This window comes from Gossypium hirsutum, chromosome A10 (assembly GCF_007990345.1).
Source record: "Gossypium hirsutum isolate 1008001.06 chromosome A10, Gossypium_hirsutum_v2.1, whole genome shotgun sequence".
NCBI lineage: Eukaryota > Viridiplantae > Streptophyta > Magnoliopsida > Malvales > Malvaceae > Gossypium > Gossypium hirsutum.
Window position 1 is genome coordinate 99,247,210 of NC_053433.1, and position 72,089 is coordinate 99,319,298.

The following is a 72,089-nucleotide window of genomic DNA, read 5'->3' on the forward strand; positions in this document are numbered from 1 at the left end:
GTGTTATTTATTTCTGAGGTAGTTAGAAGGAGTTTTTACCGCTAGGTAAATTGTAACAACCCGATTAAGTGCCTAGTCAGAATAGTAGTCTCGGGACCACAAATCCAGAGTTAGATAAATTATTTTATAATTATTTACATGTTATAGCATGTTTTTAAAAGTGCATGAAAAATTTAGTGAGTTAATTGTGACGTTTGAGAGCCCAATTGTGAAAAAAGACTAAATCGCATAAAACGCAAAAGTCCTATTTTGATATCTAAAAGTGCCAAATAGCTAGAGAACCTAAATTGGAGGTCTTTAAAGCGCAATTAGACCCTTTAGGGAGGCATGGCCTGCCATAGGAGATAAACTTGGTCAAAAAGTCCAAATTTGGTGGGTTTGGTGGCTAAATTGATTAAAATAGAAATAAAATAAGAGAAAGATGATATCACCTTCTCACTTTCTTCTCTACCACCAAAATTTCGGCAAAGAAATGGGGTTTTAAGAGCTTGAAATTTCAGCAACTTTAAATCTTCACAAGTAAGTGATTTTAATGGCTTTTCTTGAAATTTTTTTATACTTTTGAGACCCTTGAAGCATGAGGTTTCAAATGATGGTACTATTTTGCAAAATGATCAAAAGTGTTTTCCATGAAAGGGTTTGTAATGTTTGCTGAGTTTTTATGGAAGAAAATAAGTCTTGGGTGTGTTATGAACAACTTTTGTGAAAGGTGTTAGCATGAAAACACCAAAAATAGATGTTAAACATGGGAAATAGTGGGAATTTGGAGTTGCTATAAGAGTAAAAATGGTTCTACTAGCTTAAGATATGAAGAAATTCGATAAAAATTGATTTTCAGGCCTAGGGGTAAAATGGTCATTTTTTCAAAGTCTAAGGGCAAAATGGTCATTTTACCAAAGATATGAATTTTCGATTTCTTAGTTTTATTTAGTGACTAAATAAGTGCATTTTGCGATTATAGATCAAGAATCACCAAATCTGAACTTAAATTGGGGGAAAGCCAACCAAATCAATTAAATTGACTAGTTGCCATATTTTGTAATCCGAGGTAAGTTGTATGTAAACAATACAACTAAAATGTTAATGTATGTGTTGAATTGCACTTGAATTTAATATAGCATGAATTTCTTAATTGTGGAATTGGGAAAGCATAATGGTAATAGAGATAGTAGAGTTCCCGTTTGAACCTAGGAAATAAATCAAACATTCATGCCATAACTTATGGGTTATTGTGAGCTAGTGTAAGACATGTCAGGGACACGTATCGGCCACATCATGAGAGCTAGTGTAAGACCATGTCTGGGACATGGCTTCGACATTGAGACGAGTGCTAGTGTAAGACATGTGTGGGACATGCATCGGCCTCGAGACGTAAGTTAGTGTAAGACATGTCTAGGACATGCATCAGCTACGAGATGAGTCAGTGTAAGACCATGTCTGGAGCATGGCATCGGCACAGATATGCTAGAGCTTGTGTAAGACCATGCCTGGGACATGGCATCGACACCTTACCCCATGTTTGAGGTTTAATGAATATCTGATAGTGTTCCAAATGGTTCAACGGTGAATGTTATGATTTCAAGTTAACGAGGAAAGTATAACTGTGTTGTGAGTGGTAAGTTTGGTATATATAAAATATGAGCCCAATTTTATGATATACGATGTGTACTGAATATTGATGAGTAAGTTTTACTTATGCCCAATTGTATATTATGAGCTTATTGATGAATGGTAAAGTTATGTTGTAAATTTATATATGTGCAACTTACTAAGCTTTATGCTTACTCCCTCTCCTTTTCCATTTTTTTATAGTGCCGCCTATCTAGCTCAAGGATCAACGGAAGTTAGAGATATCAATCACACTCTCAATCGAAGCATTCAGTATAGTTTGGTTTATATTTTTGAATATGGCATGTATAGGGGACTAGACTTGTGTTTTGTGTCATTATTAATTTGGCCAAATGTGTTGGCTTGGGATAAATCTCTCATTTTGTATTAAGCCTCGAATGATGGTTAATATTCATTTTGATTTATATACAAAGATGTTATCTTCATAGATGAGTAAAATGCACACATGGAATGTTGTTTATTTTGGCTGATTTGGTTGCATGAGATAGCCTTGTATTGGCTTTGGTTGCTAATGTGTAGGTTGTGTAAGTAAGGGTGGCAAAGAGGCTTGGTAAATAGCCTTATATTATCCATACGGGTAGACACACGGGCGTGTGTCTAAGCCAATGGTGACACACGGTCTGCCCTATAGGCATGTGGTCCGGCCGTGTGTCCTCTGTATTTGAAAATTTCATGTCAGTATGCATGGTAGTAAACACACAGGCAGAGACACGGCAATGTGTCTCAGCCGTATGATAGACACGGCCTAGCACATGGGCGTGTGCATTGGCCGTGTGACATTTTGGGGATGCTAACGTCAGAAACAGAATGTCTATGTTTTTGCACACGGGCTAGGACATGGGCGTGTCATGGCCATGTCATGGACACGGGCATGTCCTTGTATTCCTTAGGCCGTGTGAGCCGCACGGGCCATTACACGACCATGTCAAAATGGACACACGGACATGTTGCCCTTCCACACGAGCGTGTGCCTTGTTTTGAAAGTCAAATTTTCTATGGATGGTTCAAGGGCCCGAGTTGATCCCGAACAGCTTTCAATGGTCGATTTGGGGCTCATAGGCTCATAACAAGAAGTTTAAAGTAGAAATTGAAAAAAGTTTTAAATTGGACCGAGTCTTGGTGACTTGTGAACGTTTGGGTGCACGAGATCGAGTTAGGTAATGCCTCATATTCTGATCCAGCATGGGCTACGGGTATAGGGTGTTACATTTAGTGGTATCAGAGCCATGGTTTAGTCAGTTCTTGGACTAACCTAGCGAGAGTATGGGTCTAGCTATACATGCCATAACTGTATATTGATAGTGTGACAACTTTTGACGATTATAAATTTTATTTTTATATAGTAAATGGATCCTGATAGAGCCACAGTGGATGACGTGAAGGGTAACGCATCAGCTTTCGCGAAAGGGACCGTGCCAGTTGAGAGCGAGCCCGTGACTATGGGTCAGAGCGGAGGGGCTAGAGAAGCCTCCCTCCGAATGATGGATGCTTAGTACACGGAGTTCGTTCGTGCGAATCCGAATGCTCCACCTCCCCCACCTCCTCCGATCCCTCAGTATGCCCCGATAGCTCTGCAAGGTGCAGACTTGATCAGGAGGGAGAAGCCTCCAGTAGACAAGATTAGAAAGCAAGGGGCTAAGGAATCCCGGGCTGACTTAGATGACAACCAAAAGAACGCATAGTTTTGGTTAGAAAATACCATTTGGGTGGTTAATGAACTATCATGCACGCCTGAGGAGTGCGTAAAATGTGCTGCATCGCTTTTGCGAGATTCGACGTACCAGTGGTGGAACACTCTCATTCTGTGGTACCGAGAGATAGAGTAACTTAAGAATTTTTCTAGGAAGAGTTCCAAAAGAAGTATATTAGCTAGAGGTTTATAGATCAGAAGAGGAAGGAATTCCTAGAGCTAAATCAAGGTCGAATGTTGGTGACAGAATATGAGCGTGAATTTGTGAGGCTAAGTATATATGCGCGGGAGTGCATGTCTGCTGAAGCCACAATGTGTAAGAGGTTCGAGGGTGGTCTTAGTGAAGATATCTGAGTATTTTTTGGCATCCTAGAACTAAGAGAATTTGTAGTACTCGTTGAGAGAGCATGCAAGGCAGAGGAGCTTGTAAAAGAGAGGAGGAAAGTGACTTTTGAGTCGCGAGATTCAAATAAGGAAAAGATGGGAAAGTCACATTAGTCCTCATCTAAGATATTGAAGGAATTCACTACTCAATCGAATGCTTCAGTGAGGTTTTCGAATAGAAACAAGAACTGGCAGAACACAATTTCTAGAGCCCAGACCACTTCTGTCTCGAGTGCCGGCAGTGCTCGGTCAAATAGGCCAGAATGTTCGCAATGTGGTAGGCGTCACTTCGACGAGTGTTGGAGGAATGAAAGGGGTTATTTTAAGTGTGGATCATTAGAACACTTCATCTGAGACTGTTCCGAAATGGAAGAGAGAGAGAAAAAGCAAGAAGTGAAGGCAAGTAGTGCTCAATTGAGGGGTAGACCACAAAAAAACCCTAGAAGTGGGGCTTCTAGCAGAGGTGCGCCAAAAGATACTGCAGTGAGGTTCGAGGGTAGAGCGCCTACAAGGACTTATGCTAGTCATGCCTGTGAACAGGCAGAATCTCTAACGTGATCACGGGTACCTTTTCTATTCATGAAATATCTATTGTTGCTTTAATTGACCCAGGGTCTACCCACTCTTATATTTGTATAGAATTGATACCTCGTATGAACATGATAGTAGAGTCCACTGAGTTTGTGATAAAAGTGTCTAACCCTTTAGGCAGACATGTGCTAGTGGACCTGGTATGTAGAAATTGTCCTTTGACAATTAGAGACCATTGTTTTTCGACTAACCTGATATTATTGCCGTTTAATGAATTTGATGTAATCCTTGGGATAGATCGGTTAACTTCTCAGAATGTCATAGTGGATTGTGGGAGAAAAGTTATTGAGTTGAAATGTGAAGACGGAAGTGTTCTTCGGGTTAGGTCAGATGAAATGGATAATTTGCCTGTAATAGTATTGTCTTTGACTGCTGAGAAATATTTGAGGAAAGGATATGAGGCTTACCTAGCTTTTGTGCTGAATACTCAAGTGTCTGAGTTGAAGATTGAATCGGTATCAGTGGTTTGTGAGTTTATGGATGTATTTCTAGAGGAACTACCCGGATTACCTCCAGTGAGGGAAGTTGAGTTTGGAATTGAGTTGGTCCCCGGTACGGTACCTATCTCTATTGCTCCGTATAGGATGGCTCCTATAGAGTTAAAGGAGTTGAAAGTTCAACTACAAGAGTTAACTGACAAGGGCTTTGCGAGACCGAGCTTTTCCCCGTGGGGTGCTCTGGTGCTCTTTGCAAAAAAGAAAGATGGGTCGATGATGTTATGTATCGACTATAGATAGCTCAATAAAGTAACAGTGAAGAACAAGTATCCTTTGCCAAGAATCATGACCTGTTTGATCAGTTAAAGGGAGCCACTGTATTTTCCAAGATTGACTTGAGGCCAGGATACTAGCAGCTAAGGGTGAAAGAGCAAGATGTACCGAAGATCGTGTTTCAGACAAGATATGGGCATTATGAGTTCCTTGTCATGCCCTTTGGTTTGACTAATGCCCCGATAGTGTTTATGGATTTAATGAACCTTATTTTTTGGCTGTTTTGGGATAAGTTCATGGTTTTCATTATTGACGGCATATTGATTTATTCGCATGATGAGAGTGAGCACGCGAAGCATTTGAGAACTGTATTACAGACCCTGAGAGACAAACAATTGTACCCCAAGTTCTGTAAGAGAGATTTTTGGCTTAAGGAGGTTGGATTTCTAGGACATATTATGTCGGGTGACGAGATTAGAGTTGACCCAAGCAAAATCTCGACTATTGTTGAATGGAAATCGCCGAAGAATGTGACAGAGGTCCAAAGCTTTTTGGGTTTGGTCGGATACTATAGGCGGTTTGTAAATGGATTCTCTATGATAGTTACCCCGATGACATGACTGCTGCAAAAAGATGTCAAGTTCGAATGGACAGAAAAATGCCAATAGAGTTTCGACCAATTAAAGACTTTCCTGACCGAGGCCCCAGTGTTGTGCAACCAGAGTCGGGCAAGGAGGTTGTAATATATAGTGATGCCTCCTTGAATGGTTTGGGGTACGTGCTTATGCAAGAAGGTAAGGTCATAGTTTAAGCTTCAAGACATGAGAAAAAAACAACCCGATGCACGATTTAAAGTTGGCCGCCATCGTGTTCACGCTGAAGACTTGGAGACATCATTTATATGGAGAGAAATGCCGAGTATTCACTGATCACAAGAGTCTTATGTACTTGATGACTCAAAAGGAGTTAATTTTACGGCAACAAAAATGGTTAGAGCTAATAAAGGATTATGAGTTGATTATCGACTACCATCCGGGAAAGGCGAATGTAGTCGTTGACGCTCTGAGTCGAAAGTCATTTTTTGCCTTGAGAGCCATGAAAACTCAGTTGTCTATTTCTAGCGATGGTTCGGTCCCAGCAGAGTTGAGAGCTAGACTGACATTTCTACAAGAGATCCATGAAGCTCAGAAAGGTGATAAAGAGTTGCAAGCTAAGATAACTCAGTGTGAGACGAAAAATAAATCTGAGTTTCGTGTCAGTGTCGATGGGTGCTTGATGTTCAAAGATAGAGTCTGTGTACCCAAGAATAACGAATTGATCCAGAAGATTTTAGATGAGGCACATAGCGGGTGATTGTTCGTCCACCCGGGTAATGTTAAAATGTATAACGACTTGAAGAAAATGTATTAGTGGTCGGGGATGAAAAGAGATATTTCACAGTTCGTTTCCAAGTGTCTTGTGTGTTAGCAGGTGAAGGCTGAACACCAAGTACCTTCGGGTCTACTTTAGCCTATCATGGTCTCCGAGTGGAAGTGGGATAGGATCATTATGGATTTTGTAACAGGTTTGCCAGTAACCCTAAAGAAAAAGGATGCTGTTTGGGTTGTTGTGGATAGGCTAACAAAGTCGGCACATTTTATACCAATGCGTACTGATTACTCTCTCGAGAAACTAGGCAACTTGTATGTTTCTGAGATTGTGGGACTACATGGAGTGCCCTTGTCGATTGTTTTGGATAAGGCCTTGAGATTTACCTCGAGGTTTTGGAAAAAGCTACAAGAGGCATTAGGAACAAAGTTGAGTTTTAGCACGACATTTCACCTACAAACCGACGGCCATTCGGAAAAAGTGATTCAAATTTTAGAAGACTTGTTACGGTGTTCTATTCTTGAGTTTCAAGGTAGTTGGGAAAGGTACTTGCCATTGGTTGAATTTGCCTACAACAACAGTTATCAGACAAGTCTAGAAATGGCGACTTATGAGGCTTTGTATGGTCAAAAGTGTAGAACACCCTTATATTGGATTGAGCTCAAAGAGAGTCAGATTCACGGGGTCAATTTAATAAAAAAGACTGAAGAGAAAGTTAAAGTGATTCGTGACTGCTTGAAGGCCGCCTCGGATAGACAGAAATCCTATACAAATTTGAAACAAAATGAAATTAAGTTTCAAGTCAGCAATAAGGTATTTTTGAAAGTATCCATGTGGAAGAAAGTCCTTAGATTTGGTAGAAGAGGCAAGTTGAGTCCTTGTTTCATAGGACCTTATGAGGTTATCAAAAGAGTAGGACCGGTTGCCTATTGATTGGCTTTGCCACTAGAGTTTGAAAAGATTCATGACGTGTTTCATGTATCCATGATACGCTGTTATAGATCAGACCCTTCGCATGTGATTACGCCAACAGAGGTTGGGATTTATCCGGACATGACTTATGGCGAAGAGCCATTCAAGATTTTGGCTCATGAAGTCAAACAATTGACGAATAAGAGTATAACACTCGTGAAGGTTTTGTGGCATAGACATGAAGTCAAGGAAGCCACATAGGAACCTGAGGAGGCTAGGAGAGATCAATACCCGAACTTGTTCACCGGTAAGATTTTCGGGGACGAAAATCCCTAAGGGGGAGAATTGTAATAGCCCGATTTAAGGCCTAGTCAGAATAATAGTCTCTGGACCACAAATTTGGAGTCGAGTAAATTATTTTATAATTATTTAGATGTTATATCATGTTTTTAAGAGTGCATGAAAAATTTGGTGAGTTAATTGTGACGTTTGTGAGCCCAATTGTGAAAAAAGACTAAATCGCATAAAATGAAAAAGTCCTATTTTGATAGCTAAACGTGCCAAATACATAGAGAACCTAAATTGGGGGTCTTTAAAGGGCAATTAGACCCTTTAGGGAGGCATGGCTGGCCATAGGAGACAAACTTGGTCAAAAAGTCCAAATTTGGTGGGTTTGGTGGTTAAATTGATTAAAATAGAAATAAATAAGAGAAAGATGATACCACCTTCTCACCTTCTTCTCTACCACCGAAATTTTTAGCACAGAAATGGGTTTTAAGAGCTTGAAATTTTAGCGACTTTAAGTCTTCACAAGTAAGTTATTTTATTGGCTTTTCTTGAATATTTTTACACTTTTGATACCCTTGAATAATGAGCTTTCAAATGAGGGTACTATTTTACAAAATGATCAAGAGTGTAGGGTTTTTCCATGAAAGGGCTGAGTTTTTATGGAAGAAAATAAATCTTGGGTGTTTTATGAACAACTTTTGTGAAAGGTGTTAGCATGAAAACACTTAAAATGACTATATTGTATAAGTTGTAAAATAGATGTTAAGTATGTGAAATCGTGGGAATTTAGAGTTGCTATAAGAGTAGAAAGGGTTCGGCTAGGCTTAAGATATGAAGAAATTTGATAAAAATTGACTTTTCAGCCTAAGGGTAAAATGGTCATTTTGTCAAAGTCTAGGGGCAAAAATGGGCATTCTACCAAAAATATGAATTTTCGATTTCTTAATTTTATTTAGTGACTAAATAAGTGCATTTTGCCATTATAGACCAAGAATCACCAAATCCGAACTTAAACTGGGGGGAAGCCAAGTAAATCGATTAAATCGACTAGTCACCAGATTTTGTAATCTGAGGTAAGTTGAATGTAAATAATACAACTACAATGTTAATGTATGTGTTGAATTGTACTTGAATTTAATGTAGCATTAATTACTTTATTGTGGAATTGGGAAAGCATGATGTTAATAGAGATAGTAGAGTTCTTGTTTGAACCTAGGAAATAAATCGGATATTCATGCCATAACTTGATTATTGTGAGCTAGTGTAAGACAAGTCTAGGACATGCATCGGCCACATCATGAGAGCAAGTCCAGTGTAAGACCATGTCTAGGACATGGCTTTGGCATTGAGACGAGTGCTAGTGTAAGACATGTCTGGGACATGCATCGGCCTCGAGACGTAAGTTAATGTAACACATGTCTGGGACATGCATCGGCTACGAGATGCGTAAGTGTAAGACCATGTCTGGGACATGGCATCGGCACAGATATGCTAGAGCTTGTGTAAGACCATGTTTGGGACATGGTATTTGCACCTTACCACATGTTTGAGGCTTAATGAATATCTGATAGTGTTTCAAATGGTTCGACGGTAAAAGTTATGATTTCAAGTTAATGAGGAAAGTATAACTATGTTGTGAGTGGTACATGTACCTGTTTGGTATATGTAGAATATGATCCCAATTTTATGATATACGATGTGTACTAAATATTGATGAGTAAGTTTTACTTATGCCCAATTGTATATTATTAGATTGTTGATGAATGGTAAAGTTATGTTGTAAATTTAGTTTTGCGCAACTTACTAAACTTTATGCTTACTCCCTCTCCTTTTCCATTTTTTTATAGTGCCGCCTATCTAGCTCAAGGATCAATGGAAGTCAGAGATATCAATCACACTATCAATCGAAGCATTTAGTATAGTTTGATTTATATTTTTGAATATGGCATGTATAGGGAACTAGACTTGTGTTTTGTGTCATTATCAATTTGGCCAAATGTGTTGGCTTGAGATAAATCTTTCATTTTGTATTAAGCCTCGAATGATGGTTAATATTCATTTTGATTTATATACAAAGATGTTATCTTCATAGATGAGTAAAATGCACACATGGAATGTTGTTTATTGTGGCTAATTTGGTTGCATGAGATAGCCTTGTATTAGCTTTGGTTGCTAATGTGTAGGCTGTGTAAGTAAGAGTGGCAAAGAGGCTTGGTAAATAGCCTAATATTGTCCACATGGGTAGACACATGGGCGTGTGTCTGGGCTGTGTGTGACACACAGTCTGCCCTATAGGCGTGTGGTCCGGCCGTGTGTCCCCTATACATGAAAATTTCAAGTCAATATGCATGGCAGTAAACACACGGGTAGAGACACAGCCGTTTGTCTCAGCCGTGTGATAGACACGGCCTAGCACATGGGTGTGTGCATTGGCCGTGTGACATTTTAGGATGCTGACGTCAGAAAGAGAATGTCCATGTTTTTGCACATGGGTTAGGACACTGGTGTGTGCCAGGCCGTGTAAAAGCCCCTGTAGGTGTGCATTTAAAATTATTTCCACGCGAGTGGAGGACATGGACGTGTCCCTGTATTGCTTATGCTATGTAAGCCACACGGGCCATTACACGACCATGTCGAAATGGCCACATGGGTGTGTTGCCCTTCAACATGAGTGTGTGTCATGTTTCAAAGTCAAATTTTCTATGGATGGTTTAAGGACCCGGGTGTGTGACACCCCGAACCCGAGACCGTCGCCGGAGTCGAACACGAGGTGTTAACAGACTTCAAACCACTTATTAAAAATTTTTCCAGACAAGCTGCCAATCTGCGTACTAGTCACTTTAAAAATCATATCTTGAGCTCTGGGACTCGAAATCCAGTTCTGTGAATTTTCCCTGAAACTAGACTCATATTCCCATCTACATATTTTTTTCTAGAATTTTTGGTCGGGCCAATTAGTACAGTTTATTAGTCAAAGTCTCCCATGTTACTGGGGTCGACTACACTGACCTTTGTCCATTACGACCTGGATATCTCCCTGTACAGAGCTTCAATACTGATGCCGTTTATTTCTATAGAAACTAGACTCAAAGAGGAATCTATACATATATGGCATGGCTCCTAATTATCTCTGGTTAATTCATAATAAATTTACAAAGTCGGAACAGGGAACCCAGAAACCGTTCTGGCCCTGTCTCGCGAGAACCTGAATATCTCTTAACATACTGTCCATATGATTGTTTCGTTACTTCTATATGAAAATAGACTCATCGAGCTTCGATTACATAATTTATCCACTATTTAATTCCATTCCTACTAATTGTTGTAATTTTTCAATCCCACGTCACTGCTGCTGCCAGCATCTGTTACTGAAGCAACTATGTCCATTTAGTGATTTCTTATTGATCTAACTAGTAATTCATCATATATATCACAAAATTATAATCATGACTAGCCATACCAAAGGCTAATCATTGCCAAACATCCCCCCTACTACACTTTTGCCATAACATAAATTTTAACACCAAAAATAATCAACCATGACATAAAGATCGTATTACCAAGACTTACGACCTAACGTTATAAAACCAAATCCAACCGAATATTTATGCCATTTTCGCATGGCTAAAAGTTTACATACCAAAGTTCAAACATAACATAATAGCCTATACATGCCGAAATGTTCTCCTAGACCAACTAAGAAGAAAGTACCAAAGGTTGCTAGCCGGTGTGATGACTTCGACGACGGCACGATCACGCAAAAAGAGACGAGTCCAAGAAACCTAGAATAGGTGACAAGCAAACACCGAATGAGTATATAACTCAGTAAGCCATAAGCATTCCACAACCATCCATTAATAAAATTATCACAACAGGAAACAATGAAATGAGGTTAAGTACTCCATCCATACCAAACTATACCATAGTTCCTTAAACCCTATGGTTCAATCTCATACCAAGTCCTACATTGACCTTTCATACATCATTTTATTTTCGTTATAATCATACAATTAAACGAACTTTCACCTATTCCACAATGAACCTTATGTACGTGACTTCAACTATAATCGTCACATAGGTTCAAAACTTACCAAGCTCAACTCCAAATATAAACATAGCGCCTATTAGCCATGAACTCAAGGTACTTACCTTTTCCGCTGTCCAAAATTGACTCGGTAAAGCCGCACCCTTCGTGTAAATAATTTATGGAAAATATATATATTGGGTTGCACACATAATGTTTAGTAATCACCCACGCACACTCAGTGCCATGCACTTTAAACTCACACACTTAGTACCATGCATTTCAAGTTCGCACACTTACCTTTTTCCGCTGTCCAAAATCGACTCGGTAAAGTCGCACCCTTAATGTAAATAATTTATAGAAAATATATATTGGGTTCGCACACATAGTGCTTAATAATCAACCGCGCACACTTAGTGCCATGTACTGTAAACTCACACACTTAGTGCTGTACAATTTAAACCCGCACACTTAGTGCCAATCTCATGATCATAAATGTTTACACCCGCACACTTAGTGCCTAAACCAACAACTCAATTCATCTCACCTCTTTTCTTTTTATTCAATACTTTCATCACCCCATGCATACATGTATAAATATATATATTTATCGTTCCATTCAGCATCATTACATAGACATTATAACCATTTAAATTGATACAAAATATATGCTTAATGACTTACCTTAGGTCGGATGAAGTGATTCCCAATCAACTACTCAATATTCTTTGCTTTGCCTTTGCTTGATTCCCCTCCTTTGGATTCTTGAGCTTGATTAAATAAATAAGTTTAGTAATTTAATTTACCTTGCAAGATACCTATATATATATAAATTTAATAATTCCATTTTTTTTTACAATCATCCTTGTTCAAGACATCCAAGTCTCAACTAATGTTCATATTATATCTCAAAGCCAAATGTATTATCCCTTCCAAAATAATATTATGCCAAATATGATTACATTCAAATATACATAATTATGAATCAAACTCAACTTTGTAAACCAACCTCCTCATTTGGTCGATTGTATAGAATCAAAGAAATTTCACCAATGTGCATACTATATAGCCGAATATGCAAGATCAATCTAACATCACCTATGTACTTAATTTTAAATGCCGAATATACAATTTCGATGCAATATCATTTTTTTTTTCATTTCATTTGAGCACATAGTTCCTCCACATAATAATTTGGCCGAATGTTTCTACTACCAAAAACTCCACATCTATCCATAATATCATACCAAGGTTCATATATCTATTAGCTATTTCATTACTCATCTTTCTAATATTCCATTCCAAAGCATCAAACACTATCCTCTTAACATCTAACGATCACATCCGAATGCCCATTTTTTTTTCACCAAATAGAGAAATCACCCTATGGGTTATAATATGGATTTGTCTATTAACTAAATTTAACAAAATTTAATGAAAAATAACATGCAATCTTACCTTGATTAATCCCTTAAGTTGACCGAATGCTTTTTAACCATTTTTCTTTCCTTCTTCCTTTATGTTCGGTTTTGCAAGGAGAAGATGACACTCTCCCACCTTCCATTTCTTATTAATTTATGTTTCTATTTAGATTATTTTATCATTTACCATTATAAAATTGTATTTAACTTGACTTAATGGAGGACCATCATCACATGGCCGGCCACTTCATGAATTAAGGGCATTTTGACATGCAAATCCATACTTTCTCACCTTGTTATTATTTAATCCTTTCAATTTATCTATCATCTTTTCTAAATTTCTCAACTAAGTCCTTTCATGAAAATCCACATTCCTAAGGCTAATTTTAAACCTTTATTATTTCCACAAATACACTACCACATTTAATATATGCAATTAAAATTAAAATAAATTTTCTTGTAACTCGGTTTTGTGGTCCCGAAACCACTTCCCGACTAGGGTCAATTTTGGGCTGTCACAGGGTGAATCCCAAACAGTTTTCAATGGTCGATTTGGGGCTCGTAGGCTCATAACAAGAAGTTTAAAGTAGAAATTGAAAAAAAAATTAAATTGGACCGAGTCTTGGTGACTTGTGAACATTTGGGTGCATGAGATCGAGTTAGGTAATGCCTCGTATTCTGCTCCGGCGTGGGCTACGGCTATAGGGTGTTGCATAAATTTTCTTACAATAATCGCTTTCAGCCTAGCATCCAAATGGCGCCTTATGAGGCACTTTATGGTCAGAAATGTTGCACTCCGCTTTGTTGGATTGAGTTGGGTGAGATGAAGGTTCTAGGTCTAGAGTTAGTGGCTTAGACTAAGGATAAGGTTCGTATGATTCGAGACAGCTTAAGGCCTCTTCTGATAGACAGAAGTGTTATGCAGACCTTAAGAGGCGAGATATTGAGTTTGAGGTAAGGGATCGTGTTTTCCTTAAAGTATCAAATTGGAAGAAGGTTCTTAGATTTGGTTGTAAGGGCAAGTTACGCCCTCGGTTCATTGGACCGTATTGGGTTTTGAGACGAGTTAGGTGATTTGCTTATCAACTAGAGTTGCCTTCACCGCTAGATCACATCCATGACGTTTTTCATGTTTCCATGTTGAGGCGTTATCAATCTGATCCTTCTCATATGGTTCCAGTGGAGGAAATTGAATTAAGGTTGAATTTCTCTTTTGTGGAGGAGCCGGTTCAAATATTGGATCGTAAGGTTAAGGTCTTGAAGGAAAAGATCATTTCATTAGTTAAGGTTCTGTAGGGAAATCATGGTTCAGAAGAGGCCACTTGGGAACCTGAGGACTCGATTCCTCAACAGTATCCCTATTTTTTTTACTCAGGTAAATTTCAAGGTCTAAATTCTTTTATTTAGAATGTGCAAGTATGTCAAATAACTATATTTGGCGTGATGCTTAAAGCCCTTGAAGGTCTGCTTAAGGTCTTGAGCTTGATTCCATTGTTTTGAATTCTTCCTCTTAATTTTGGCATTATGTCCAGCTTGGGCCTTAGAGCTTATCTTTTATTTTCGCAAGTTTGTTGATATGATGAGCTTATTGGTTCGGTGGTAAGGTGTTTGTTAGCTTACCTTTTGGTCTTATATTCGAATCTTGCATTGCGTAAGTTTGGAATAATTTTGCTTTAGTACTGTTTAAGTAATATTGTTCAATTTATTTTTTTTTAAAAAAAATCTAGTTGGTTAGGATTTGGATTAAGGTAAATTTATATTTATTTTATTTTATTTTAATTTTTCAAAATCCCTAGAATCAGTCACCTAATTTTACCTTCCATCACCCACTCCATTTTTACTGTATTTTTTTTGCCTTCTTGCTTCTTTTATTTTATTTTATTTTTATTTTTTACTGTTTATTTTCTTTTTATATCTTCTATTTTCCTTTTTGCTTTGCTAACATATTGTGTTTTAATGGTAATTGTTATGTGGTGTTTGATTGTTGGGGCATAATCCAAGCAAATTATAAGTAACGTCATATTAAGTTTCTATTATTAGGATTTGAACTATTCCACATTCAAGGTAGGGGTTGTATTAGTGTCTATTTCCATTCTTGGTTGTGACAAATGTTTTTGTTCTTTGTTTAGGCGAAGAATGCAAAAATTATATTATTTTAGCGGAGTAATTTTCAATTTGGATGCTGTTTTAGAGAAGTAATGTAACACCCCTTACCTGTGTTCAACGCCATAATAGGGTTACGGAGTATTACCAGACTTACAAAACAATTAAACATTTTCTCAATTCAAGCATTCATCATTCAATCTCAATCAATTTGTCCCTTATACGAGCCGACGAGGCCCTAAACATGCTGTGGAAATGATTCGAGACTAAACCGGTAACTTAAGAAACTTCCACAAAACTTTTAAAATTTTTCTCAAAATAGGGGACATACGCCCGTGTGGCTAGGCCGTGTGTCTCACACGACCACCAGACACACCCGTGTCACAGGCCGTGTGGACATTCGAAATGGGAGCACATCGCCGTGTCCCAGCCCGTGTCTGACCTCGTGTAACTCTTTGACTTGGGTTACACGGCCAACACACACACCTTTGTGGCTAGCCTGTATGCCCTAAAAATGGCCATACACGCCCGTGTGCGAAGCCGTGTACTAGGCCATGCCAAACATATAGGGTATATTGACTTATGCCACACGGCCAAGTCACATGCCCGTCTGTGAGGCCATGTGGAGCATTCTGACTTGATTTCTAAAACCATACAGTAAACTCTGACGAGCTGAAAATAGTAAGCTCTTACGAGCTGATATATCGGTAAGCTTATACGAGCTATGATGAGTTCGCAACACATGCAGGATCTCATCCAACAGTAACACTAGTGACATGTCACTCGTATCTTGCGACTTTCTATAGTTCAAATGGGACTCGGTATTCAATAATTCTCATCAATTAGGAATTCGAGCTCAGTAATACCATTTACTCAGTTATACTTTCTTTTCAAATAATTTACAAGTATTTAAAAGTTCAATTCTAATTATACGAACTTACATCGATTTGCTCGGATAGAAATTATCGACTTTTACTTTTCCCCGATCTAATCCTAATCTTGGCTTATCTTGATCTATATATTTTCAAATTTAGCACATTCAACATTCAGTCTATTCAATTTAGCCTATAATTTATAATTTGGTAAATTTACACATTTGTCCCTAATGTTTCACATTTTCACAATTTAGTCATTATCACATAAAATTGCAAATTCATGCAATCTAGTACAAACCATGCTTAGCTGAATTTAATACATGTTACTAGCAGCCTATATTTTCAATTTATTCACACTTTTAACCACCACATTTCACATTTTTTTTCAATTTAATCTCTTTTTGACATTTTTGTCAAAAATCACTTTACAAAAGCTATTAATCTAACATTAAACCTTCCAAACCTATCATAATTCATCAAATTTCTCAAGCATTCAACAATGGCAACATGATAAATCTTTAATAGTTTTGAAATTTAAGGTACGGGCTAGTTAGAATACAAAGCAACGATCTCAAAAACATGGAAATCATTAAAAACCGAGCAAAAATACATACCATGCAAGAGGAGGAACTTAGCCAAACCTTGAAGCTATTCTAATGGCTTCTTTCTTGTTAAATTTGGTCAAAAAAATGAAGAAGAAGATGATACATATTTTGTATCTTTTAATTTTAAGCTATTAATTATTATTTTACCATTTTAACCTTTATTACTAAACATTAAGATTCATTTAACCATGCAAAAATATGTCCACTTACATTATAAATGGTTGAATTATAATATAAGGACCTCCTCTATTTAATTTTATAGCTATTAAACCCTTCTAGCTTATAGAACTTCAATTTTTCACTTTACGTGATTTAGTCATTTTTATCAAATTAACCATTTAAATGATAAAATTTCTTTACAAAATTTTCACACATACATGCTATCATGCTGTAAACATTAAAATAATATCAAAATAAATATTTTGATTTTGGATTTGTGGTCCCGAAACCACTGTTTCAATTTGACTAAAAATGGGTTATTACAAGTAAGTACTCGAATTTTGTTTTGAGGTTTGAAATTTTGGGTTATGTGTGTGATTTTAGATGAGTTTTTCCTCGGTTATTTAGTTTGATCTAATGAACGAATGTAGGTTTTGTGAGTTCTAAACATGTGGTTTGTCAAATCAATATTCAAGTGTGTGAACTAACCCAAAAAGCTCGCCAGAAACTCGTAAAAATAAGAAAATAGGGACTGTTTTCAAAATTTCCCAACGTCACACGGTTGTGTGGTAGGCCACGTGGAGCAAACGACCATATATGATTACACGGCCTGTGCAAGTAGACCGTGTGGACCACACAAGTTGCATATTAATCAGTGTCACATCACCACATATCGGTGTGGTTGGATGGATGCATTCTAGTAGTCCAAATTAGTGTGATTGGTTGGACGAAGATGTAGTTTAGCGAATAGGGGTAGGATATGCTATGATATGATATATGATAACCTTCGATATTTTATATGATATATGATATGAAATTTCGATCTGATGCAAACTATATATGTATATATGATATGTGGGCCAAGTCATACATTGTGCATGAAGCTCATGCTTTGTATGTTTCGTTTTAGGTGATCCTTAGGCTTAAGATTGGACGGCAACTCTGAAGCCTGGTTTTTACATTATTGGGTTGCACATTGCTTTTAAATATGTTTTGGACTTTCTTTGGACTTTTCAAACTCTTGGATATTTTAATTTTTAGTTGGTACTTTACATTTTATTCAGGTATTTGTTTTACAAATGACATAATTTTAATCAGTGTTTAAGACAAAACAACATTACTAAGAAAGGACTAAGTTTTTATAAGATTGAGTCGTTATAACGTTTTTCCACTATAAAGTTTTTTACTAAGTCATTACAATGCTTTAATTTGCAAATGAATTAATCCATTAGATGTATTTAACAAAGCTAATAAAATGTCGTTTTTCATCAAAGTACTCACAACTTTTGCAAAATAGTTGCATTTTCAACGTTTTAAGCAATCTCTTTTTTTTTTGTATTTAAATGAGCTTCTCACTAAAAATTAAGCAAGATTGTTTTCACATGCAATGTGACCCTCACAAATCGACCATAACGACTAGGCCGGGTATGGGGTGTTACATTCAATGGTTCAAAGCCAAGTAGACCGTGTGAACCACTCAAGCTAACTTGTTAGGGCGTGTGGGCTACACGGGTGTGTGGGGCCTTTTACCCAACTTTAAGGCCCAATCAAGGGCCGATTGAGGGACTCAAAAATTGGGTCTGTGGACATTATGTAGACCCATAAAAGTTTAAAGTTTCAGTATATACACGTAGGTTAGCTTAGGAGGCATGACATGTAAGTTTTGTTTGTAAAAATCATATGCTATGTTTATGATCCATAAAATATATGTTTAGGTATGCATGCCATACAACTTATGATATCTATATGTATGTTAGTATGATTTTGCATATACATGGGGGTGGGGAATTACTTGTTTGAGGAAGTGTGGGCCATTATTACCGCAATTATGGTAGCTACCGTAAATTTCTGTCAGCAACTCAGTTGCATATTAATGAGTGGCACATCACTACATATTGATGTGATTGGATGGACGCACTCTAGTAATCCTAATTGATGTGATTAGTTGGACGAAGATGTTGTGTAGCGGATAGGGGAAGATATGCTATGATATGAAATATGATACGTTCTGATACGAAATATAATATGCTCTGATATGAGATATGATAAGCTTCAATATTTTATATGATATATGATATGAAATTTCAGTTTAATGCAAAATCTTTATCTTTATATGATGTGGATTAAGTCATACACTGTGTGTGAAGCTTATGAGTTTGTATGTTTCGTTTCAGGTAATCCTCAGGCTTAGGATTGGATGGCGACTCTAGAGCTCGGTTTTTACATTATTCGATTGCACATTGTGTTTAAGTATGTTTTGGACTTTCTTTGGACTTTTTAGAGTCTTTAATATTTTAATTTTTATTTGCTACTTTAAATTTTGTTCTAGTATTTGTTTTATAAAGGACATAATTTTAATCGGTGTTTAAGACAAAACAACATGACTAACAAAGGACTAAGGTTTTATAAAATTGAGTCATTATAACGTTTTTCTACTGTAATGTTTTTGACTAAGTCATTACAGTGTTTTAATTCGCAAATTAATTAAGTCTATTAGATCTATTTAAAGAAAGCTAATAAAATGTGGTTTTTCATCAAAGTATTAACGGGTTTTGCAGAATAGTCACATTTTCAATGTTTTAAGGAATCTCATTTGTTGTAGTTAAATGAGCTTCTCATTGAAAATTAAGCAAAATTGTTTTCGCGTGCAATGTGACCCTCATAAACCGACCATAACAACTAGGTCGGGTATGGGGTGTTACATTTGATGGTATCAGTGCTAGGTAGACCGTGTGGACGACTTAAGCTAGCTTGTTAGGCCGTGTAGGCTACACGAGTGTGCGGGCCCTTTTGGCTAACTTTAAGGCCCGATCAAGGTCCAATTGAGGGACTCAGAAATTGGGTCTGTGGGCATTATGTAGACCTATAAAAGTTTAAGTTTCAGTATATACACGTAGGGAAGCTTAGTTGGTAAGACATGTAAGTTTTGTTTGTAAAAATTATGTGTTATGTTTATGACCCGTAAAATATATGTTTAGGTATGCATGCCATACAACTTATGATATTTGTATGTATGTTAGTATGATTTTGCATATGCATGGGGGCGGGGTATGACTTTTTGGAGGAAGTGTGGTTTGGAAGTTATTACTGCAATTATGGCGGCTAAACCACAAATTTCTATCTAGCAGCTCAACTACATATTTATGAGTGGCACATCACCACATATCATTGTAATTGGGTGGATGGACTGTAACGCCTTGAATAATTTATTTCTGATTCTGTAAATATCTGACACAGATATGTGTCTGCTTCAGGGGTTAAGTATCCTGGGTATGTGTGAGAGGTCTTGGGTTCAAGTCTCAGCATTGCTAAATTTTGTTTATTCTTTAATCCTAGCCTCACCCTTGTTGTCTGGGCTTATATAAAGTTGTCTGTTAATTCATGTTAGAATGGGTCTGCTGGTTCAAGTGCTAAAGGAGTTAGGGTGTTAGAGGTCCTGTGTTCGAATCCCTACGCAAGCGAGGATGATATTTTTGCTCAATTGCATGTAAGAGTTTCAGTGGAGTTAGGTTTCTAAGAAAGTTGTTTGTTAGTAGGTTAGTGGGGTAAAATTTGAGGGATTTGGGAGTTAATCTTTTAATATTTTTATTTTTATTTTTTTTCAAAACTTTCCTCTCTTTCCAAAAAATAAATTGATGTCAATTTTGTGTTCTTTCCCCTTTTGCTCTTTCGTTTTTCAATTACTTCTTCCCTCTATTCTGTTTCAATTGGTCATTTCATATATGTAATATGTTCTCCATTTCCTTCGGTTGTTAAGAATCGTGTAGAGCGGGACTCTCATCGTGCTAATTTGTAGTCGAAATCATGTGGGTGTTAGGGTGTTTTTGGCTCGGGAGTGTTTTTGCATCACAATGGTAACAGGTGTGTTCCCAAAATGCGAAAAATCAAGTTCCATTGAATGCAAAAATCGCCTACTGTCGATGCCACACGGGCCTGTAGTCGCCTGTGTGGTAGGCCATGTACGAGATACAACTATGTGTCTGACAAAGGGGTCGTCGTGCGTAAGACACAACCGTGTAATGGTGTGGGTGTGGCGTGTTGGCCACTCGGGCTAGTCCTAGTTGGGTGTGTGGGCCCATATAGGCATGTGGGTTTTGTGCCAAGCCTTGTGAACCACACGTGCAAGGCTAATCTAGACGTGTGGGCTACACGGGCGTGCGGGCCCACACGGGCATATGGACCCATAATTCTGAAATTTTCCCTAGGGTCATATGGGTCGTACCGATCGACTGTGGGCCTACCATGGGATCAGTAAGGGCTAACCAAACCCTAAAATTATATGATGTGATAGGTTAATATTTTGCTCGAAGTATAAGACTGTTATGCTTACCTAGTTATCCTGTTATATATGATATCTGTACGTAAGCATGTAAGCATGTTGAGTCTGTATTTGTAATCTGTGATTATGTTTGGGGGGATTTATATATGTGGAGGAATTGTTCTGTATGGTGATCACCGCTTATATTCTGACAATTTGGCTATACATTATTTGATATATGTCATACCAGCATGATATGTGTGTAGGGATGGATAAGTGTTTTTAACCTCACATGGTGTGTTGGGATGGTCGGAGTTGGTGTGTAGAGGATGGGGGTAGGACTTTATATATCTGCTCTGCATATCTATTTCTATTATCTGAATCTGTAAAGGACTTAAGTCCGAATCTGAATCTGATTATATATGTGATTTCTATATGTATAGCATGTCTATTTCTATTAGGTTACACACTAAGTTTACAAAAACTCACATCTGTTTGTCTATTTTGTTCAGGTAATCCACAGACTTAGACGGGCTAGTACGACGGAGGCTCAACGGTCCACTTGATCGAGAACTGTTTTAATTTAGTAATCTATGGTTTTTATTTATAATTCTGGTTTCATTTAATAGTTTGTATTTTTGAGACTCACCGGACTGTTGGTTTTATTTTGGTTTTGGATGTGTGTTTGACATTTACATTGCAATGCGTGTCTAAAATCATGGTTTTACGAAAATAAAGATTTTCTAGAAAAATGAACTACGTTTTTAAAATTAACGGTTTTGTGACTTCCATCGTAAATTATGTTTTGGCAAATGAACTCATTAAATGACGTTTTCAGTAGTAATTATGAATAAATACGAGTTATAAAAGTTGAATGGTTTATTGAAACAACTCAGTTTTCAAAACCTATTCCTTGTGATGTCTAGGTCGAGTTTGGCGTGTTACATGGACTCTAGTAGTCCTATTTGGTGTGATTAGTTAGACGCAGATTGTGTGTAGCGGATGAGGGTAGGATATGCTATGATATGAAATACGATATGCTTTGATATGAGATACTATAACCTCTGATATGTTATATGATACTTGGTAAGGAATTTGATCTAATGCAAATTCTATATGTATATATGATATATGGGTCAAATCATACACTAGGCATAAAGCTCAAGTGTTTGCATGTTTCATTTCAGGTGGTCCTCAGGCTTAGGATTGGACGGCAACTCTGGATTTCATTTTTTGTTGGAAAAAATAGACTTTTTGGAAGCTTGAGGGCATATTCTTGATTATTAAGGGTGGAAATTTGAATCATAAAATTATAGTTTTATATTCTACTCCATGAAACCTTTACAAAGGTATATCATATGCTCAAAATAGTTGAGTGATGAATGAGAAATTGATACTCAAAGTGAGCTACTTGTGAATTATGGTGAGTAAATTAGAAAGCTTAGTCCCATATTGGTTAGATATCAAGTGTGGAATGTGTTTATATATGTGAACCAACCTGGTACTTATTGAATAACTAAACTAATGCTCTCTTGCGCGCCTTCGAACGTAGGCGGGGTGCAAATCCAACCCTGTCGGGGTTGAGGGCACACTCGCACGTCGTGTACGATGCGAAATGTCTGGACCGGTCGGGCGTTCTAGGCCTACAAATATTTTAGCCCAAAATATAATCTTTCGAGGCTCGGCTAACACCTTTCCACTTCTCAATGTAATTGCATTTACGTGTTTTTTTTGGGTAGACTACCTTGTAGTCTCTCTTAAACCAATTTAGCAAGCTGACCAATCTGATTCTGAAAATCCTAAATAGATGAAAGTTTTTTCGTCAAAGCTACTTCAATGTTCTGAAATCTTATTTTTGAAATTGAAATGAATTTAGCCAACATATCTTTAAGATTTGGCTTCTTCTTTTGCCAGTGAGGCTGTTGAAAACCAGGAAGGGGTTGTGATCTTTGATTCCCTTGATCACCCTAGGAGAAGTTTGGATGATGTCTCTATCTTAGGTTATAGGTATTGCTATAAGAGTTATTTTGATGTTTGAAATTAATACCAATAAAATCAACTTGCTCATGCTCCATGTTGGCATTCAAAGGTAAGCATTCCTAACTAATTATACCCATTCAAGTCACATCACACTGCATCACAAGAGTCACCTCATTCCCTATGCTCAAACCATCTATCCTTCTACCAAGAGCTTCAACCTAACTTGCCAAAATAGTAACTGCATCTACATCATAAACACTAGTTGCTTTTGTAGGCTTTGCTCTTGTGACTTGTTAGTGACAATTATTCAATATCATCTCCTTAATAAATTCTTAAGCTGTCTTAGGTGTTTTGTTAATTAGTGTTCCCCCAGCTTCTGCATCAATCAGTTGCTTAGTTGAGAGACTTAAATCATTATAGAATGTTTGAACTTTCAACCATAAAGGTAGACCATGATGAGGACACCATCTCAAAATATCTTTAAATCTCTCCCAGGTGTCATAAAATGTCTCAAGATCCAATTGGGAAATGGAAGAGATATCATTCCTCAACATAGTTCTCTTGGCTGGTGGAAAATAATATAACAAAAAGTTATCTGTCATCTGAGCCCAAGTAGTGATGGAACCTCGTGAAAGTGAATTCAACCACTTCTTTCCTCTGTTCCTTAAAGAAACAACCTTAAGCATATGACATCACTAGTAGCACAAGTGATCTTGAAAGTATCAAAAATCTCTAAGAAATTTCCTAGATGAGCATTTGGGTCTTCTTCTTGTAACCTATCAAACTGAAAATAATGTTGCACCATCTAAATCATGTTCAGCTTGATGTCAAAGTTATTTGAAGCAACATTCAGTCTAATGATAGTAGACTCAGCCCCATCAAAGTTGACTTAGCATAGTCATATGTAGTCGATGGAGGACTTGCCATTTCTTCAATAATATCTTCTTCCTCTTGATTTTCTATGATAGTTTAATATTGACCTTGTCTTGCTTCTCCAACCTCTCTTCGATTTCAGCGAGCATTTTTTTTACCATAAAAATGACAAGTTTCAATGGGTTGCCCTAGTCATAAACCAAAAGAACTTGTCAAAAACCAAATGAAAGTCAATCAATATCTCAAAAATAAACTAAAAACAAAATAAAATTTAAAAAATGGTTTAATTAACAAAAATAAGATTTTCCTAATATTCTAATCCCCGGTAATGATGCCAAAAACTTCTTGCCCACTAAACTAACTAATAAATTAACTAAGGCAGGTGCACCTATCAATTAATAGTATAGCTATTATGAGCACAAATTTCATTCTGTTGAGGACTAAAATTACTAGTAATTATCACCTTTCTATTATATAACCTAATGATTCAAAGGATTAACTGAAATTAAATCAAACTATCTAAATTAACTAATGAATGCACCAAAGAATGAAACAAAAACACAATTAAGTATTCACCAAATAACAAAACAATACCTATGTAAGAATGCACCAAGATTTTATCTATAATTCTCAAGTTAATTATGCAATTTATTTTCTTAGCTCTTTGATCCGTAGAAATCCCTAATTTATGCTAATATCTTTTTCGAGCATAAGAATAGCTAACTTTAGGTTGATTAATTGAAATTTCTTTCTAATTAAAACCATATCATTATAGTAATTTGCTCTATGGATCCCCTTATTAGATTTGACTCTAACCTAGTAGATTTATGTTGTCCAATTTTTAAGATTGCATGCAACTCTATTCAATTATGCAAGATCTAATTATAAGAAGGGTTTATTCAACCTCAAACTTGTACACATCAAACATGAATTAACACTCTAAAATTATTAACCTAAGAATAATAAAGCATTCATAATTGAAAAGAAAGAGACAAAAATTTTATTGCATAAAAAGAGAAATCTAATAATAGAATCCATCCTATGGTTCATCTCCCTTAAGTATTAAGAATATTAATTCACAATGGCAGGAGTAAACACCAAAAATACAATATAACCACTAGAATAAAAGAAATCAATGATAACTCCCTTGATAATCAACATGGACTCTTGAATCTTGGTGGAAAATTGCTTGGAAAATTGCTTTAATGGTGTTCTCAAGGTAATTTCATGCTCTCCCTTAGTGGTTGCCTCTTTTTTTTTTTAATTCACCATTTATATCCTATTAAAGTGTTAAACCACCTAAAAGTCACAAATTTTAGCCATTAGTGTACACGTATCTCCTAATCGACACACCCTGGACACATAGTCATGTGAGTCCACATGGCCATGTGGAATACTTGTGTAAAAATCTGCTGTATGAGCAAAACTTCCGAAATGCTCTAATTTCCACCGTTTTTCACTCATATTGCTTTCAAGCACCATATTAAGCATCGCAACATGAATATAAAGGATTAGGATTATATAATTCATAATTAATGCCACATAATCATCCAAAGATGTACTAAGAATGAGTTTATAATATGCTACTTTTTTACACTTATCACTTTTATTTTTCTTGTTGTTTTATTTAATAATTTTATTACTTTTGGAAATTTAAACTCTTTTTTCCAATTACTTTGGGTGTTTATTTTGTGAGCCTTTTCTCAGTTATGCATATTATAATATAATTTTTAGTATTTTGATTGTTGATGGTCTTATCGACTTTCTAACATTAATGATTTATTTACTTGATTATGTTAATGGTTAAATATGATTTATTATGGGGGTTACTTAGGAGATAATTTTCATCTTGTGTTGAGTATGTTCTCTTATTATGGTTTCATTAAAAAAATTTGCCAAAGGGGGAGATTGTTGAGGCAATTTTTGATTAATGCCAAGGAGTAGTGCTCACCAATGGCTAGCATTGTTGAACTCAAAAACTTTCCATGCTTAAGTTGGAAAATTTTGGCAACATAAACCTTTGGACATTGATTCTTGTTAGTACTTTGGATGACAATAAGCCCATCTTTGGTATCCAAAGTGCATATAGCAACATAACTTGGAGATTGGTTTGTGTTTCGATCAATGATATCAACTTCCCAACTTTGGGAAGAACAAATCAAATTGGGTAAAATTTAGAAGTATATCTTGAAGATTCAAAACCTACCTGAGCTTATTATTTTACTGGTTTTACGGGAAGATTCATTATAATTGATATAGTATGTTATAAAGTCTTGATTCCTTCTAAATTAAGGAGACTTATACAGGTGATATACGGAATTGAAGACACTTATTCTTGCTCATCGAGGAATGTTTCTTGTGAGTGTATTGAATGAAAAATCAAAGTGTGTTACTTGGTTAATGTCCTAAGTTTTTAGGGTGAAAATTTAGAAGAGAATTTTCTAGATCTTAGGTACAAAACTAAGGAGTCTAATTTGGTAAGTGTTAGAGGTTGAAATAACATGTACAATATGTTGCTAAGATATTATCTATCTAAGCAAGGCCCCACAGATGTAAGGAAATTGAACTATGTAAACATATCATGTGTTATTTGTTTTTCTGCCTTGGTCATACTTAGTGCCTGAACGTCAGCACTACTTAAATATTTCTTGCAAGTATTATTTGAGAGCTTTCAAACTTAAATATTCAAAATAATAAAATATTAACTTTGGCTAACTTAACCATAACCTCATTAACTAAATTTTGACCTTACAACTTCGTAATAGAAATAAATCATTTTTTATTGCAAGAGTTCAAAAAGTAGATTGATTATATTTATTATAGGTAAACTACTAAGTGGCCACCAAACTTTTAGACACCCAAAAAGAAATCCTTGCAATTTCATTCCCAATTTTTATTGTTTTTCCATTATAGCAACCCAAACATTAAATGTCTAACGGTGATTGACTGTACAAGCCTATAACACCCTAAACCCGACCTAGATGTTATGGCCGAATCAAGAAATGTTAGGAAGAAGGGTTTTGAAACCAACTTTCATGTTAAAACTCCTCGTATTAATTGCTCTAAAAAAGCCCACATTTTTGGAAAACTTAATATTTTTCTCTTTAATGAATCCATCATTTATAGTCCTTTTAGTTGCAACGGATGTTTATAAGGCGATATAGTTGAAAACCAAGTTTGATTTCGAAAAAATATTTGTTAGAGTAAGCCATTGTTTTCGTAAATCGTTTTGCTAAAAATTGAAAAAAAATATATCAAAAACACATCCAAAACCAAAATTAAATCAAACAGTCTGAAGAGTCCCAAAAATTACAAACTTTCAAAATAATCCGAAATTAAAATAAAACTATTAATTAAACCAGTTCTTGAACTAGTGGTCTCCACTGAGACTCCGTTGCATCAATCCACCTATGCCTGAGAATTACCTGAACAGAATAGACAACAGATGTGAGTTTTCATAAACTCAGTGTGTAACTTAACAGAGACAAGCCAACATAAAATTCAGATTTCTAGTTTTTCAGAACAGAAGCGGACATAAGTCCCTAACAGAGTCAGATTCTATCAAAATTAGATTTTCGAAACATATAGATATACAGAGTCCTACCCCCATCCTCTACACACCATCTCCATCCATCCCAACACACCATGTAGGGTATAAAACACCCACCCATCCCTACACACCACATAGTGTCTAAATGACACTTATCAAAATAGTATCCTGACAAGCTGCTAGTAAATCACCGATATGTCGCCTCACAGAACACTTCCTCCAGATAAACCAAACCTGTCCCATATACATATATACAGATAACAGATATAGATATACAGAATTAGCATGTCTCACATGCTCACATACATATATCATACATGCTTTTACAAAACAGACAAGTCATGCATATCAATTTCTTAAACTCAAATCAGTCTAGTAGATTAGGAAGGTATCCTGCATTTCTCATCTTTTCATTACACACCTGGTTCATTATTTATGCTATAGCAAACTCGAGCCCTCCGAAACCTAAGAAATAACACCCTCAACACTGATTTAGCAAACAATTTATGGGTTATCAACAAAAATTCAACAACGCCCAAAAACTTACCACAAAAAAAAACCGCGGTACCACGAATTAGACTGTTGAAGCATAACTCCTTGCTTTACCACCTTCTCATAAACGCAAAACCTACTAATTAAAAGTTACCAAAACATCGCTAGCATACAAAAATTATAATGTTTACGACAAGTGAAGCTCTACTTACCAAGCCAATTAAAGAACCCGAGAATCCAAGTTGCAATGATTGAATGAATGATTTGCAAAACAAAATCAACAAAAGAGCAAAAAAGGATTTTGCAGAAAAAAGGGAAAAGTCAGAAGTGGAAAGGAAGAATAAAAGAAAAACGTCAAGAAAGTTGAGAAAATAGAGAAAAAATAATAAAATAAAATAGAATGAAACAAAATAAGGTATATCCTAACTTCCCACTAACAACTCAATCCCTACTGTCCCACAACTTGATCCTCATTTAGCAACCTCAGAGTTTCGGTTCTACTGAACCTCTTTTAGACATCTGAAGCAAAAATTATCATCCACACTCGCATGAGGATTCAAACATAAGTCCTCAAGCAAGCTACCACCTTACCACTTGAGCCAACAAACTTATTCTAATATAAGTTTACCAGAAATATAATATAAGCCCACCCAACAGAGATTCGGCTAGGATAAAAGATAACAGAATTTTCCATAAATGGGGCTTGAACCCAAGACCTCAAACACACATCCAAAACACTTAGCCACTAAAGTAGATACACATTTTTGTTAGAATTCACAGAAACCAAGTGTTGATTGGTGTAAAAAATCATTAAGGAGTGAAAAAGCGGTAGAAATTATAATAATGCATTAAAAAATTTTGTCATTGTCGAAACCATTTTTAAATCGAGTTTTGGAAAAATGGGAATCGACTTTAAAAACGAAAACGGAAGTCGCCACCAATCTTTTTAGGTGTGATTGGATCACCTTTAAAACATTTTGTTTTAAAATCATTAGTTTTGGTCTACGAAAAAAAAGAACGAGTTCCGGAGTCAGTTACGTACGAGGAAGGATTAGCACCCCTGTAACGCCCAAAAATTGGTACCTAATTAATTATCAAATGTCTTTAACGTCGGAAATTTAAAAATTTTAAGATGTAATCCTCTTTAAAATATTTTGATTGATCTTTTTTAAAAGAAAAATTGGAGTTCACTCGTATCAAAATATTGACACTGAGTTAGCTTTTGGAAATCCCTATCTCGACACAACAAAATGCCATATCCAGTAAGTTAGGACATATTGCTTTGAAATTCCAAGATAGTTGCTCGTATTTTGAAAACCTTTAAAAACTTAGAAGGGTACTTAGTATTCGAACTCAACGAGAAGAGTCGCAACCCAGTAAGTTAGGGCACTACTTTTCTCGAAATTTCCAAACACCAAGCATTGCCTTTATATTTTTTGAAAACTTCGGAATTTTGTTTTAGTTAATGCATGAGGAATCACATTATCGTTATGGAATAGAATATCACAATTATAAATGAACAAAACATGCATTTAAACGATACAGTGGCCATAATACAAAAATCATATACTAGATACATATGTATAAAAATAATATACATAGCAAATGCTTACAAAGACGTACATAGTATATATTGAAAATGAATAAACAAAACATACAAACATATAAAGTAATAATTAAAAACAATGCATGATATACAACAAAGTAATACAATATCAATGTTCATGTTCATAAAATGTAATATCAAATAATAAATATAAAATGACATTTTGCACTTGATATATGCAATATAAAATAAAATGAAATGAGCTATTGTTATACATATAACACAAATAAAACATGATATTTAATAATAATTTTAAAATAGAATTTAATATACAATATATATTAACAAAATATTTATAAAAGAATAATAATTATTTATATAAAATATATTGGTTTAAAAGTATGTAAAGGAACTCATAATATAAAAATATCAGTTTAAAATGAAATAATACATAATAAATAAATAAATAATAATTAAATATATATAATATGGGTTAAAAATATAATTTAATTTACAAATTTTAAAATTATAAATAATATAATGAATAATATAAACGTAAATAATATAATAGATAATATATGATATATATAACCTATAAAAAATAAAAAATAATATATAATAAATGTTATATAATAAAATATATTTTAAATGTATAGGAAATAAGAAATATAATAGCATAAAAATGGCATAATGTAAAATAATGAAAGTATATATGTAAACAATGTATATAAATAATTAATAAATATATAATACAAGTAAAAATATAATAATAATATAAAAATGATAATGTAAAACAATAACAATAATTTGTGAAAAATAAAACATAATAAATAATAATATATATAATAAAATAATTTTATAATATATAATATAAAAATAAGGTATAAAAATAAAACAATTAACAATATATAAAAAATATATACATATATAATAATAAAAATAAACATATAGGGTTAAATTTGAAGTTCAATAAAATTACAGGGCAAATTTTACAAAAATAAAGCTGAATTAAGGTCCTAATTAAAACACGCGCAAAACCAAAAGGATTCATTGGGCAAATTGCCCTATTCCCAAAACGACTGCGTTTTAATCTTAGACTTAAAACAGCTACTGTAGGGACTAAATTAAAACTAAAACAAAATATCAGAGCTGAAGCATAAATAAAAGAAAACAAATTAAAATCATAAAAAGGGTGGAGGGACTAATCGAGTAATTAACCCAATTCTCAAAAACACGCGGATCCTCCCCGGGTAATCGGGTCAACACGCGGATCCTGGGGCATAATACGACACCGTTTTGGTGTTTATTATTCTAAGCCATACGTCGTCGTTTTGCTGGGGCTATATAAACCAAAACTTTAGCCCAAAAATCATTTTACACTGGGAATTTTTTTTAAAAAAAGGTTTGAAATTCTCTGCAGAGGGGAAGAGGGGGGGTCCCTGGCTTTGGCCTCCGGCCACCGGGCCGTATTTGCCCACGCGCCTCACGCACCGTCATACGCGGGACCTGAAGGTTTAAAAAACCTTCATCCTTCCACAGGTAACCTCTTCTCTCTTAAAACTTTACTCGTATATGCTAAAACAATTCATATATATACATGTGTTCAGAGATAAAGAAGAAGACAGACGGTTAAATCACCTTTTTTGAAACTGTTGTTATTTCTTTGAATGTGTAAGTATCTTTCTATTCCCTCCAAAAAAAGGTCTCTCTTTTACATTGTTTGATTCGGGCTTTTATAGCCACTACTGCTATTACATAAACTAGGAAAGAAATCTTTTTATATCTTTCCATATTTGTTTTGCTTGCTACTGTGGTTCTTTCCTTCTTTTGTAGGTATCAAGAAGATTTAGCAACAATGATCATCGGCGTTGACTCGGGCATAGACCGCAGCATGATTCGAAGCCTGGAATCACGGCCTGGAATCACGGTGTTGATGGCGCAAGACGAACCGACGCATTGATTACAGTGTTTAGCTTCTGGAGCCTTCCATTTGCGGCGCCTAGGGTTTCTGAAACCGTAGGTCTCTCTGTTATCTGTTAACAATTTGGGCCACTTAAGGCCTCGTTTGTTTTTTGGGTCTGGATATAAACGGGTCTTGGGTAGTTTAACTGGGTCATGGGTGTAACGGGTTATTGGATTAGTTTGGTGTGTCAGGGGTAGGACTGGTCTGTTAGGCTTTGGGTTAATATGGTTGGGCCTGTAAATGGACTATAATAAAATAAACATTTATTTATTTTATTTTTTACTTTTGGGTTTTATTTAATTATGGACCCGGGAAAAAATAGGTTCTACAGTCATATTATGCTTATTTACCTCATAGCCAAAGGTTCTACTTTTTTTTCAATATTGAACTTTTAAATATCAAAACATCAAAATAAATTAAGTAAGTTGTTCAAAAGATATTTTATTCCTTGACAATGTCAGTCGATTTGTTACTATAACATTGAAATTAATTTAATTAATTAATTAATTAATTAATTAATTAATCTCCTTCTAAAATTTTAAAAAACTTTTATGTATCAAATTTAAAATAAAATTAAATAACTCATATTTAATAATTGTCTACAAAATCCAAATTTCTTTTTTGATTATATGATCTTTAATTTCCACCCTAAGCTAAAAGTAAAGAAAAATCCTTGCAATTAATTAAATTAATTCAATTCATATTCTATGCCAAAATAGAAAAATAAAAAACCCAAAATTTCCTCATCAATTCTTTACCCAAAAGAAGAGCAAGGAACATTTTTAACAAATTACCTAAAGCTGTACATTTCTTTTTTAATTGTTATTGCTCAAGTTTTCTTCTACACCTTCTCTCGATATATTTCGTTCACTTATTTGCAATCATTATTTTTTTATTAAAGAATTCTCTACACTATGTAGCATAAATTTTATTTTCTTTTAGATTTTGAATAAAAATCCAATTTAAAAAATGAAAAAAAATTGTTTACCCATTAGTTTTGCTAACCCCAAAGATATATGAAAGAAAATTTGATAGTATTTCATGAAAATTACAAGTTATGTCATAGGAATTTTTTTATGAGTTTATATGTTTTTTTTATTTCATTATATATCAAAGATGATACATGTCACACTCAGTTTCCTTTTAAACCCAAAAATTAGAAACCATTAGGGGTTAAATTGAAAGAGACCATAAGCTAACAGTCTCTATTGAAAAATTAAGAAAGGATAATGACTGAAATTTGATAAGGTTGAGAATCAAGTCTGATTTGGTTGGATTAGAACCAGCCGACTCCTTAGTGGGGGAAAAATGATAGTCAATGAATGGTTTCTAAATTGTTTAAGATCTTGCGGGAAAGGTTATTTTAGCGGGGATATGACATCCTAAGAGACTTCTTCTCTAATTTGTTTAGTTTTCTTCCCGTCTTCATCTTTTTCCTTGGTCACTCTGAAAGGCCATGATTAAAGAAAACTATGTATGGACTGATGATCGTGAGGTTTAATTTAAAAAAGTACAGAATTCAATAAGCTAGTAAGGTTCTTAGTTCTTTTGTAATCGTAGGAATTAAGAGAATAGAGATAAGGGTTTCGAGATCTATTTAAGGGTTCTGTGTGTCTCGAAAAAAATGAAGTTTGAGCTAAACATGTTGAGTTTAACCCATAAGTTTGGTTGTCAAGCTTAATTGCCTAGAGAATAGAAGCTCTAGTGTTTGGAAAGGTTAAGGTGACAAGACGAAAAAGCGTTAGTTGAGTTTCTACACTCCATTCTGAAATGCTAAATATGTTTAAAGTCTGCATAGGTCTATAAGTATCCACCATTTTAGTTCAGTATGTATGATCTTATGAAGCTTTATTTATAAAATATGTGTATACATATGGAAGCATGAAAGGGGATTAATGACGGGTTAGATGAAGTTAGGAACGAGAAAAAGAGAGTAATTTTGTTATATACTGTTTACAGTGTTATTGAGTGCAGCCGTGATATACGAAGCACCGTGCTTTGCGAAGGGGACACTACAGTGTTCAAGCATCAAGGTTAGGAATGGTGCAATGGAGGAATGGATGGGTTGCAATGGAAGAAGAAAACAAGAAAGATCATGGCTAGGCCATGGGACTAATTGGAGGCTATACACCTAAAACGAGTAAGACCATAACTGAAAGATGCTATGACATTATGATAAAGATGAGTAAGATTATAGCTATAAGATGTTATGGCATCATGATATAAATGAGTAAGACTATGGCTTAAACACACTATGACATCATGGTAAACAGGACTAGACTATAGATGAAAGATGCTACGGAATCCTAGTAGTCCACAGGGATAGTAAACACGGGTTAAACTGTGTAAGACCATAGATGAAAGGCATTATGGCATCATAAAAAGTCCAACGAGACATTAAACACAAGATAGCCTGATGGGACATTAAACACGAGATAGTATGATAGGACACTGAACAGGGGATGGTTCGTTGAGATGATAAACACAGGGTTATGCAAGGCCATAGTTGAAAGAAGCTCCAGCATTGTAGATAGTTTGTTGGGACGATAAACACGGGGATACTGATGTTGTAACATCCCAAAAATCAAGAGTTAGTAGAATCGGGTTTGTGAATAGAGAGAGAGTGATCATGCCTTAATTTTTTAAATTATCTATGAATTTTTAGGAAATAAATGAGGTATTGGTGTGTTGGTTAAGTGTTAATGTAACATTTCTTGAAACCCAAGTTCAAATCCATTCTTTCGCATCATTTTTATTATTTTGCAAATTTTGCCTTAAACCTTAGTATGTGACATGCCTTGTTTTTTAAAATAAAATTTTCAAATTATATCAAGAATGAGTTATTGGTTTGATGGTTAAACGTTAGTGAATTTATCCTTGAGGTGCTAACTTTAATTCTCTTCCCATGCAAATAATTTAATTTTTGACAAAAACCCCTTGTTTCAATTCTCATCCAAGTCTAGTTAACCTAGGTATAAATATTAATTTTTTACTAATAATTAGCCTTTAATCCTCCTCTTCATTTCCCTAGTCGTTCCTCTCCTCCTCTCCTTCTCTTTGATTTTAATTTTTTTCCTTTCCTCTATTGTTGTTGTCGTCGCCTACACCTAGTTCTACCATCTCTTTCTTTTCTTTTTCCTTTTTATTTTTTCCACAAGATTTGTTAACATATTCTCAACCATATTGCTATAATTTTTACTTATTAAAAGCAAGCCCAAACCTAAAACCTTGAACTCCAAAATCAATCCCAATCATTGCCAAGAAACTGCCATTGTTGTTTCTCTCGACTAGCTTGGGTTAGGTCTATTCTCTCTTCAATTTCTTAATTAATCTTGTCCATTAGAAACATAAATTGGGGATTTTAAATGATTTCAAAGGTATTTTCCCAAAATTTAATGAGATCTCAAACCGTTTTAAAATTCAGCCCCAATTTTGGCCACCATGGGTGGTTGTGCGTGTGCTTATGTGCAAGAAAGGAGGTTGTTTTGTTTCTTGGTTCTTGCTTATATTTTTCCAGAATTAATTTGAGTTATTGAACCCTGCATATCATATTTTAAACCTATTTAAATTAGGTAAAACATTCTTGATCGATTGACCGTTCGGATCCTACAAATCATGAAGCGTAGGTGTAATTAAGGGTATCTAGTTTGTTATTTCGACATAGTTTTCGGGTAAAATTTATGAATTGATTAAATGAAGGAATTTAATAATTAATTATATAATTATTTTAAAGTATATTATTGAATTAGGTAGTGACCCAAACGCCCCAAATCATCTGTAAAGGCGAAGAACGATTGTACGTATGGTCTGTATCGATACAGTGTAAGGATTCTAACTAATTTGGATTCATAAAATAGTTATAATTTCAAAAATTGGTTTGAACTCATAAGTGGGTTTTTGTGGCTGTTTTAATGGTAAATTGATTGAATTTACACTGAATTTTGGTTTTGGTTCATTTAAGGAATTATTAAGGAAAAATGGAATATTCGCTATTGTGCTGCGAGGAAGCGAAAAATAAGGTGTGGGTATTAAACTCATAAAATTGTTTGAAAATATTAAATATCATGTTCTATTTGATAAATTAGCTTGCTAATTTGATTTTCTTAATAGCCAAATTATTGAGGTATGTTTCGAGCCTTAAAAGACTGACATGTTGACAAAATTGCTAGTTTGATAGTATGAATGTTTGATTGAGTTCGTAATTGCATATTTGAGTTATGAGATATGAGAATGTTTGACTGAATGATATAATGTGTTGAGATGTTAAACTTATGTATGATTTAAACGCATTAGATATTTGTTATATTGTGTATTGAAAAGGGTGCTATTTATGCACAATGAAAATTTCTAAAGTATGTGAAATTGAACGATATTGATCGATACCTATACAATGGTAATTTGAAAGATTGGAGCACTGTTTCTATTTACTAAAAGTATGTGATTATTGAGGACATGCTGAGCATGTCAAATGAATGTGAAAAGTATTGAAATATGGTTATGTCTGAAATTGTGTGACATATTGCATATGCATTGGGTTAGGATTTTGTGGTTGACGGAGGAGTTCCGTGGAGTACCAGCGGCATATTAAGTCTGCATTATTCGTAGTCATTGCACTGCACCTAGAGTGTCAAGGGGATTGGCTATTTTATCGCATATTATATGTTATTGGCGATTGTATCGCACTATTTGATATCTGGTAGATTTTCTGCATTCTTGATTATTTGGTGGTTTTACCACATCAAACTATGCTCATAATGTTTTGGAGTTTGGCAGACGGGTTCTGGGGAACTCGTGGTGTGTAGCAGATGGTATGGGTAGAAACCTTTTTGCATTGTATCATGTGCACGACATATTCAAATGCTATTGATTTATGCTACGCATTGTATTTTTTTGTATTAAATGGTATCAAAATTAATGATTGTTACTCGAATAAATGATGGTCTATGCTCATACACCGTTTGACATCAATTTGATAATGAGTATGTAATGACATGAAATTCCTATGATGGTTTTGTTTTCTTCTGTTGATGCTAATATGTTTCACTGTATTTGATGTTTTTGCTCGTTGAAATAATTATTCGACTCACACTGAGCTTTTCATAAGCTCACCCCCAATAGTGTTTAACTTTTCAGGTAAAGCTCAAAATTAGGACTGGACTCGGCATTCGAAGAATCAACTTGGACCTCGAATTATTATTTTTTAATTAAGTATTATTAAGTCTTTATTGGTTTTAACTTATAATTTTTAATTATTTTTGGTCTGTGGCTTGGTAACTTTTCTTTTGGTGATTTTTGCATGCATGGATTACTCAAGCATAATGATCGGATAATGCATGATATCAGGATTAAGTAAAATTTGATACTGTTCACTGTTCCCTAGCTTCCACTACATTGCAAAGGAACTATTTGTGGAAAACAAATCGATAAGGTAACTAATTTTCTAAAATGACTTGAAAAATTGTTTTTCCGCTGCATTAGTTTAACTTTGAGTTTTTTCTTAAAGAAGAGCAACAAGCAAATGGTTTTTCTAAAACAACACTATCAACAATAAAATGAATCCTAAGCATACACGACCTAATGAATGAATGCTTTTAAGCTAACTCAAAGTACAACTACGGTTTTTTCAAAACTGAATTTATTTAAAGTCTTAAATAGTAACGTAAGTTAGCTTAGCCATTTCGGTGGCTAATGTTGCCTTCTCAATCTAGCCATAATGTCTAGGCATGATTTGGGAGGTTATAGATGTGAAACCAAGACCTTAAACTTGGAAGGGGTATACTTTGTAAGACCATGGATCGACTATGGCAGTCCACTGGGACGATAAATGGGTGAAAAATAAAAAGAGAAATCATGGGACAACCCGCATTAAGGAAAATGGGTGTATGGGCATGCATTAGATAGCCATCAGGTCGAAGGAATCCTCCAATAGAAGGGGAAATATAAAAAGGGAAAAGACTACTACAAAAGCAGTCGTAAAATCCAATAAAGCATATTGGTGATGATTGTACTAGAAATAACATATGTTTTATCCCTACTTATTGGTTAATTTGTTCCCATTTAGTTACCCTTAGCATACATTTTAACATGTTTAGTTTTGTAAATTGCATTTTATAACTCAGTGAATCCTAGCCTATTTTATCCTTAATTATGTTATCTTACTGCATTAATGTCACTGCATGAGTTAATTCTAGATTGCATCTAGAATTGTCGCCACAGTTGACAGCTGTCTAATAAGAGCCAACGAGGCATGAGCTGTCTAGTCCGGTGTAACTACCCTGTATGAACAAGGATAGAAGAATCCTGTGGGAAGGACACTTGTACTGTTGAGGAAAACACAAAAGGATAACGTGAGAAGAATGAGGGGAGGATTTTTTGCTGAAGCACCATTCTCTTACCTTATTTTGAAGCTTGCGGCCATGGCAACTTGAGCCTCCTTTGCGTGAGCCAACGTGAAGACTGATGCAGATCCACTCTTGACAAGGAGATCTAAGTACAGGACAATGGGAAACGGAGAGATTCAATCGAGTAGCCTTGGAATAGTATTCTCCATTCGGTTTTTTCTCATTTCTTCGAAAACGCTGGTGAACTCTATGTTTTCTACTATATAGAAGTACAATGAATGCTTTGTTAAATGTTATCTTATTAAATCTTATTTTTATTGTTTAATCTTGGTGGTTTGACTGTTCTAAACACGGAAGTGTTATTCCAGTGACTAACACTGGAAGGTGCAGTGGCAGTTAAAGCTAATAAGTATTTCAGTGGAAGTTGAGTATGGACTAAAGGAATTTAATCCACTTGTTCTTAATAGTGTCATATTGCCATCATCGAAAGGTGAGGTTAATGTCCATGGTTAAGTCCCAGATTAAATAAAATAGTGGCATTTGGTAAGATATAGATTAAATTTTATTGTGTTTACAATCACCTATTTTTTATACCTTGTAAGTATTTAGTATAATGCTGAAGATTCATGTTAAGGATCCCAGTTTATCCATAGCATACTTTTATCTTATTGTTTTTGAGTTATTTCTTTGACAACTATCCTCACAATTTATCTTGTTACTATCTAGTTTTTGCACTGACATTAATAGACAAAAGACAGCCATCCACATCTGTCTACTATTCTTGCATCGACAGTGTATGCTTGCACATTATTGCTGTGACATTTATAGCTAGTCAATTTTTTGGAGTTGTTGTGGAGAGTTGATGCACTAGCGGTGCTTGGTGTAAAGGCGAACTAAAGTTGGTATAACCAAGGATCATAGATAAGGATCCTCCATTACGAAACGTCATGGGCGTTTTTGAGAAACTCTAACAACTAGTGGTTTGTCATACATATTCCAGTTAGTTCATAAAGAAACGAGAGGTGAGTTAGAACCTATCAACAAAGAAGGATACATCGAATGACAAAATGTCTATTAGGACTATTCCACTTTAAGGGGAAACCATTAAGGAAGTATTATTATTTAATTGAATCCCGACAAGGCGGGGTACATTTCGTGTAATGATGAAACTCACTAAGTTCATCTGAATTTACGATGGTTGTTTTGCTAGTGCAAGATATACATAATAAGGGACTCGAGGAGGGACCAAGCCAGATCATTTGGAATCGAAGATTCATTTAAGTAGAGTCAAGCACATAGGAAGGGAGCACCCTTAGGAACTCTGCCATAGGGGTGAATATATTGTAATTATGTATTTCCTTAAGAGTGGAGTAGAGACAACGAACTTTATTTAGAAATTTATGTATATGATGTAAGTTAATTTATTAATAGGTAATAAAGTTTGATTTCGAAATTGTAAGATCATAGTATAAACATTAATAAGGTTCTGTTGTGATGCCCGCACCCGGATCTGGTGATTGGGTCGGGTGAGGGTGTTACAATACAACTCAAATTCTTTGACTATAATGAAAATGACTTAAGAAGATCAAAGCTCAATGAGCACCACCACTCTTATTGAAACAATCAGATGACAGTTTAGGTTTTAAGATGAAAAAAAAAATATCAAAAGCACAACATTAAAATCTGACCCGTCTTTAAAGGAAGTATGAAAATTCAAAGCAACCTATATCTTAGTTGCAAGCATCGGGATTAGCTAAGAGGTAAGCTTCAATGGCTTGGTAAACTCCCTCACTCCCTTTAATGAGAGCCTTGATTTCATCTTCAGTGATTACATAGTCACCAACAGTGTAAAATTTCAGCGAGCTCTTGCAAACAGTTCCTCCACCTACAGCTGCCTCAAACTTATTCTTGTAGTTGATTTTCTCAAGCTTGTCCCCCAAAGGCCCACCTTCAATCAAACTGTAACTGTATGAAAATTTGTTTTCATCATGTCCTCCAATCTGGTGCTTCATATATTGGAATGGAAGGCCTAAACAAATAAAATACTTGTTATCCGACATACTTGTGTTGACCACATTGCAGAGAGACCATAGAAAGTGAAAAAAAAAATGAAAGAACTAACCTTCAACAAAGTTGATCTTTACGATACTTCCAGGGCCAGGATTAGCTTCAACCTCAATACTCTTGATTGCATGAAGGGCAGCTATGGGCCAGACCTTGTCATCTTCAAGAACGAAGGCCTTGAAAAGCCTGGCGGGAGTGACTGGGGAGGTAGACTCATAGTTATAAGAGACAACACCCATGATTCTTGGGACTTTGAGTTGAAAGAAAAGAATAAATGGATGATTGAGTGAGAGTTTGAGGTGTGAGATGATTGAGAACCAAGATGCTATTTATAGACTAATATTTATTCTCATCTTTTAATTGGATTTATATCCAACATTGTTATTAATATTCATTGAATTGGTACTAGTCAAATGAGGCAGCCAGAACTTATTAAATCGCAAATTGGTGACTAAATATTTTATCAGTTTGTGATCTCCTATTTATTTGCTTTATATCTCTTCAAAATGTATTTTTAAAAAAAAGAAATATATAATGATAACATATATTAGATATTCATTTAATTTTAAATATATTTAAAAATATTTTATTAGTAATTATATATTTTAGAATTAAATTTTAATCGATAAATAGAAATTCTGGTGGAATCGAATTAACCTGAAATTAAATTTGTACTATTGTTCATTTCGCTGAAATTAATCCTTTGTCAGAATGACGAGAAAACTTGTAGAAAAGAAATAAATGAAATTTTCCATGTCAACTCCTTTTGGTAATTAATATGTAAAATAATCAAGTTCTTAAGTTTCAATTTCAGTCTATAAATACTGTCATAGTTTTCTAGCTTCCCACACATCGAAACACTCGCTCACTCACTCACTCATCCATTCATTTCTTCTTCTTTTCTTTGAGCTCAAAGACAAGACTACAAAACTCCAAATAGCTTTAGAACAATCGGTGTTGTCACTTATGAGTTTGAGGTAACCTCCCCAGTCGCCCCAACCAGGCTTTTCAAGGCCTTTGTTCTTGAAGGTGCCAAGGTTTACCCCAAGGCTGCCCCTCATGCAATTAAGTGTTGAGCTCGAAGGTGATGGTAAGGCCGGAAGTATTGTAAAGATCAACTTTGTTGAAGGTTAGTTACTTCTTTAATTTTCACTTTCTTTTAGCTCTTTTCTTCTTTTGGTATCTGTTTGACATGAGTATGTCGGATAATAAGTATTTTATTTCCTTAGGTCTTCCATTCCAATATATGAAGCACATGATTGGAGGACATGATGAAAACAATTTGTCATACAGTTACAGCTTGATTGAAGGCGGACCTTTGGGGGACAAGCTTGAGAAAATCAGCTATGAGAACCAATTTGTGGCTGCTGCAAGCGGAGGAAGTGTTTGCAAGAGCTCGATCAAATTTTACACCGTTGGCGATTATGTAATCACCGAAGATGAAATCAAGGCTCTCATTCAAAGGAGTGAGGTAGTTTACAAGGCCATTGAAGCTTTCCTCTTGGCAAATCCCGATGCTTGCAACTAAAATATTAATTTGTCTTTCCATTGTTATATTAATAAGAGTGGTGGTCGTCAGGATTTGATCATCTTTATGTTTATTATACTCAAAGAGTTTGAGTACGTTGTATTATTTTTATATATATATAATGAAATAAAATCAACATATAAACTTGCAAAAATAACTGGGTTTTAACCGGTATATATTTTACAAACATTCTACAAATTTTCTTCCATACATCCGTTGTGTCAACGAAATCTCGAGGTTAACATTTTTTATTTTTGGTAATTGAATTAGTATTTAAAATCGAATAGAAAGAATAAAAATTGCAACACTGCAATCATGATGTAGCCATATGTTTTCAGCTTTTACTTATAGCTACAATCTACAAAGAGACTTACTTACGACACTATGTATAATATTTACATTACAAATGGAAGTCAGACAATTGCAACTGTCAATTGAAAATCATTTTATGGGGATTTCACTCTTGTTTTATGCTTCCTTTCATTTCTCGCCCATTAAATATAGTTGTACATGACTAATAATAGGAAGCTAATTATCAACACAGGAATTTATTATTTTGAAAGTTGGCGGTTCTTTATATGTATTTTTTAAATAAGCTAAGATAAAAGAAACTAGTAAAACATAAGAACCCAATATAAGAAATAAAGATAAATATTTGATAAAAATTTGGCTTTGATTGTAGCTAACTAATAATTTGGACAACTGCATGCCCATCTTTGGTATCCAAAGTGCATATATTCCATTTCCCTCCCTCCTCGTCAATTTCAGCATCATCCCAGTCATGTATGTTGCCGAAATGAATACCATCCGGAGGGAGCAGGGGCAAATATTTCGTTTCCCTCCCTTCTACTATCTCCCATCCACTTCCTTTAGATTATTTCTTTGAATTCCAAAAAATTCCAGGGCTCCGGAATGTCCCCTCGGAAGATTTGGGCAATTACGTCCTTTACATCATAGGGGAAGCTTTCATTCAAAGGCTTGGAACCTTCCCCCTGTTTCAAAACCATTGTCCAAGTCCGACTCCTTGTAACCCTGCACCTCTTCATCCATAAGAAGGTACTTGAATACTTTTCGGTGCGTGGCAGTTTCAAGGGCTACCATCTGGTTAGGTTTACTAAGGATTTCCATCCTATCAACAAAGCCCAAGAAGAGATTGACGCCTACACCATTATGACATGCATCGTTCCATCATCCATAATTATTTTAAAGTCTAGGGACCCTTTATTTAATTATTCCATGGATGGTTGGGCTTCTGGTTAACTGAATTTGGGGTCTCCCTTAATAGGACAATTTAGCTTCAAAATTGAGCAGCAGGCTTGACTGCTTCACTGATTTGATTTCCAATCCGGGTCAAGTCTATCCATTATCCACAATTCTATTTAATTTTAGATGTCCATAGCTAATTAATTATCAACCCTCATTCGTATGGCTTTTTTCTACAGAACACTACCTGATAATACACTAAAACGACATATTTTTATGTGTTAATTACATATATATTGTAATAACCTAAATTTACCCGGGCCCAAGAATAAATAAAAAACAAATAAAAAATAAAATAATAGTTTTGTACAGTCCATGTACAAAGCCCAAAACCTGGTTACATCTTTAACCCAATAAGCCTACACCTGGTTATACCTAAACCCACTAGCCCGTTACACCCTTGACCCAACTCAGTGTAGCCCAACTGGCCCTAAAAGCCTGGAAACCTATACCCGGTTACACCTTTAGCCCAAACACCTAAAACCCAACAGCCCCAAAAACCCAAACCAGACCCAAACTAGCAAGGCCCAGTGCCTAAATCGAATCTGGAAACACTAGGGTTTCCAGAAGCTTCGCGCCGCAAACGCCCAATTGTCGTGCCTCTTCGTCTCGCGCCGTTCCAATAGCCCGCCATCAGCGCCGTGACTCCAGCTCCATCTCGCGCCGTAATCGACGCATTTACCGCTGGATTCCTCACTGTTACCTACAAAAAAGGAAAGAAACAACAAAGACGAAACAAATATGGCAAGAAAATAAAATTGAAATCTGTAAATATATTGTATAAAGCTATAAAAGCCCGAAGGGAAACAATGTAAAAGGGGGTTTTTTTTTTGAAAAAGAAATAAAAACAGATATACGGAAATATTCAGAGAGATACAAGTAGTTTCTCAAAGATGATTTAATCTTGTACCTTGTTCTTTATTTTTCGAGGCGCATACGAATTATTTTTGCAAAAAAAATTGTTGAGGTTTAAAAGGAAGGAGAGGTTACCTGTGTTTCGCTTGAAAGGACGAAGGTTTTTAATCCTCAGATCACCGCGTACGACGGCGAGTGTGGCGCGTATGCAGGTGCTGCCCCATAGTCGGAGATCGGAGCCCGGACTACCCTCTTCTCTCTCATTTCAGAGAATTTCAATTTTTTTAAAGGGGCTTCTGGAATGAATTTCAGGCTATAAAACTAGCTTAAATAGTGTAATCAAAACGGTGTCGTCTTACTTAATCTGATAAGTACCAAAATGGCATCGTATAGATCCAGGATCCGCGCGTTGACCCGAGATCCGAGTAGGATCCACGCATTTTTTTAAAGGGGCTAATTGCCCAATTGATCCTCCTGCATCTTTAGTTTTTTTTAAATTCATTTTATTTTTATTTTAAATTGGCCCTAACCTTTATATTTTATTTCAATTTAGCCCTGATGGCCATTAAAATTCATTCTAAAGAACGGCGCCGTTTTGGGATTAGGGAAAATTGCCCAGTGAGTCCCTTGTAATCTTGGGCGCATTCCAATTAGGCCTAAAATCTTTTATCTTTTTTAATAGCCCTAAAACTTTAGTTTTATTTCATTCTAATCATTTTAAATATTTTTTCATAATTTATTAAATACTTTATATATTTATAAATATTAGTTATATAAAATAGTATATATTATTTTTATATATTATTCATTATATTATTTATATTATTACACATTTTATTTATAAATTTAGTATATATTATATATTTTACTATATATATATTATTCGTTGTGTTTTCATTCTATTATAAATTATGTATTATTTTATTATTTATTAATTGTGTAAAATTTTTAAATTTTTTAAATTATTATTAAATAATAGTATATGTATTATCCTTATATGATATTTTATCACATCATTTATATTTCATTATATTTTATTTATATATATATTATTACATATCATATATTATTATATATTATTCCCTATATTATCTTTCTTTATTATATATTATTTCATTATTTATTATTAAATTTGTAAATTACTATAAACTAACATATATATATTTATTATATTTAATGTCTATATTTAAATTTTGTTCCAATTTAACACACTATTTTATTTTTTTTATAATATATCAAGCTACTATATTTTTATTTTTTTTAAAAAAATTCTTTTATTAGTTATATATTGCTTAATATATTTCATTTTTTATTTATTGTTTTTATTTCTATCCTTTTTTGTATTTATTAGATATTGTTTTAATATGCTAATTTCATCTCATAAACTATTTGTTATTTTTATGTTATTTATTCATTGTTATATATTCGCATGAAAGTTGATCATTTTATGTTGTTATTTTAAGAATATACTCGCATTAAATATTATTATGTATGTTTAATTTGTATTGATATATTCATTATTTCGCCATTTTTGTATTTTTGCATGAAATGATAATGTGTATATTTATGTTATCTATGATCATATATGCATAAAATGATAATGTATATTGTGTAATTTATGCCATTATCCATCATTTTTTTACATCATATTTGCATGTATTGTTAAAGTAGGTATCATGTAGGATAATTTATTTAATGTTGATCCTTTGTAATATGTTAAATACATAATCACTTTAAAGAACTTTTATATTTCATTCGATCCAAAAAGAATTTAAAAAATAAGGCAATGTTTTTTGGTAATTAGGAATTCGGGAAGTAGTGCCCTAACATGCTGGGTTACGATTTCCCATTTGTCTAAATGCCTAAAATATCCTTCTAAATAAGCTTTGAAAATCACTAGATGATTTTAGTTATGAAAGTCTAAGAATATCGTGCCCAATCATGTTGGATGTGATGTTTATATTCTTTTGAAACGAAGGAATCTTGATTCTTTTTAACACAAATTATTACGGTTTTAAAAGAAATCTTATTTCTAAATTCTTTCAAATTTTTTGACATTAAGGAAAAATTATTCAATTTGGTACCAATTTTGGGCGTTGCGAGGGTGCTAATCCTTCCTCGTACGTAATCGACTCCCGAACCTGTTTTCTCATAATTTCGTAGACCAAAATATTTTATAAGGTGATCCAATCACACCTAAAAAGGTTAGAGGTGACTCCCGTTTCAAAAATACCCTTCATCTTTTAAAAGAGGGTTTCGACAGCTTGGCGACTCCGCTGGGGATTATAAGAGAGTCAAGCCAAGAAATTGATTTTTTGTGTTTTAATGTCAAAAGTTTGGAAAATTTTAAAATATTGATTATTTTACATGTGTTTGCTGCATATGTTGTTACTTTGATTTCGCACATTGCATTTGCATGACCGCTGTGGTCGCACCTTTAAGTGGGAGTGAGAAGCTACGCTTTCGTGAGGTTTTCACCTCCGTATGAGCTAGTGGATTGCTTCCGAGATACTGTACCTATGTCTTCGTGAGATTTACATCTCCGCATGGCCATAGGGAAATGTGTCCCCCTGAACTGAACTTGGTCTATATGAGCCTATAATGGATGAGGACCGAGGAATCTGCTGGTTCAGGTACCCTCGCTTTAGAACTGAAACTCATATAGTGAACTTTAAGCGCTTACCCTAGGGATTATGGTGATAACTTTTAGTAAACTACCCTTATAAGTGTTTGTTTGTTATATTTTTATACGATACTAATTTATTTTGTTTTGCTATCATTGCATTCAAAGGTATCAATTCACTGTTCGATTTCTGGGTTAGAAAGTTTTGTAATGGGGAACGAATATCTTGATAAAGTGGAGGACAATGCCTCTGTCTATACCTGGTCAGAGAAAACCCAGTTAGAGAAAGGAGATAGTGTCATTGAGGGGCATACATCAGAGTTATGGGACTTCACCCGTATTAATTCGACACAGAATGAGTTTCAGGAGTTGAGAGACATTTGGGCCCAATGGGATGACGAGGCTAAGCAGCTTTTCTATCAAAATTATGGAGACCTTCCCTATTTGCTAGACGTCAAAGTAGATAGGCACTTGTTTCGAGCTATGGTACAGTTTTGGAACCCTACTTATAGTTGCTTTACATTTGGTGATGTTGATCTTGTACCTACTTTAGAGGAGTATACGAATTTACTGCGTTGCGCGAGGATTCAGGGTCACAAGGCTTATGTTAGGCCTGCTAGCCTTCCAACTTTTGCGAAGAAGTTGGTGATGATTACTGGGATGAGTGAGCAGTGGGCTGTAGCTCGTGTGCAGCAAAAGGGTGATAGTAAGTGCATTTCATGGGCCGTTTTGATGGATTTGATATCGACACATCCAGACATAAAGAAAAGGGTCGACGTCCTAGCTTTGAGTATTTATAGCATGGTGATTTTCCCAAAGGCGTTGGTGCACATAGATGAGGCAGTCGCGGATTTGTTCAATCGCATTGGTAAGCAGATTACACCGGTACCAGCAATCCTAGCTGAGACATTTAGATCTTTGAGTGCATGTCAGAGGGCTGGCGAGGGTAGATTTATTGGATGTGCGCAATTGTTGCTAGTCTGGCTCAATAGCCACTTTTGGAAGCTTGATAAGGTTCTTTGTCGAGTATTCTTTGAGGGTTATTCTCCCTTAAAGGAAGCAGTAGACATGCCTTGGAGAGATGACATTTCAGAAAAGAGGTGGATAGACATTCTTCAGAATCTTCGAGAGGAAGATGTTATGTGGAAGGCTCCATAGTTGGTTCCTAGTGAAGTCTTTTACCGCTGTGGTAGTTTTGATTACCATTGCTTGTTCTAAGGCAATATTGAGCGAGGCAGTTCGTACCGGCTACACAGGGTTTAGCTCAGAGTGATTTCTCTTATAAAGGAGATCACTATAAGAAGAGGATGCGAGAGATTTCTGAGGCTTGGAAGAAGCCTTTCTGTATGAAGATCTTGACCGAAGGCTCGACGTTATCCCTTGAGTATAAAGGGTGGTTTAGTAGGAGAGTCAACGATAATGTCCATAGGCCGATTTTGGGGGTGGCTCGATCATTAGAGGAGAGCTTACGAGTGATTCCATCAGAGTTAGAGGTTATGAAGCAAGAGTTCGAGAGAAAGAATTTGGAGCTTGAAAAGAGGATTGAGAAGCTCGAAGAGGAAAAAATGTGCTTGAGTCTCGACGTCGATGTTCAAAAGATGGAAGTCGAGAAGGTGAAAAAGGAAAAGAGAAAGATCGAGGAAGATTGAGATGATTTAAAGACGCACTACAAGAAGGCCCAGGTAACGTTGAAAAGGGTCAGATTAGGGAGATCTTCAGAGCAGTGGCAACAAGAGATTTAAGAAGAAAGAGCCAAAGCCGAGTATTGGGAGAAGAAGTTCCAAGAGATGCAGTTGCATAATCAGGCCCTAGAGAAGGAAAATCAAGGATTAAAAACTAAGGTGGCTGAGCTTGGACGATCTTTTCATCATCACTGAAGTCGTAACTCTACTATCGAGTTAAAGGCAAGCTTGGATAAGATTGAGGAAATGAAGCACAATATTGGAGGGTTGGAAGCAGCACTACAGGACTGTGAGCTACGGATTGAGCAGCTCGAGGAAAGAGAAGAACAATGGAAGGGAGAACTTCACCATCTTCAGGATCAAGTTGGAGATAGGGATTATCTCATGGGAGAAGCTATAGTCCAGATTTGAGAGGTTGCTGATCATTTACAAGGCCTAGCAGCACAAGCTAATGTATTGAGTACAAAATATGAGTTAGTGTCAGATAGAGGTCTAGAGTTAGCTTTGCTATTGGACAGGGTTAAAACCTTGGGCCTGAGGGCAAAGGCGTATTTGTAATCCGTTTTGTGTAAAGATTTTTGTTTCTAAAATAACATTTTCTAAAAAGAAACTGAATCAGAATCGATATCTTTTAGCATTCATGTATTTGCATCTCATCACATCATATGTATTCAAGTTTATAGAAAGACCCTAATTAGTTAAAATTATTAGGGAGAAAGAGAGAGTAAGAAAAAAGCAATCTGGAAACAACACCTCCTTACGATACACGCGCTAAGTCAAAGAATATGGATCAAAGGCTTGAGCAGATTCAGAAAGAGATGCAAGAACAGTTATAGGAGCAATTGGCAAAAATCCAACAAGAGATGAAGGATCAAATGTTGGAGGCTTAAAGGAATATGATGGATGAGATGGCTCAGTTGCTGAAGAGGGCGACGGATAAAGGAAAGGCCCCTATGACCATCACTGAAGGAGATAATAAGGATCATCCTCCGGGTTTCACCCCACCCCATGTGCAAACTCAATTTGAAGCATATCCTCGAAGGCCGTCCATCACTATAAGGCCTCAACAGGGTCAAGTCGATGCTGGAATACCCATGAACTTTCAAACTGGTTCGGGATTCAATCCTGGAGACAATCCTGCCAATCCGGTTATCCCCGATCTAGATGTAGCTGAGAGGGAAGAAATGAGACTCGAATCATCAAGGCAATTGGAGGAACGTTGTAGATGGTTAGAGGAGAAGTTTAAGGCATTAGAAAACTCTGATAATCGTCAGGGAATCGATGCCAAAGACTTGAGTTTGGTCCCAAATTTGGTACTTCCCCATAAGTTCAAGATGCTAGAGTTTGAGAAGTACAATGGGACTACTTGCCCTGAGACTCATATCACTATGTTTTGTAAACTGATGACTGGATATGTAAACAATGATCAACTATTGATCCATTATTTTCAAGACAGTTTGGTTGGAGCAGCAGTAAGGTGGTATAATCAATTGAGTCGTGCAAGGATCAGTTCTTGGAGAGACCTAGCGCAAGCTTTTATACAGCAATATAATCATGTGACTGACATGACTCCTGATAGAATTACCTCGCAGAACATGGAAAAGAAGCCTAATGAAAGTTTTAAGCAATATGCCCAGAGATGGAGGGAGGTCGCCATGCAAGTTAAACAACCGCTCTTGGAGAAGGAAACTACTATGCTGTTCATTAACACTTTGAAGGCCCCATTCATTACTCACATGATTGGAAGTACCACCAAGAGTTTTGCTGATATAGTTATGGCAGGATAAATGGTTGAAAATACCATAAGGAGTGGTAAGATATAGGGGAAACTACCAAAAGATCGGCCCCACGGAGAAAAGATAATGAGGTGAACAATACAAGTAATTATAATCCAAAGGCGGTTACAGTTAGTCAGCCCAGAGTAACTACAGTTGGGCAACAGAATTCTCAAAAGCAGGGATCTGGTTCGAGATAGAATTCTGAGAAAATCTCATTTACACCTATCCTAGTAACGTATCAGGAGCTTTATCAAAGTTTATTTAATGCGCATGCAATAGCTCCTTTTCATTTGAAACCACTGCAACTTTCATACCCTAAATGGTACGATACGAACGCCAAATGTGAATACCATGTTGGAATACCGAGGCATTCGATCAAAAACTGTACCAGTTTTAAGAAGGCCGTAGAGAGGCTTATTAAGATGGGGGTAGTGAAGTTCGATAATACTCCTAATACTGAAAACCCGTTGCCAAATCATGGCGATCAATGAGTGAATGCCATTGGCGAAGCCAGTGAAAGGAGAATGAAGGAAGATATTGCTGAGGTGAGGATGCCTATGAAGGTGATTTGGAAGGAGATGATGAAGAGAGGTATGTTAACCTCTAAAAACAAGAGAAGAGAAACAAGGAACTATGCTGAGTTCCATGACAAAGAAGGACATGAAGTTCAGGATTGCAAAGAATTCAAGGTCTTGGTGCAAGGCTTTATAGACAACAAAGAACTACAAATTTTTGAATGTAGCTCTTGTAAAAAACAAGTATGTGTGCTGGAGGATGAACAGAAAAGAACTAGCCAGCCAAGGACTGCTAGGGAATAATGAAGTGGGGGCACAAACGGTGCCTAAGGTCATTATCCATAAGCCAACCCTTTTCCCTTATAAGGATAACAAGAGGGTACCATGGAGTTATGACTGCAGTGTGACAGTGCCAGAGGATGAGAGTATAGCCAGTACGTCTAAGGATGTACAAGTTGAGGGTTCCCATACATGGAGTGAGAAGTGGTATGATACAATGGGCGTCAGAGAGGAGCCCACAAAAACAAAGAATGTTAGTACGGAGAAAGAGAAAGAGGCTGAAGTGCCTGTCAAGGAGCCAGTAAAGGAGGAGGAGGCTAAGGAATTTCTAAAGTTCCTTAAGCATAGCGAGTATAGCGTGGTCGAGCAGTTGCGTAGGCAGCCAGCTCGTATGTCATATTGGCTCTACTTCTGAGTTCTGAGGTACATCGTGATGCATTAATAAAAGTTCTCAACGAAACATATGTCACCTATGACATATCGGTTAACAAGTTGGACCGATTGGTGAATAACATAAGTGCGAATAATTTCATCTACTTTAATGATGATGAAATCCCACCGGGGGGTAGGGGGTCAACTAAGGCCTTACACGTCACCACTCGATGCAAGGGGTACACACTCCTAAGCGTGCTCGTCGATAATGGATCGGCCTTGAATGTTCTACCATTGTCTACATTGAACAGATTACCCATTAACGGTTCTTACATGAAGACATGTCAAAATGTGGTAAGAGCCTTCGACGATACAGAAAAGAAGGTGATGGGAAGGATTGGCATCCCCTTGGAAATTGGGCTGAGTTATATGAAGTAGACTTCTTGGTGATGGATATCAAGCCTTCCTACAATTGCTTATTAGGGAGGCCATGAATACACTCAGCGCGAGTGGTGCCCTCATCTTTGCACCATAAATTAAAGTTAGTGACGGATGGACGGTTAGTAACCATCAATGCGGAGGAGGACATGATAGCTGCAGTCACTAGCAAGGCCCCTTATTTCGAGACGAATGAAGAGTCTATTGAATGTTCCTTTTGCTCTTTAGAATTTGTGAATGCAATCTTCATTTCAGAAGGGAGTGAGCTACCGGTCCCAAAGATAGCAAGAGCCACGAGGATGGCTCTACAAATGATGGTGGGAAAGGGAGCCTTACCAGGAAGAGGGTTAAGAAAATACTTGCAAGGAGGGACTCAAATCCCAGAACTGAAAGAGAAGAGAGATCGCTTTGGTCTGGGCTTCAAGCCAGACTATAAGCAAAGGAGGAAGGAAGTTGAAAAGCGCTAAGAGGGAAGAAGGGCGCGCCTTAATGGAAGAGAAGTGGAGTGGGAGCCGATAACATTCCCTCCAATATCCCAATCCTTCATATCGGGAGGGTACTTATAGAAGAAAGTCATCAGATTAATGCTATACACGACGAAGGATCGCAGCAAGGAAACTTTGAGGGCATTTGTCCTTACGAACCGGGAAGCTCTCTGAACAATTGGACTGCGGAGGAACTTCCTGTAGTCTTTAGGAATTTTTCAGAGTAATTCTCGAAACATTCTTGTTACTCTAGGGCCTAGGAGTAATAGGATTACGTTTGTGGAATGGGCTTACGATCATCTATTATTTTTTTAATAAAACATAACTTTTATCAATTTGAACGAGTATTGTTTCATTTTTATCAACCAATATTCCATTAAACTTTTGCAATTCTTATTCTTTCATTCATAGCACATAAATAGTCATTCTTAAATTCATTCATTCTTTGTATATTCTTTATACTTCACAGGTCCCTAGATATCAATGACATGAGCACTGATATTACAAATCCTGATTTCTCTTACGAGCAAGACATGTGTTTAGAGGAATCTCAGGATTTTGAAGATGTCCAGGATTGTGATGTGTCTCCGGATCTGTTGAGGACGGTAAAACAGGAGGAGAAACAAATCATGCTTCATGAGAAAGAGACAATAGAGAATGTAGCCCTAAAGGAAGGGAAAGAGGTGAAAATCGGTACGTACATTGCCGATGACACAAGGCAAGGACTGATTGAGTTGCTACGTTAGTTCAAGGATATCTTCGCATGGTCCTATCAAGATATGCCAGGGTTAAATACCAATATTGTGGTGCATCGTCTTTCAATATGACAGGATTGTAAGCCAGTCCAACAGAAGTTGCGAAGAATGAGGCCAGATATCGTATTGAAGATAAAGAACGAAGTCAAGAAGCAGTTCGATGCAGGATTTCTACAAGAGGTGAAGTATTTAGAATGGGTGGCCAACATTGTGCACATTAACACTTTGGTGGATAATACAATGGGGTATTTGTTGTTCTCCTTTATGGATGGCTTCTCAAAGTACAATCAGATAAAGATGCATCCTGAGGACATAGATAAAACCACCTTTATAACATTGTGGGGCACCTTTTGTTACAAGGTAATGCCCTTCGGGCTAAAGAATGTAGGGGCAACATACCAAAGGGCTATGGTGACTTTATTCCACGATATGATGCACAAATAAATTGAGGTGTATGTTGATGACATGATTGCTAAATCTTGAATAGAGAAGGAACATATTGAAGTTTTGAGGAAGCTGTTCCTGAGATTAAGAAAATTTCAGTTGAAGCTTAATCCGAAAAAGTGCATCTTCGGAGCTAAGTCGGGGAAGTTATTAGGCTCTGTGATCAGCGAAAAGGGAATAGAAGTTGACTTAGATAAAGTTAGAGCCATACGAGAATTGCCTCCACGACGTACTCAGAAGGAAGTTCGGGGTTTTCTTAGAAGATTGAATTTTATTGCTCGGTTTATTTCACAATTAACTGAGAAATATGATCATATATTTTGCCTCCTTAGAAAACACAACCAAGGTACTTGGGAGGAGGAATGCCAGAATGCTTTTGATAAGGTTAAGCAATACTTGTTAAATGCTCCAATGTTATCTCCGCCTAGTCCAGATAGACCATTGATTCTATACTTATCAGTGTTTAGTAATTCTATAGGATGTGTGCTTGGCCAACATGACAAGTCGGGAAGAAAGAAGAAGGCGATATACTACCTCAGCAAGAAATTCACAGAGTGTAAGATGAGATATTCGCCAATTGAGAAATTGTGTTGTGCTTTAATCTGGACGACTCGAAGGTTAAGACAGTACATGCTATATCATACTACTTAGCTTATTTCAAAACTTGATCCTTTGAAGTATATGATGGAGTCAACAGCTTTGAATGGGAGAATGGCGAGGTGGCAAATTCTTCTTTCAGAGTTTGACATAGTCTATGTGAGCCAGAAGGCTATAAAAGGAAGCGCGATAGCGAAATTTCTGGCTAGTAGAGCTCTAGAGGACTATGAGCCGTTGAATTTTGATTTCCCAAATGAGGAGTTGATGTGTGTAGCAACTACAGAGGATTGTCCTTGGAAGTTAAGCTTTAATGGGGCATCCAATACGGTGGGAAATGGAATTGGGGCAGTCCTGGTATCCCCAAATGGCAATTATTATCTACTCACGTGCAAGTTAGATTTTGATTGCACAAACAATATGGCCGAGTATGAAGCATGCATCATGGGACTCCGAGCAGCTATAGAGTGAGGAATAAGAACCTTGGAAGTATATGGAGACTCTGCGTTGGTAATTTACCAGCTTAGAGGTGAATAGGAGACAAGGGATCCTAAATTGATCAATTATTGAAAGGTAGTTTTGGGGTTACTTGAGGAGTTCAATGACATCACTTTCAATTATATCCCACGAGATGAAAACCAGATGGTAGATGCTCTAGCAACCTTGGCTTCAATGATTAAAGCGAATAAAAAGGAGGGGATGAGACCCATTCAGATGAGTATCTTTGAGGCTCCAACTCGCTGTTGTAACGTTGAGGAAGAAGAGAAGGATGAAAACCCATGGTATCAGGATATATTGTGATATGTGAGAGATCATAAATACCCAGAGCAGGTAACTGAAAAAGATAAGCGAACTTTAAGGAGATTAGCTTGTGACTACGTTTTGGATGGGGACATCCTGTACAAAAGAAGAAAGGACCAAGTACTGTTGAGATGTGTTGACGCCGTGGAAGCTAAGTTAATCTTGGAAGAAGTTCACGAGGGTGTTTGTGGGACGCACGCTAATGGTTTCACGATGGCTAGACAAATAATGAGGTTTGGATATTATTGGTCTACTATGGAAAAGGGATTGTATCAACTACGCTAAGAAATGTCATAAATGTTAGATTTATGGAGACAAGATTCATGTACCACCTTCACCTCTACATGTTATGACTTCTCCATGGCCTTTTTCCATATGGGGCATGGGCGTCATTGGGCCAATATCACCAAAAGCTTCAAATGGGCATCGATTTATCTTTGCGGTCATTGATTACTTCACGAAGTGGGTAGAGGCTGCTTCTTATACGAATGTTACTAAGTCGGCTGTGAGTCGATTCTTGAAGAAAGAGATCATTTGTCGGTATGGGATGCCTGAAAGGATCATATCAGACAATGCATTAAACTTGAACAACAGAACGATAGCAGAAGTTTACAGTCAGTACAAGATTAAGCATCATAACTCTTCTTCGTATAGCCCAAAAATGAATGGGGCAGTAGAAGCAGCCGACAAGAACATCAAGAGGATAGTGAGGAAGATGACTGAGACTTATAGAGATTGGCATGAGAAACTACCGTTTGCACTCTTTGCTTATCGAATATCTGTTAGAACCTCTACTGGGGCAACTCCTTTCTCGTTGGTTTATGGGATGGAAGCAGTGTTACCCATTGAAGTGAAAATACTGTCTCTCCGAGTCTTGTCAAAGATAAAGTTGGATGAAGCTGAATGGATACAATCGCGATATGATCAGTTCAACTTGATTGAGGAAAAGAGGCTAAGGGCCATTCTTCATGGTCTGATGTATCAGAAACGAATGATGCGAGCTTACGACAAGAAAGTGCGACTAAGAGAATTCCACGAGGGGGATCTTGTGCTGAGAAAGATCCTTCCCATTCAGAAGGACTTTAGAGGAAAATGGATGCCAAATTGGGAAGGGCCGTATGTCGTGAAAAAGGCCTTCTCTGGGGGTGCATTGATCTTAACGAAAATGGATGGGAAGAGTTTACCCAATCCAGTGAATTCAGACTTAGTCAAAAAGTACTTTTTCTAAAGGAGAGGAGAATCCAGGGTGAAAACCTGCAAAGGGCGCCTTGAGTTTTCGAAAAAAATGGAGAGGCCAAGGTGAAAACCCGCAAAGGGCGCCTTATGACCAAAGGAGTTTTGAGTTGAAAACCCAAAAGGGCAGCTCAAATTTTGAAGAGCACACGGTAATCTTGCTATATCTAATTCAACAAAGAGCGAAGCGCGTTGCATATCAGGGCATCAACAAAGTACTTTGGATCTTTTAAACACATGTTGAACTCAAGAAAGTCTTCATGGAGCTGGTGTATAGACGCTTAAGAGGCGATATCTAGGGCGTCTAACTTTTGTCCTATTTGCTATCTTTAGATTCTCTTTCTTCTCAAAGATAGGCTATCAGATTAATTTGCTTTGTATTTCTGACAAATTCATTCAAATCTAATTATTCTCAAGATTAAATTCATCTTCTATTTTTCTTAAAGTATGTTGCATTACAATAATGATAGATGAACTAAATAATTTTCACAAATGAATTTTTGCTCATTAGTTTGGAAATTTCTAGATAATGTAAGAAACTAAAACAGAACAATTGTTCGAGGAATTCACGTAAGTGAGGTTTGAAAGAACTCGAAGAAATTCTTTCTTTAGTCCAAAATGATGATTTGACAAATCAAACGATTAGATCCGAAGAGAGGATCATCTTACAGACATTTTCGGTGGGTCATAGCATTTGAAGAATGGTACAAACCCACAGGCTAAGTAGGAATGATACTTCAAGAGAAATAAGGATAAACTTCGACGAAGGAATGAGTGGTGACATCTGGAATAGGGGTCATATTCATAAACATTTTGCATTATAGCAGGTTTAATTAGGAGCATTTGACTCACTTCTATCATAGCATCCTAATCATTAGGCATGAACTCATACACATATTATGTCCTTCAAGGGACAATAAAGGTTGATGCGCCTTAACCCCTTAAGCAATAGGGTAACAGGCTAAAGCATAGCAGATTTGACCTTTAGGTGTTTACGCTGAAGCATATCCAAGATGATTTGGCATCTCTGTATTGTCAGGGAACAAATCGAAAAAACAGATTTGCAATCACCATATTCGACGGAGAGCAGATCGAAGAATAGCAGATCTAACCTTCGGATGTTTTTGCATCGAAGCAGATCCAAGATGATTTGGCATCCTTGTGTTTACAAGGAGCAGATCGAAGAAGTAGCAGATTTGGCTTTCACGTGTTTGCGCTGAAACAGATCTAAGATGATTTGGCATCTCTGTATTGTCAGAGAACAAATCGAAGAAACAGATTTGGCATCTCCATATTCGATGGAGAGCAGATCAAAGACATAGCAGATCTAACCTTCGGATGTTTTGTATCGAAGCAGATCCAAGATGATTTGGCATCCTTGCATTTACAAGGAGCAGATCGAAGACGTAGGAGATTTGGCTTTCACGTGTTTACGCTGAAACAGATTTAAGATGATTTGGCATCTCTGAATTGTTAGAGAACAAATCGAAGAAACAGATTTGGCATCTCTATATTGTCAGAGAGCAGATCAAAGATAGCAGATTTGGTGTCTCTGTATTGTCAGAGAGCAGATCGAAGATAGCAGATTTGGCGGTCTCTGTATTGTTAGATAACAAATCGAAGAAATAGATTTGGCATCTCTATATTGTCAGAGAGCAGATCGAAGATAGCAGATTTGGCGTCTCTGTATTGTGAGAGAGTAGATCAAAGATAGCAGATTTGGCGTCTCTGTATTGTCAGAGAGCATATCGAAGATAGCAGATTTGGCATCTCTGTATTGTCAGAGAGCAGATCGAAGATAACAGATTTGGCGTCCCTGAGTGTGCAAGAAGCAGGTTGAAGATAACCAATTTGACATTCCTGAAGCTATTAGAATACTTTTGAGGAAGATGAGGATCAAGATTTCGAGATTTGACCAGGCCGGGCAAATTTGGTTCTTTTATAATCTTTGCTCTATTCCCGTTTCACAATAATAAGCAAAGAGGGGCAGTTGTAATAACCCAAATTTACCCGGGCCCATGAATAAAAAAAAACAAATAAAAAATAAGATAACAGTTTTATACAGTCCATGTACAAAGCCCAAAACCTGATTACATCTTTAACCCAATAAGCCTACACCCGGGTATACCTAAACCCACTAGCCCGTTACACCCTTGACCCAACTCAGTGTAGCCCAACTGGCCCTAAAAGCCTGGAAACTTATACCCGGTTACACCTCTAGCCCAAACACCTAAAACCCAATAGCCCCAAAAACCCAAACCTGACCCAAACTAGCAAGGCCCAGTGCCTAAATCGAATTTGGAAACCCTAGGGTTATCAGAAGCTTCGCGCCGCAAATGCCTAATCGTCGTTCCTCTTCGTCTCGCGCCGTTCCAGTAGCCCTCCATCAGCGCCGTGACTCCAGCTCCATCTCGCACTGTAATCAGCACATTTATCCCCGGATTCGTCGCTATTACCTGCAAAAAGGGAAATAAACAACAAAGACAAAACAAATATGGCAAGAAAATAAAATTGAAATCTGTAAATATATTGTATAAGGCTATGAAAGCCCGAAGAGAAACAATGTAACAGGGGTTTTTTTTTTTGAAAAAGAAATAAAAACAGATATACGAAAATATTCAGAAAGATACAAGCAGTTTCTCAAAGGTGATTTAATCTTGTACCTTGTTCTTTATTTTTCGAGGCGCATACGAATTATTTTTGCAAAAAAATTGTTGAGGTTTAAAAGGAAGGAGAGGATACCTGTGTTTCGCTTGAAAGGACGAAGGTTTTTAACCCTCAGACCACCGCGTACGACGACGCGTGTGGTGCTTATGCAGGTGCTGCCCCATAGTCGGAGACCAGAGCCCGGACTACCCTTTTCTCTCTCATTTCAGGGAATTTCAATTTTTTTTAAGGGGCTTCTGAAATGAATTTCAGGCTATAAAACTAGCTTAAATAGTGTAATCAAAACGGTGTCGTGTTACTTAATCTGATAAGTACCAAATCGGCACCGTATAGATCTAGGATCCACGCGTTGACCCGAGATCCGAGTAGGATCCGCGTATTTTTTTAAAGGGGCTAATTGCCCAATTGATCCTCCAGCATCTTTAGTTTTTTTTTTAAATTCATTTTATTTTTATTTTAAATTGGCCCTAACCTTTATATTTTATTTCAATTTAGCCCTGATGGCCATTAAAATTCATTCTGAAGAACGACACCGTTTTGGGATTAGGGCAAATTGCCGAGTGAGTCCCTTGTAATCTTGGGCGCGTTCCAATTAGGCCTAAAATCTTTTATTTTTTTTAATAGCCCTAAAACTTTAGTTTTATTTCATTTTAATCCTTTTAAATATTTTTTTCATAATTTATTAAATACTTTATATATTTATAAATATTAGTTATATAAAATAGTATATATTATTTTTATATATTATTCGTTATATTATTTATATTATTATACATTTTATTTATAAATTTAGTATATATTATATATTTTACTATATATATATTATTCCTTGTGTTTTCATTCTATTATAAATTATGTATTATTTTATTATTTATTAATTGTGTAAAATTTTTAAATTTTTTAAATTATTATTAAATAATAGTATATGTATTATCCTTATATGATAATTTATCACATCATTTATATTTCATTATATTTTATTTATATATATATATTTTATTACATATCATATATTATTATATATTATTCCCTATATTATCTTTCTTTTATTATATATTATTTCATAATTTATTATTAAATTTGTAAATTACTATAAACTAACATATATATTGTTATTATATTTAATGTCTATATTTAAAATTTATTACAAAATTTTGTTCCAATTTAACACATTATTTTATTTTTTTATAATATATCAAGCTACTATATTTTTATTTTTTTTAAAAAAAATCTTTTATTACTTATATATTGCTTAATATATTTCATTTTTTATTTATTGTTTTTATTTCTATCCTTTTTTGTATTTATTAGATATTGTTTTAATATGCTAATTTCATCTCATAAACTATTTGTTATTTTTATGTTATTTATTCATTGTTATATATTCGCATGAAAATTGATCATTTTATGTTGTTATTTTAAGAATATATTCGCATGAAATATTATTATGTATGTTTAATTTGTATTGATATATTCATTATTTTGCCATTTTTGTATTTTTGCATGAAATGATAATGTGTATATTTATGTTATCTATGATCATATATGCATAAAATGATAACATATATTGTGTAATTTATGCCATTATCCATCATTTTTTTTACATCATATTTGCATGTATTGTTAAAGTAGGTATCATGTAGGATAATTTATTTAATGTTGATCCTTTGTAATATGTTAAATACATCATCACTTTAAAGAACTTTTATATTTCATTCGTTCCAAAAAGAATTTAAAAAATAAGGCAATATTTTTTGGTAATTAGGAATTTGGGAAGTAGTGCCCTAACATGCTGGGTTGCGATTTCCCATTTGTCTAAATGCATAAAATATCCTTCTAAATAAGCTTTGAAAATCACAAGATGATTTTAGTTATGAAAGTTTAAGAATATTGTGTCCAATCATGCTGGATGTGATGTTTATATTCTTTTGAAACGAAGGAATCTTGATTCTTTTTAACTCAAATTATTACGGTTTTAAAAGAAATCTTATTTCTAAATTCTTTCAAATTTTTTGACATTAAGGCAAAATTATTCAAATTGGTACCAATTTTGGGCGTTGCGAGGGTGCTAATCCTTCCTCGTACGTAACCGACTCCTGAACCTATTTTCTCATAATTTCGTAGACCAAAATATTTTATAAGGTGATCCAATCACACCTAAAAAGGTTGGTGGCGACTCCCATTTTCAAAAATACCCTTCATCTTTTAAAAGAGGGTTTCGACATATATTTTGAGTACGATCCTGCTGATTTGGGTTGTTTATGGTTTTTTATCTTGTAGGGACTAAATTGATGACAAAAGAAAATTTAGGGGCAAAAAGCGTGAATTTAAAGATAAAATAGGCCAGCATGCGAGGTACGAAAGAAGTGGTGCCAAAAATAAAAAATGTTGAAGACTTGGGGAAAAATTTCAAGAAGAGATTTATGAACATAAAACTTTGTTTAAATTTGAATTTTATTTTTAGGATTATTTTAGGATTGTTCTATTGCTTAGATTTAATTTCAAATTATATCTTTTGAGTATTATCATCTAGAGTTTAAGTAGGAACTACCTAGGGTTTTTCATGTATTATAAATAGGGAATGGAGTGACATGAATACTGACTTATGACTTCTGTAAAAAAACTCCATCCCCCTAAAGCTTTTAGCCTTTTTGTAAGAAGGTACTTGAATACTTTTCGGAGCGTGGCAGTTTTAGGGACTACCATCCGGTTAGGTTTACTAAGGATTACCATCTTATCAACAAAGCCCAAGAAGAGATTGACACCTTCCCCACTATGACATAACATGCATCGTTCCGTCATTGATATGTATTCCCAAGAAAAAATAGTTAGCTCGCACAATTAATGTCCTCTACATCCCTTTTATTTCTTCTAGAAGCGTCCCCTATACACTTAAAAGGAAAACACCGCTTCAATTCTTACAAACCATTTATTAAAAATGGCAGGTATTGATTCAAACCATCCATTGCAAAAGGTGAGTCTGCACACAAACTATCCACAAAAATTGGGTGGTTATCAATTAACTAGATTTTGAAAACAAGAGGTCTGTACAAGGAAGAATAACAAAAGACACGAAAAAAGCTGAAGACTACCACTTGTTAATCAATGGAACATTATTTTCAATTAGCAACAATTTGGAAATGAAAAGAGAATGCATAGGCATAAACCACAACTCTAGCAGCACTATATTTTTATTTATTTTCAAGGAATTCTCCTCTGTACCCTTAATCGGAGTACCCTCACGAGGTACACCAAATGATCTAGTTCCTCCAATCGTTGACTATATTCCCTTCCCATCATCCTCTAAATCGTCTAGGTAAGATTTTGACCTCCTAGTTGTTGCAAAAAATATGGTTTAAAAACAGTTTTCTGTCACAATAGAAAATTAAAAATTTGAAACGGAGTTGATTTGTGATGCTTATTGCAATAAAATTTTACTGAAAAGCACTTGTGCTTTGTGCGAGATGGATCTTTGATGTTCCACCATGGACTTATATTTGATTTAAGATGAAATTTTTTAACATGGTACTTGTCTTTTTTTTTTGTCTAATGTGTACCTGTATTTGATGAAATATATATATTTTGGCATTTTAAGATAACAACGTTAAATTTTGAATGCTAATTCAAGTTTTACATTTGATTTGATAAAATTTTATAATTAGTTAAAAATACTAGCAATTAACTTTCATCAAATTAACCTTAAAACCCAATTTAAATCACATTGATATATTCAAAAATAGAAAACTAGAAAGAAATTTGGCAAAAATAGCAACCAATCCCCCTTCCCATGGTCGGTCACCTTAAGAAGAGGAGTGAGTAGAATGGCTTTGCTAAAAATAGCAAAAACAAAGCATGTTTCAAGGAAGGAGTTGAATAGTCAGTTGACAAACTTGTTGGGGATTTTTTGTAATTTTTATAAAGTTTAGGGACCCTTAATTTTATTATTCTATGGATGGTTTGGCTTCTGGATCATTGAATTTGGGGTCTCCCTTAAAAGGACAATTTAGCTTGACTGCTTCACTAATTTGATTTCCAAGCTAGGTCAAGTCTATCCATTATCCATAATTCTAATTAATTTTAGATGTCCATAGCTAATTAATTATCAGCCTTCCTTCGTATGGCTTTTTGTACAAAACATTACTTGATAATACACTAAAATGACATACTTTTATGTGTTAATTACATATATATTTTGAGTACCATCATGCTAATTTGGGTTGTTTATGGTTTTTTTTATCTTGTAAGGACTAAATTAATGAAAAAAGGAAATTTTGGGGCAAAAAACATGAATTTAAAGACAAAATGGGTCAGCATGTGAAGTACGAAAGAAGTGGTGCCAAAAATACAAAATGTGGAAGACTTGGGGCAAAATTTCAAAGAAAATATTTATGGACATAAAGCTTTGTTTAAATTTGAATTTTATTTTTAGGATTATTGTTAGGATTATTATATTGTTTAGATTTAATTTCAAATTATATCTTTTAAATATTATCATCTAGAGTTTAAATATGAACTATCTAGGGTTTTCATGTACTACAAATAGGGGATGAAGTGACATGAATACTGACTCATCACTTCTGTAAAAAACTCTTTCCCCCTAAGGCTTTTAGCCTTTTTATTTATTTTCTTTTCCAATAAAATTTCATTTCATTAAACTCGTTTTCTTTTCTCAAAAAGAATGAGCCAATAAACTAATCTAGCCCAAGGTTATCAAGACTTCTCCAAAGTAGTTCATGAGGCTTAAAACCTGCACTTAGCCCTTCTCAAAGAGTATCCATCATTTCTCCGCATTATGGGACTGACGCTTTCGTCCATGTCCTTTCAAAAGTAGTCTTTTCAACTTGTGCAAAGACAACCGCTTTGTATATTTTGGGAAGGTTGCACAACCAGTTAGCTAACTTATTGCGTCAGAGATTGTCGAGCCCAAGAGATGAAATGGTGTGGCATTCTCCAATGAGAAACGAAGATTTGGTGTAAGATAGTGTCACAAAAGTGATGGTTTCCTAGAGTCAAGTTCTTCTAAATCGTAAGGCTAAAGCCTAAGTGGGAGTGGTGGTCATAGGTGTCCTCTTCCACTATAGCTAGCTTATTCGGTCATGAGCAGGATCATCTAAAAGCCTATGATTGAACCAAAGGAGGATTGAGATAAGACGAGGCTGGAATCCTTCAATTGGATAACATTTTTTCTCAATTCTAGATCTTATCACAATTATGATTTCAATCTATTTAATTTCGACTAATACATATTTTTAATTATGTTTTATTTTAACTTTTTCCCAGGTCAGCTGTTTTTCTTGGGCATGACTGTGCCTAGGATTTCGAGGATCAAGGAGCAGTGGCAATCCAGTCCCTGAGGATTTGACCCTACTCCCCTATACTATTCCTTTTCATTTTTTAGGGATAGGATATTTTTGGTGCTTTCAACAACACACCAAATTTTGTCGTCGTTGTCGGGGACTGACAACGTGCTAATCTTGGTTTTTTTTATGACCAAATATGCTCTAAGAAATCATGCGTTCGATTAAGAAAATTAAAAGGCTACGATAGCTAATCACAAGGAAATGAAGCTATGAAAAAGGCAATCAGAGGTGGTAGGAACTAAGAGCAAGCCATCGCCGAAAATTGAAGCAGACGATGAAGTTGAGTCTAGGGTTAACAAAAACCCTACTCAAACATTGGAGAATGAAAGAATAGGAGTCAATTACAAGAAGAAGTGCCTAAAGCTAGGATTAATGTAAACCCGAATCCGAGACAACAATTTATGGCTCAAACTTTTCAGCAAATGGCTGAAGCTCCTATAGATCAACAATCCTACTATAAATACTAATTTTGAACTTAAATTAGGATTAATCCAATTGTTGTCGACTTTTTTTGGATTGCAAAATGAAAATCCACACAAACATCTAAAAGAGTTTCATATGGTTTGTCTTAGTATAAAACTTCAGGGTGTAATTAAGGATCAAATCAAATTACGTGCTTTCCCTTTTTCTCTAGTAGACTTTGCTAAGGAATGGTTATTTTATCTACCTCCTAGATCTATCACAACTTAGACTGATCTTTTCCGTTTGTTTATCAACAGATTTTTCCCAGCATCGCGCACAACTGAGTTAAGAATGGAGATTGTTGGGATAAGGCAAAAGGATATGGAGTCTCTTTATGACTATTGGGAGTGATTTAAGAAGTTGTGTGCAAGTTGTCCATAATATGGGATAACAGAACAATATCTTCTCCAATACTTCTATGAGGGCTTGAAGCCTATAGAAATGAATATGATAGATGTCACCAGTGGAGGGGCATTAATCAACATGACCCCTCAACATTTAAGGGACTTGATATCCACAATGGCTGCTAACACTCAAAAATTTCAAGCCAATCTTGAACCCGCTAGAAGGGTTCACTAGCTAAGTAATTCAACTTTAGAAGATAAGGTTGATAGACTTACTAATATCGTGAATTCTTTTTTTGCACAAAAAGTAGGATCGACCCTACTATGAGAAATTTGTGCAGCATCCGAACATACAACTAACATATTCCCTAGCTTACGTGACGATACTATGACCCATTTAGATGTTGTAGGGAACTTTCATGGACCACCCCAAAGGTGATATGAGCCTTACACTAATACATATAACCCAAGATGGAAAGACCATCCTAACTTGAGTCATGGGGTAAACTCACGGTATAACCAGCCATACCAAAATTGGTTTCCACAACAAACACAATATTCAAGTACCTTTCTAGAAGCCATGATAAATAAATTAGCAGCTGATGTGCTTAATTTCCAATAGCAAATGCAACGGCAAACTATTTATCTTCAAAAGAAAACCGAGGCATCTATAAAAGAGTTGACCACGTCAATTAAGAAAATAAACTCACAAGGAAAGTTGCCGTCACAAATGGAACCTAACCCAAGACAAAACACAAATGCAGTGACGTTGCGAAGTGGAGCAGAATTTGAACAAAATCTTGGCAATAATCTTAATCAAGATTCAACCTAGAAAAAGTAGGAGAATGATGAATAGGTCTGAACAAAACCTCCATTACCCACAGTACAACTTCAATTTTCGGGACGATTGAACCGACATCAGAGAGGTAAGAAGGAAAAAGTTATCCTTGAAACATTCAGAAACATTGAGATCAAAATACCGTTGCTAGATGCCATAAATTTTTTTTACGATATTCCAAGTTCCTTAAGGAGCTTTACACCAACAAGCAAAAATTGACTGGAAATGAAAGAGTAAGTGTTGGTGAAAATGTATTTGCAGTATTGCAATGGAGGATGCCAGTAAAATGTAAAAATAGGGGCATGTTTTCAATACCATGCAAAATAGGCCACTTAGGAATTAAAAATTTATGTGTGATTTAGGGGTCTATATAAATTTAATGTATTTTTCCATTTATGAATCACTTAACGTAGGTTTTTTGAAGAAAACATGTGTTATCATTCAATTAGGGGACAAGTATATTGTGCATCTCGAGGGAGTCCTTGAGGACATATTGGTAAAAGCCAACAGACTTATCTTTCCAATGGACTTTTATATGGTGAAAATGGAGGAGGATAACACTCCTAGGTCTTCAAACATCTTGTTGGATCGACCTTTCCTTAGTACCACAAGTACTAAGATTGACGTGCGTAACAGAACCCTCACAATGGAGTTTGATGGCGAGATTGTGAAGTTTAATGTTTATGATGCTATTAGTCGCCCTTGTGAAATTTTGAATGTAAACCGTGTCAATATAATTGATTCCTTAGTAGAAAAAACATTTGAGTCACTTCATGAAAATGAACTTGAAACATTGTTTGATGATAATTTCGATTCGAAACCAATTTGTGAATCTAGTAATGAATTATTGCCTCCTATGAACACTAAACTTCTACCTTTTTTTTGTGCATGCACAAAATTTCCAAGACAATACGATCGAAAAAAAATCATCTGGAAGAACCCCAATACTAGTTGGGCCATCAAGCTAACGACTTTAAACAAGCGTTTATTGGGAGTCAACCTAATTTTTTTTATTTTTTATATATTTTATTTTCTTTATTTTCTTGAATGTTAATAAATTTATCCTCTCTTCTTATGTCCAAGAGAATCGAGGAATCAAAAAATTAAATTTAGAAACGGGCGAAGACAGTAACGAAAACAAACCCTTTCTTTTTCATCTTATTTGTTAATATTATTTTTCACATTGAGGGCAATGTGTTTTAAGTAGGGGGAGACATTCCTCATTATTTTTTTTGTTTTATCTGTCGTTTTTACAGTTACATTTATTGTTGTTGCTGCCTTGTGCTTGTTTTTTCCCACATTTATTTATTCATTTACTTTACTATATCCTGCCCTTTTTCATGCCCAACATTTTGACCACGAAATACCCATCGTTTGACCCGCGAGCATATTCTTATCTATTGAGTTAGTTGTGATTTTTTCTATGTTGATTTCATCTCCATTGTTTTATTTCTATTAGGCTAAAATAATTACGATTAATGAAGTTAACCCTATCTTGCTTATAGTAAAATCAATCAGTCTAAATGCAAAAAGGACATCGACTATGAATCTATGCTAAATTTGTTTTCATGACTGTTAGTTAGTTGCCAAAACTTATTTTTGACACTTGATTGTTTTTTATAGTCCTCCAATATTAAAATTCCATTCTAGAAAAAAATGAAGAGAAAAAATATGATGATTCTGTGGTTATGAGCACGGCTTACAACGTGATTGGCTGAGTAACCGGGATAGGGTGCTTGGGTTGTCATCCTACTTCGCGTAAAAAGGTTGTGTAACATGTTAGATAAAACTCCGCCAACCGAAATTAAACAAAAAAAAATTAATAGTGTGTTGGGCTAAGTAACTAGGGTGGGGTGCTTGGGTTGTCATTCCACTTCGAGTCAAAAAGAACAAAACATTTTTAAACAAAAAATAATAATAAATTAGGAGTGTGTTGGGCTGAGTAACTGAGGTATGGTGCTTGCATTGTCATTCCACTTCACGTAAAAAGGGCCAAAAAATTCTTAAACAAAAAAATATAAAATTCGACAAAATAAAATGAAGAAAAAAAGAGGAAGAGAATTAAATTTTGGGACTAAAGGTGGAACGAATAGGGTGTTTTGGTAAGAATTACCTAACTTTCATGAAATAATCCAAGTCGATTTAATTATTGTGTGTTTACGTTGGAATACTTTTCAGTTTTACTTAAACCAAGCTAAAGGTTCTCTTTATTTTCATATGCATTATGTCTAATTTTAATAAAACTTTGGAGTGATGCTTCTTTCATGGTAAAATCTAAATTACATAGTGGAATAGAAACCATACTTGAGGGCAAGCATGGGCTAAGTAAGGGGAATATGATAATACTCTAAAATTCCATACTTTTATGGGTTAATTACACATATATTTTGAGTGTGATTCTACTAATTTGGGCTATTTATGATTTTTTATCTTGTATAGGCTAAATTGAAGGCAAAAGGAAATTCGGGGGCACAAAGTGTGAATTTAAAGACAAAACAGGTCAGCATGCGAAATAGGGAAGAACTGGTACGAAAAATACAAAGTGTGGAAGACTTGGGGCAAAATATCAAAGAAGAGATTTATGGACATAAAACTTTGTTTAAATTTGAATTTTATTTTTTATGACTATTGTTAGGATTATTATATTGTTTAACTTTAATTTCAAATTATATATTTTAAACATTATCATCTAGAGTTTAAATAGGAACCACCTAGGGTTTTTCATGTACTATAAATAGGGGATGGAGTGACATGAATACTGACTCATCACTTTTGTAAAAAACCCCTCCTCCCTAAGGCTCTAAGATTTTTTGTTTCTTTTCTTTTCCAATAAAATTCCATTCCATTAAACTTGTTTTTTTTTCTTGAAAAGCATGAGTCGCTAAACTCATCTAGCCAAAGGTTATCAAGACTCCCCCAAAAGAGTTCATGAGGCTTAGAACTTGTTTTGGGAAGGTTGTACAGTCAATTCACTAACTTACTGCGTCAGAGGTTGTTGAGCCCAATAGGCAAAATAATGTGGCGTTCGCCATTAAGAAACGATGATCTAGTGTAAGACCGTCCCACAAAAGTGACAGTTGGCTAGAGTCAGGCTCCTTTAAATCGTAAGGCTAAAACCTAAGTGGAGCAGGTGGTCATAGGTGTCCTCTTCCACTATAATTGGCTTATTCGATCATGAGAAGGATCACCTAAAAACCTATCATTGAACCAAAGGAGGATCGAGATAACCGGAAGCTAGAATCCTTCAATTGGAAAATCATTTTTTTCTCAATTCTGCTTCTTATCACAATTATGATTTTGATCTATTTAATTTCAACTCATCCATATTTTTAATTTTGTTTTATTTTATTTATTTCCCAGGTTAGCTATTTTTCTTGGGCATGACTGTGCCTAGGATTTTGAGAAATAAAGAGCTGTGGTGATCCAATCCCTGGGGATATGATCAGATTCTCCTATACTATCTTTTTCCATTATTTAAGGATAGGATATTTTTGGTACTTTCAACGACACACCACTACTACAACATCAAGCATTGAGTAGGTGAGCTTCGAGACCAATTTTCCTCATATTGCACAAAATTGTGATAAAAAGGGGAAAATATGTCAAATTAGCATATAAATAACTAAAAGTAGAAATTTTTCTTTAATTTAGTCTAAGAATTACTCTTAAAAATGTATTGAAAAGGTCTATATAATTTAGAGTTATCAAATAATTAATAGTTTCTTGTTGTATTATTTCTTTGAATTCCAAAAAATTCCAGGGTTCCAGAATGCCTCCTTGAAGGATTTGAGCAACTTCATTCTCTACATCATTGGGGAAACTTTCATTCCAAGGTTCGGAACCTTCCCGCTATTCAAAACCATTCTCCAAGTCCGACTCCTTGTCACCTTACACCTCTTTATCCTTAATAAGGTACTTGAATTCTTTTCGGAGAGTGACAGTTCTAGGGACTACCATCCAATTGGAAAAGCCCAAGTAGAGATTGAAACGTGCCCCACTATGATATAACAAGCATCGTTCCATCATTGATATCTATTCCCAAGATATAATAGTCAGCTCACACAATTAATCTCTCATACATCCCTTCTATCTCTTCTAGAAGCATCCCCTATACACTTAAAAGGAAAACACTGCTTCAGTTCTTAAAATCCATCTGCCAAAAATGACAGGTATGCATTCAAACCATTCGTTGCAAAGGGCGAGTTCGCACACAAGCTATTTACAAAAAAATGAGTGGTTATCAATTAAGTAGATTTTGAAAAAGAGAGGTCTACATAAGAGAAAAAATAGAAGGCACAACAAAAGCTAAAGACTACCAGCTGTTAATCACTAGAATTTTATTTTCAATTAGCCACACTTTGGAATTGAAAAGAGAATGCATAAGCGTACAACACAACGCAACGATATAGCAAGGAAAAGATAACATTTATTGGATGATGACCATAAGGACTAAAATTATAGAGCCCTAGCAACAGTATAATTTTATTTATTTACATGGAATTCTCCTCCCTACCCCGGTCAAAGTACCCTTACGACACCAGACAATCTAAACTCCCCACTCGTTTAATATATTCCCTTCCTATCCTCTTCGAAACTCTCTAGGTAAGATCTTTGTAACAGCCCGTTTTTTGCTAAATCAGAATAGAGGCTTTGGGACCACAAATTCGAGGCCAAAAAATATTTTAATATTTTTTTGGTGTTTCTAGTATAGGAATATGTATGTGTGAAAGTTTCGTGTGTTAATTTTATCATTTAAGTGGTTAATTTGACCAAAAGACTAAATCACGTAAAATGCAAAAGTTGCATTCTATAAGTTAAAAGTGTCTATTTGCTATAAGGCATTAAATGAGAGGTCCTTATGTTGATATTAGACCATTGAATGTGATAATGGACATTTATGGACATGCATTATAAAGTTTTGAGTTAATTCATTAAGGTTAATATGGTATGTTAATAAATGTTAATAAAATAAAGCAAAACATAAAATGGCCATGCATATTCATCTTTTGGCCGAATATTGAAGAGAAAAAGGAACCATTTGAGAGCTTTTAAAGTTTGGAACTTTGAAGCTCAAATTGAGGTATGGATTTTGTTCGGTTTTTGATGATTTTTATATTTTTGAGATCGTTGCTTTAAATACTAGCTAGCCCATGCTTGAATTTTGAATTTGTTGATGTATTCATGATTTGACATTGATGATAGCTTGATGTTTTTGTTGTTTGATAATGAAAAATAAATATTTATTGATAGATTATTATGTTTAATTAAGTGATTTTTGATAAAAAAATGTTTATTAAGGATTAAATTGTGAAATTTGTAAATTGAGGGGCCAAAATGTAAAATAAATGAAAGATATGGGCTTATATGAACTAAGAGAATATTCGGCCAAGCATGTGTATAAGGGAATTATGAATATTTTTTGTTTTGTGAAATAAGGACTAAAATGTTAAAGTGTGACAATATAAGGGTCAAAGTATAAAAAGGCATAATTATGTATTTGTGGATTGAATTGATTAAATGTATGATTAAATTAGTGAAATTTGAATTGATTTAGGTCAAGAACGAAAGAAAACAAAATTAGATCGAGGGAAATCGAAAGTAGTCGAATAGTCGTTTTAGTCCGTTCGTGTCCGTACGAGGTAAGTTCATAAGTAAATAATGTTATTAAATTCAGATGTATACATTTTTATATGTGCTGAATTGAATTATAAATAAATATGTATGTGCCAAATTGAATTGAGCATTGGAGGACTTATTTGAGATTGAATTAAGTGAATTACGACGTTTGAAGGCCCTGTACGGACCATAGGAATAGTATAGGATACGTATGTCATGACATTAGAATTTTCAATGTGTGATTCATGTAAGACCATGTCTGGGACATTGGCACCAAAGTGAGAAAACGTGTAAGACCATGTCTGGGACATTGGCATCGTATATGATACGTGTAAGACCCTGTCTGGGACAGTGGCATCGATATGTGATAGCATTGTACGAGCTTATATGATTTTCATGTATCCTTTATGATTTCAAATGGTCTAACGGGCAATGTTGAGTCGAGATCGAATGTGAAATTGAGCTAAATGATTCAGATATGTGTGAAGTTTATATGTTCATGAAAGATTAAGGTAAGTATAGTACTTGATGGGGTAATATGAATTTTACATAGTAAAAGGTAATTATATGTATGTGAGATTGGTTATAATCGGCCAATTAGAAATTAAATATAAATGTTCTTTTGATGATTTATTTGCTTATGGCTTACTAAGCTTTTCAAGCTTACTTTGTGTGTTTAGTCGATGTTTTATAGATTTTCGAACCTAGCTACGAGCTCGGGGATCATCTTGGAACATCATCACACTATCAAGCTCTATTTCGGTACTTTGAAGCTTGTATTTTTTATATATGGCATGTATAGGCTAGTTTTGATAGGTTTGGTTTTAAATTTGGTATGTTTTGAGTTATGAATTTAGCCATGTGAATTGGCTTACATTTGGTTGAAATGTTGCTATGTATTTGGTCATTAAAATTGGCCTAAGTGATGTGCTTGAAAAGTGATATATGAGATGTATATTATGCCTTAAATATTGGCTTGTTGTGAATATGTTTGCTCTATTTGTTAACATAGCTAAATGGTATTTTGAGGCATAAAATAGACAAAAATATGATGAGTTATTGCATTTGAGATTTATGCAAATTGTGATGATTTTTGGTATATGGATTTGGTATATTGGTATATGGAATTTAGTAGTTGAATTGATGATGATATTTAGCTTGATATATGTTTGAATTGGCATGTTTTTGGTTGCCTAGAGATGTATTGAAATGGTATATTTTGATTGCTATGTGTGCTTGTGGAAAGGGTGGAAAATTAGTTTTACAAATGGCCTATTTTTGTCCACACGGGCAGAGACACGGGCGTGTGTCTCAGCCATGTGTGACACACG

The 72,089-nt window shown here is 35.3% G+C and overlaps 1 protein-coding gene, 1 long non-coding RNA gene, 1 other non-coding gene and 1 pseudogene across 3 annotated transcripts; 2 read left to right on the forward strand and 2 right to left on the reverse strand.

Annotated features, from left to right (window-relative positions):
• Positions 1 to 11,308: 11,308 nt before the first annotated feature.
• Positions 11,309 to 13,356, reverse strand: LOC107895965 (uncharacterized). The gene is made up of 3 exons (XR_001683532.2): positions 13,055 to 13,356; positions 12,281 to 12,366; positions 11,309 to 11,354 (listed from the first exon to the last, which is right to left on the reverse strand). It is a non-coding gene; the product is annotated as an uncharacterized lncRNA (long non-coding RNA).
• Positions 13,357 to 23,444: 10,088 nt separating this feature from the next.
• On the forward strand, positions 23,445 to 23,551 carry LOC121209272 (small nucleolar RNA R71). The gene has a single exon (XR_005904388.1). It is a non-coding gene; the product is annotated as a small nucleolar RNA R71 (small nucleolar RNA).
• A 15,926-nt stretch (positions 23,552 to 39,477) lies between these two features.
• LOC107895967 (major pollen allergen Bet v 1-E) lies at positions 39,478 to 40,080 on the reverse strand. Its single transcript, XM_016821149.2, has 2 exons — positions 39,885 to 40,080; positions 39,478 to 39,791 (listed from the first exon to the last, which is right to left on the reverse strand). The coding sequence occupies exons 1-2, from the start codon at positions 40,063 to 40,065 to the stop codon at positions 39,493 to 39,495; spliced, it is 480 nt and encodes a 159-aa protein (XP_016676638.2). The 5' UTR covers positions 40,066 to 40,080; the 3' UTR covers positions 39,478 to 39,492.
• A 499-nt stretch (positions 40,081 to 40,579) lies between these two features.
• Positions 40,580 to 41,409, forward strand: LOC107895968 (major allergen Pru ar 1-like; annotated as a pseudogene).
• The last annotated feature ends 30,680 nt before the right edge of the window (positions 41,410 to 72,089 follow it).

Excerpts from the sequence above, each read along its gene's own strand:
- LOC107895967 (XM_016821149.2), bottom strand. The coding sequence starts at position 40,065 with ATGGGTGTTGTCTCTTATAACTATGAGTCTACCTCCCCAGTCACTCCC. Across the intron at positions 39,792-39,884 it reads AAAGATCAACTTTGTTGAAG|GCCTTCCATTCCAATATATG; the intron begins GTTAGTTCTTTC and ends TTATTTGTTTAG.